We start from the raw sequence: 72089 nt of genomic DNA on the forward strand, positions 1-72089 counted from the left end.
AAAAACTGTTATTAAGAGGGTAACCTTAAGTTTGGGGTTCCTATTATTTTTTAGGATTAACATTGCTCGAAGACAAAATGCCCCTAGTTTGACAATGTACGTGGCATTGAAGATAATTGAACACATCATGCAAAAATTAAAAAAATGCCCCTAGTATAAGGGGGAAAAGTTACATTAAAGAAGAAAGAAAATGCCCCTTGTATGAAGGTTTGAAATAATTGATTACCACAAGCGCAATAAAGACTCAACTTTTTAAATTTGATTAATTTTATTGGAGGTTTTGAGTCAGGCTCAAGAGTACAAAATTATTTCCTTTCGAGATTCATCATAGAATTCACCCTTATCTCCCTTGGTTCACTTGGGGGAGTAAACATTTTCAGATCGATCATAGACAAGATACTTGTGGCTTTTGAGTCTATGCCTGGTTTAAGCCAAGTATTGGCCTTGATAATTCGGACTTCTGATGTTTCAGCTCGGACCGCTCTCAACTTGGGATTTTCTTCTGTTTTTCTTTGTTGCTCTAACTTTTGCCTAGATCGTCTATTCGGATTTTCAATCTAGCGAGCTTGCTCTAGCTTTTGCCTAGATCGCCTTTTCAGATTTTCGATCTAGCGAGCTTTTCTCTTTTTTCTTTGCTCTGATTGTTGCCAAAGTTGTCCTTTCAGATTTTCAACCTTGCGAGCTTGCCTTAATTTTTGGCTAAGTCGCCCTTTTCGGGTTTTCAACTTAGCAAGCTTCATCATTTTTCATCTTTTTCTTCTCCTCTGAACTTCTGGAGTTACTTTCTAATCATGCTTTGCTATCTTCCTTGAATTCTCGCACGGTATTTAGGAGGACTTTCATGGGTAAGCTTAGGACTAGGTATAAAAAGAAAGGGATTTTGAGGCTCAAAAACCCAAATGTCCCTTGTGTGACATTTCCTTTTAAAAAAATTTCTGAATTTTCTTTCCCACTTTGACAATTTTTTTCTTTTGAATTATTTCTTTTTAGATTTTTTTCTTTGTCGGGGAATCTATATATATATATTTTTTATTTTGATGTGGTCGGGCCTGAAGTAACTTCTCAGATTGCTTACGTACCCCAGAATTTTGGGATCAGACCAAAACGTAGTTCGAATTTTCCCTCCCCTAGGTTAAGTGATCAGGCTAAGAAATAAAAGGCACAATATTATTATTATTATTATTTTTGAAAAGGCTGCAAAGGGCTGAGAAAGGAGATAATGAACTGGGTAGCAGGGAAATTGATTCGGTCAAAGATGGCCTCCTTAAATGTAGTACCGTTTGATTTGGTCAAGGTTGGTTGGTTCTGGTAATTCGATTCCATCATGATCTTGAAGTCTGACAGCTTTTCCTGGTAATATTTCTTTGACGATGAACGGACCTCCCCAATTTGGTTTGAACTTCCCCCTGGGATCAAAAATAGGTGTCATGTTCTCTTTGAGTACTAAATCCCCGACTTGTAAGTGACGGGCCTTGATTTTCTTGTCAAACGCACAGGCGACTCTTCTTTGATAAGCTTGCACGTTGTACAATGCTCTTAGTCATTTTTCTTCGATCAAATTCAATTCTTCATACCGTTGGTGAACCCAATCTGCTTCTGACAACTGACTTTCTAACAAAATCTTGAGAGATGGAATCTCCATTTCAACTGGCAAGACTGCTTCTATGCCATACACTAAGGAGTAAGGAGTAGCTCCGGTAGAGGATCGAATTGAGGTTCGATATGCCCATAATGCAAATGGTAGTTTTTCTGACCAATCTCGATGTGACTGACACATTTTCCTAAGGATAGTCTTAATATTCTTGTTAGCTGCTTCGACTGCTCCGTTAGTCTGAGGATGGTAGAGAGATAATGTGATGTCGAATCTCGAATTTTGAACACAAAGTGATAACCTAAGCTTTGATGTATGACCCATTATCAGAGATCAGTTCAAAAGGTATCCCCATATCAATTGATAATATGTGATTTGCAACTGATACATTTTATAACATCTTCTTTGATTCCATCGATATAGACGAGTATTTATTCCATGTTGAACAACACCCAAGCTTGTACCTAGCATACCCTCATATGATCACACGAACAAGTCTTTTGAAATTTCTGAATAAATTCATTATCCCCTCGTGTTCCTCTAGGGATAAGATGGTTTCTATTTGAATCTCTTTAGGAATTATTTTCTGTTTCGAGGTCAAAGACACTTCCTTTCTCGATTAAAGGTTGAGCCCGACTCTTATTTTCTTGTTCAGAACAGAAATCTATCAAATTATTAGTTAATTCGTTAATGCGCTCGAGGTACTCAAAAATTTTCTTTATCCGATCAATTTTAGATGGGGCGACAGACACCTCTATAGACTCGATGAACTAACTTGACTCAATAGGAAAAAAGTAAACTCAATCTAAGGAAGACATGACCTTGTTGGAAAAAAGGACTCGAGTTAACCCAAATGACTCATGAAAACTCAAGGCAAGTACCCACATGAGTTTGATTAGGACTGAGGACTGAGATATTACTTACAACCGGTAGGATTGAAGTACTATAATCTTCAAAGAATAACTGAACGATGTTGAGAAATTTTGAGGTCATTTCTGACTGTTGACTTGATATTGACGTTTACTTTAACTGACCGGATTTACAACCCTAGCTAGACGATGAACGATTGAGCTTAGATACAATGATAACCCTTAAACCTCTTTGAAGGTGAATTTAACCAATTTCAGTGTCACCTCCTTGATAACATTTTAAATGAACCCTGAGATTTTATTGAATTTTGTGCACATTCCATTAAACAATTCATCCATTCACACAATGAGTATTTGAAAAGGAAATAAATATTTATTCAAAAAGAAAGATAGTTTTATTGAAAATGATAAACAATATGTTCTTATTAAAACATCTTTCAACAAATTTGATTTGAACTATTTTTACATGAACGCTTGGCTTTGTCTTGATGGTCATCAGGATTGCTGTCAGGCTTGACCCTCTTGGCTCTAATAACTGGCTCTTTGAATTCTGCTGGTCCGTCTAGATACCCTAAGGTGCGCTTGTTCCAAACTTTCTTAATGAGGTGTACTAACTTTTCAGTCAAAGGCTCGGGGGAAAAGAAAGCTTTATGCTGAGGTAAGGATAACTCTGTAGGTACATCGTACTGTTCTGGGATCAGATTAGGATGGTAAAAAAATGTTTCTTCTAAACCAATCAAACGGACATAGTAGGATCCTTTGGTTCCTAGAACAGGGGGATCAGTCATCCACCAAAGGCACCTAAAATCGATATGACAGGCGAGGCGAGAGTCTAACCATTTGCTCCAAGCTTTGACCGAATTGTGACGCACTAACAGTTTTCTCTTGAAAAAGTGTTCTGGGCCATATTCGAGGTTTGAGGGAACCTCTACGATTTTGAGACGGTAACAAAGTCACATATAGAGTAAGTAGGGGCTTCCCTTGAAGCTTTCCCGCTCACCATTTTTTATGGCATCTAAACTTGAGAAGGTTTCGGCTAGGATGAGAGGTACTGGGTTGGCTTTCCTTGAGAGTTGAGAGGCTATATCTATGAAGGACTCAGGGATAGTTTGGCCATCACTATTGGAGGTCAGTATGTATTGGGCTAGGATTCCTAGGCACAATCGATAATCTCTAGTGGCTCGTCAGGCTTCAGGTTTTACATTGATAGGGTGACTGCGAGAGCGATACGGGCCCAATAAAGGTACTAAGTTTAATCTCCCATCATGGACTAAGACTTTGGCTTCTTCCTTGAAAATGTTTAGTCCTATGGCGAGGTCACCAGAATATCCGGTCTTTAATGAGGGCCTGACTAAAGGTCCTGAAGTGGATATCCTCATGATGCCGCAATAATCCTCGTGAGTAGGGCATAAATGCATATACCCCATATGGAATATGTGAAGATAGGGGTTCCATCGCTTAGCCATAGCATGTAAGAGGTTCTAGTCTATCTCAAATTCGTGGAAGTAGAGAGCACTCCTCAACATGAATCTCTCAAAATTGATCTTTTCTACAGGGTGCATTCCTATGACGGTTGTTTTGACTAACTGATCGATTGGGTTATCGCCTGCGACTAGCATCCTGGTTTGACACAAAAGGGTATTTTAATACTCTTCCGAGGTCCATAAAAAATCTTGTTCTTATAGAAAATATTTTTCGAAAATTATTTTTTCTTGGAAAACATTTCTTTTGGAAAAAATCTTATCTGGAAAATATTTTCTTTCTGTAAATTATTTGTCTTCTTTCGAAAATTTGATTTCCATTTTGATTTAACTGGCCCGGTCCATCATGATTGTTGGATCGGGATGGACTGGGTCATTATTGTAAAAGAACGGATTCTTTACTGGGTCGGTGCACCCATTTTAATTTTTAAAAATAAAATTTCTTTGATCCTTGAGGACAATCATACACTTTGATCTCATCATTCACATCACTCACATACATTCATCAATCAACAGGCTCCATTCAATAAACAACCAGGGAACACCCACGATAAGTTCGAGTCGTGACTTACGGGAAAGGTTTCTAGACTCTACGCTTACTACGTGCAATGCATTTTTATTTGGCCACCCTTGCCCAAGCACACCTATATACCTTTCGATACGTGGTGACTTGGTTTGATATACCATATAGGTGATAATCTAAAACCTCAACTCACTTCGCTGAAGCAAAAAACAGTCAGTTTGATCTCCAGTTGAGAGGTGGAGCACAATGCAGAGCAAGGGCCTACTTAAATACCTCTCGTCTAGAATAGACGTAGTCTATCCCCCTCGTACAGTAGGGTACAACGGGGCAAGATCTTGCTTAGGCACCAGTTTTGACCAAGAAGTGCAATTGATATACTTAGATTATCTTTTATACCTACGGGTACGAGTCAAGAGTTGTAGCTTTCATAAATGGTTTGGCATCCCACAAGGGAACCGACCACGTACTAGTACTACGTTGGCAATCGGGACATGTGACTGTGTGGCTTACAATAGGTCAAAGGCTCAGGTCGCTCCAGCCTGGGTGCATCAATATATCTCTCAGAATTACCTGATCAGACGATATTGATGCCCCAGTTTGATATACCCTAAGGTACGTGACTGGAGTTGTGGGTTTCATGAATGACGTCGCATCTCTGAAGAGACCGGACCACGCACTAGTGCCACGTTGGCTAAATGGGACATGTAAGTAAGTAAAACAGTAAACATGCATGTGGTGTGTGCAAAATAGGGTGGGGCGTGCCCGGGGCCTTTTTCAAACACATGGGTCGAATGGACCTGATCATTCTATCACAATATGGATCACATCAAAACAAACACCATTCCAATCACATAATTAAAAATAAGCACATCAAACCTATCAAGATCATGGCACCGTTAGATAGGCAATTGATCCAATCTAACATAGAATAATCAATTAAATCCAAGCACAATTCTTTTCATGGTCTAATAAAAAAAAATCATTTTGGGTGACCTTAAACAAGTCAAGACTTTAATGAACATTGAATCAATGATAGAACGATCATTATTGAGATAAGGGGTGATGAACATATATATATATATATATTTTTTTGAAAAACATGCATGGCAAATCTTTTGAGAACATAGGCTAGCGTGACCAACTCATAAGGTTTCAAATTTTACTAAGGGTCATTAGGCCACGTGGTTCATCATGTCGGCAACCCAATGTCACAACCTTAAAAGATTTTGATGAAAAAGTCTTGATCCGAAAATAAAATTCACATCATTTAACTTTGATCCAATGTTTTGAGAATGAGGACTATTAAATCAAATTTGAAATCAAAATTCAAAATTAAAATTTTTTTTATAAAAAGATTCTCACAATTTCATCCGCCACACGCGTGTAGTATTGGATCACCTTTTGTGGGTGCCACGTGGTGAGGTCAATGACCCTTGGTAAGAAAAGAATTTTACTAAGTTAGTAAGACTAGCCTATTTTATGGACGTCAAAAATTGGTGCGGCCAAGAGTATGAAATGGAGATCCGTGCTATAGTTCAAAACATGATTTGACGGGTCGGGATCATAAAGCAAGAAATTGAGACTTTTACCAATGATCAAGACTCAAAAGGGGTTTTTTTTTTTTTTTAATAAAATTTTTATATTAAAAAAAAAAACAGATTTTTTTGTTCAAAAATCTAGAAGGCCGTCGCATCCGATTTTTATTTTTTGACAATCGAAGTGGACCCAATGACATTGAGCAAGATGTAATATCTTGCTAACTTAGTCATGGTAGCGTGACTCAAGAAGTGGGTTCCAAAAATTGCTTGCTGTGTAACAAATTCAAAAGAATTTGGTCTTACACATTACTAACAGCACGCACACACTCTTAGCTGTTTTTTTATTTTGCTGCCAAAGGAAAGACATACCCATTTTCTCCTTTTTTATTTTTTAATTTTTTTTACTTTTAAACCATTCTTTCTTTCATTCTAGTTAGCACATACGCATGCAAAACATTGCTGCCCATAGGCAGCCGAAATCTCTTTTTATCTATTTACTGAATTTCCTCTCAATTGACTCGTTAGGCACAATTCAAACCTGCAACTTAACAACTCATCTTGACTGCGGCTGACTCGGACTCGGATCGAGATCTCTCTATTCTTGAACGAGTCATGAAAGATTTTTCTGCATTCCCATTATTAAGAGGAGGTCGAACACACAAATAATAATCGATCTTTAAACCTTCAACAACAACTCTTGTTTGAAGCATATCTCCATTCCATTAGTCTGTTTTAGAACTCTCTTTTAAGCTCTCGATCGCTAAAATGGGAACTCTTTTAGCCTCAGAAATCATCTCTGTTTGATTTTTAATTTGAAGAATCGAAGCATCGAAACTAATTTGAAACTCGGAGATTAAAAAAAACCTACTTAAAACTATGAAATTCGAGGAGAAATCCATGAATTTCAGCGAATAACTAGTTTTTTTTTTTTTAAATAGGTTTCAAGACCAAACAGAAATCGTTGGCTGTAGAATTTCATGCCTCGATCGAATGAACCAGAAGAAACATAGGAAAATAAAACGAAGACTAAGTCTGAAAAGATCGCCATAAAAAACGAGATTCAAGTTCTCTCTAAGGCACGAACAGAAACTGATTTGAAACATTTTTAAGTTTGATCTCGCATTCAAAACTTTACTCGACCGGACCTGGTAAACCTCGAAATTTCCTTCGATGGTTATTCAATTTTTTGAAAAAACGTTCAAACCAGAATCAGTTTCAAGAAGAGAGAATGGTTCTTAGCTTTAGATCATGAAAAAGCAACGGTTTATGAAGTTCCAAATCGATTTGGACTGACTTTCAACCGATCGAATCAAAGAGATCGAATTGGTTTCTCTTGGATTTAAACGGTGAAACCAGATGCGTCCTTATGAAGAAGACGCTGTGGGAGAAAAATAAAATAGAATTTATGCATGGCACACCACTCTCATTAGTATGCTGTTAAGGGGTGTAAAAATAAAAAACGAACTTTACTTGCGGCACTCCAACTAAACCAGCACATTGTTTTTTGATAAATAGTATTGCATTCATGAAAAAAAAAACCAAGTCGGTCGAGATGATCAACCTGGAGAGGCCTTACAAAGTAGGACTACTCACGCGTATAACAACAAATCCCATCCCACCTATACAAAAAGTCCTCGAAGTACAATCCCCTAAACTCTTGAAAAACCTTTGACCAACAAAAGATAAGACCCAAAATATACATAATTGTGTCTGAACTGTCTTTACATTTTCCCTCAAAGATGCGTCTATTTCTTTCGAGCCACACCCCCCAACAAATTGCAAAAGGTGTAATACTCCACAACATCCTCTTTGGTCCGCTAAACGAGTAACCAATTGTTGACCACCCAATGAAGACGTCATTGACCGATTGTGGCAAACATGTTGAAACCCCATATAGCCTAAGGAAGTGAGCCCAAATGTTATGTGAGAGTTTGCAGTGAATTAGAAGGTGGTCCGATGATTCTCCATTTTCCATACATAGCACACAACAACTCGCCCCGTACCAACCGCGTCTCATCAGAAAATCCATCGTTTGAATCCTTCCTAGAACCGCCGTCCAAGTGAAAAACGCAACTTTACTAGGCACTTTTGGACCCCAAATAGAAACATGTGGGAAAGTCGAGTCCCCATTGTTGCACAAAGATTGGTAGAATGAACGTACCGAGAATCTTCCATCCTTGCTAGCTGTCCATATTCTCTCATCTTCTCTTTCCGAACGAATTTCGATACTTGAAGCGCTAGTGACTAATCTTCCAACTTCTTCAAGCTCTACCTCGTTTACACCTCTTCGGAGCCCGAGATCCCACTCCCAGTCTCCACCCATAGCCCGGCGAAAAGATGAGACGGTCTGACCTTTCTTCGAAGAGATGGAGTACAAGGTTGGGAATGTCTCCATTAGGGGTCGATTATCGCACCATGTGTCTTCCCAAAATCTTACTCGGTTGCCCTGGCCCACCTTGAATTTGACTCTCGTTTTGAATAGTGGGATGACCTTCATGATACCTTTCCACAACCCGCATCCGAATGGTTGTTTGATAGGCCGACTCTCCCACCTTGTTAGACTTAATCCGTACTTACATTCAATAACCTGTCTCCATAAACTATTCCCATCAGTCTCAAACTTCCACAACCACTTCCCCTTTAAGGCCACGTTCATTTCTCCGATTCTTCTAACACCAAGACCCCCATATTTCTTAGCTGAGCAAACCTGTTTCCAGTTCACAAGATGATGCTTTTTACTCCCATCTCTATCATGCCATAGAAAGTTACGGACTAATTTATCTATCCTTAGCTCTACACTTCGAGGCATTGAGAGAAGAGAGAGAAAGTAAATTGGTATACTGGAGAGCACACTTTTTATCAAAACCACTTTACCTCCCTTGGATAAGTATTTAGCTTGCCACATTGCTAGTTTCCTTTCGATTCTTTCCACTATCGGGTCCCAAATCGCCACCCTCCTGTAGGGTGCCCCTAGAGGCATCCCCAAATAAGATGAGGGGAGACTACCCTTCTGCCAACCCAATGAAGCCGCTAGGAGAGACGCGCATCTAACCGGTCCAATCGGAAATAACTTACTTTTCCTTGTGTTAACTGGAATACCTGACACTGCTTCAAAGCAGCATAACATGCCGCCCAGCCTCCTTGTTTGATCTATGGAGTCGTCCAGGAACACTAGAGTATCGTCTGCGAATTGGAGGTGCGATATAGTAACAGTGCCTGCTCCTACTGAAAACCCCGAGAAAAAACCATTCGCTACCCCTCTTTCCATCATCTTCCCAAAGGCTTCTGCTACTATGATGAATAAGAACGGGGATAGGGGATCCCCTTGTCTGAGACCTCTCGTACTCCTAAAAAATCCGTGGGGAGACCCATTCACCAAAATTGAGTAAGACGGGGAAGTAACACACGTCATAATCCATGTGATCCATATTCTACTGAAGCCCATATTCCCCAGCATATATTCCAAGAATTGCCAACTAACATGGTCATAGGCTTTCTCAAAGTCCACCTTACAAACCACACCCGTTTTGCCAGCTTTCATTCTCGAATCTATACACTCGTTCGCTATTAGAACTCCATCCAAAATCTGCCTCCCTTTAACAAAAGCGCTCTGATTGCACCCTATTAACCTCTGAATGACGTTTTTTAATCTCCTAGCGAGGATGCTTGAGATGATTTTGTAGCTAGTGTTCACCAAGCTGATGGGTCTCAAGTTTTTGATGTCTTCAGTCCCCGCCACCTTTGGAATTAGAACGATGAAGGTACAGTTGCAATCTCGATCCAACGCTCCCTCTCTAAAGAATTCATCTATTAGAGCGAGGAAGTCGCATTTGATTATCTCCCAACAGGTTTTGTAAAACTCCACAGGAAAACCGTCGGGCCCAGGTGCTTTATCACTCTTCATATTTGAGATAGTATCCCAAACCTCATCTTCTTCAATGGACCTTTCCAACCATTCGCCTTGAGACTCAGGAATTCTGGCAAATTGTAATAGCTCAGGTTTCGGTCTGTTGCCAGCTACGTCGGTATACAGTTTTGAGTAGAACTCTACTATCCCCTTAGCAACTGCTTCTTCTCCTTCCAACCACTCCCCGTTCACATGTAACCTCGTGATGTGATTGCTCCTGCCTCGGGCACTAGCCATGTGGTGGAAGAATTTTGAGTTGTCATCTCCTTCTTTAAGCCATCTAATCCTGGATTTCTGCTTCCAGCTGATCTCTTCCATCAGTGACATCCGTTGATATTTCTCTCGTAGATTTATTCTCAAAGCCCTGTCCTCTGACGAGATCGGATTCATCTCTTCCCTGCGATCCAACTCTTCAATTCCCAAAAGAATCTCCTTTCTCTGCGCGTCCACCCTTCCAAAAGATTCTTTGTTCCAAACCTTTAGAGCTTTTTTCAAAGCTTTCAACTTCTTCCTGAATATCTCCCCTGCTGTTCCTGTAAATGAAAAACTCATCCACCATTCACTTACCAACTCTTGGAAATTGTGGTGTTTCAACCACATCACTTCAAAACGGAACGGAATGGGACCCCTGTTGAGCGGCCCTGCTTCTAATTGAATAGGGCAATGGTCAGACACCGGGTTTGGAATTGCTGTCTGAGAGAGCTGGCAAAATATCGAAGACCAATCATCTGAGACCAGAAATCTATCTAATCTGTTAAGGGTAGGTACAACGTGTTGATTGGACCAAGTGAAGCTTCTGCCTTGTAGTGGGATGTCCATTAAGTTATTCCGATTCACAAATTCCCCAAATCTCCTCATCCTTGTTGTTACCCTCGATCCACCTTGTTTCTCACAAGCAAATCTAATTACATTGAAGTCTCCTCCCAAACACCACGGGCGATTCCAGTACATACCCACGTCGTCCAGCTCCTCCCAAAATTGCTCTCGCTCCCATTCTTTAGTAGGACCGTACACTCCTGAGAATACCCAACTGTCATCCTTACCTATACACCGGCATAGTATAGATACAGAAAAGGCTCCAACTAACGAATCTTCTACCTCAATTTGCCTCTTATCCCACAACACCCATACTCCCCCTGCTGTCCCATTTGCTGTAAGGTACTTCCAACCCAAGCTACGCCCGCCCCAAACGTCACGCAATGCCACCTTATCTACTTGTTCCAATTTGGTTTCTTGAAGAGTTACGATGTGTGGTTGTGTGATTGTAAAATTGCCTTAATCGAAGCCCGTTTGGTCTTATTATTGAGACCGCGCACATCCAAGAAAGGACTCTAATCGACATTGACAATTTGCTCCTCCTCCCCTCCTCCAGCTCCTTAACCTAAAGATGTACCAACCTTAACCATATCCCCTGATTTTTTCAATTCTTGAGCCTCTTTAACCGATCTGACCTTCAGGTTCTTTACTCTATTCTCATCTGCTAACACAATTCCTTTCCCTTTATTTATATACCTTTGTTGGCTTGTATCTTCTTGATTCACTTCTGTCCTCAAGATTAGATCCACCTCATCCCGGACACTGGCTTGTTCCTCGTCAATTGGCTCTTCCTCTCTGATCACCGTGTCATAGCATTCGGCCACCCTGTTCCGTTCCTTTAGTGCCAGTTCAAATAGAATGTCGGAACCTTCTGTCTGCCTTTCCCTGTTCAACCCAGCAGCCCAAGTAATTTCCTTCAAATTGTGAGTAATCCAATCAGCCAGGACCTCTACTATCTGATCTTTCGATTTATATCTTTCCCCGCTCCTCGAGTTCTCATCTATGTCTGTCAAAGCTAGGGGAATGATATCCGAGTTAGGTTCCATTGGTGTGGTGTCTTCTGTATCAGAACCAACGTGTTCTCTTCCACCTACCAGCTCCTCTCCGTCAAGTCCTTCCCTCAGAACATCCATACCTTCAACAACTTGAAGTAACTGTAAGAAACCTCCCTGTCCCAATGTAGCTCGTTCTCCCCACCTGGGAACATTTGCCACCTCTTGTTGCATCATGTCCTGTTGTTGTACAGAAACTCAATAGAAACCATTTTTTTTTATTTTTTCGTTTCATTTGCTGTCCATAGGCAGCATGTCTTGTCTATAAAAAAAAAAACTAAAACTAAACACCTAAAATAAAAACAAAAACAAATAAATAAAAACTCTTTTTTTTCGATTTTTTTTTAAACATTATTAAGTAACGTAACAAACATGTTCCCTAAAAAAAATTTATCATCCGAAAAATAGATCGACCTACCTAAAAAAGAAAACCCCTTTGTTTCATTATTCCATACTCAATCATCATTATTCCCCCCCCCCAATAAAATTATCTTTTGAAATTTAGTATTATTCAAAATCACCCTAAGTGACCCTCGATCGAACCATATAAAAAAATGCACCACGTTAACATATTCGAAAATTGGGTCAATAAAAAAGGAACAAAAAAAAACGGTAACCGGACAATAATAAGAAATTGACTAAGAATTAAATAGAAAAAAAAAACTAGGTCAATGGCAATATTCCCATACTTGGGGTTTTTCAAGTTTGATCCTCAATGTCCCCAGTGGAGTCGCCATCGCCACTGAAAGCGCCCTCGATCCGCGGGGTGCGCAGATCCGCTTTTGACCCTTGAGGTTTGGGAGTCGCCACCTAGTTGTTAAGGTCTAGGAACCAAACTGACTCTAAAAAAAGTAAACTAATCTACGAAAGGGAAAAAGAGTTTGGGGATCACGTTACGGAGTTGGAAGGTGTTAGGCACCAATCCCATCCGGCCAAAGTCGGTCTCTACTAACTTCCCAAATAAATCACATTCCTAAAAACTTAGATAAAAATAAAAATAAAAAAATTTATACCCTTCCAATAGCAAGGATTTTGCTCCCTCAGATCTGACAAAAATAGCTCCTTGTACCGTACTCCCTTGCTTCGTTCTGTTTCCGGATTTGATTTCGGATCTCTGAGATCAAGGTATCCCTTGTTTTTGGATCTGAACTCTTCAAGTTTGTTATGGATTTTGAGGGTGTTTTTGGAGCGATTCTAGGTGTTTTCTAGACTAAAATTGAAGGAGGGGTGTTAGGTAAGGAGTTGGAGCTCCAAAACTAGGGTTTATGGGAGGCTATGGGGGCTTCTAGACCTACTTCTCTTAGGGTTTATGATTTAATACGAAAATAGGGTGTGAGCACCTCTATTTATAAATTTTTTAGGGGTTGATTTTGATAGAGTTAGTGTTTAATTAGAGTTGTGTTTTAGTTAGACTTGTTTTAGGTAGAATTGTGTTTTAATTAGAATTATTTTAAGTTGAATTATTTTTTAGTTAGAACTCTATTAGATAGAGTTATTATTTAATTCGAATTCTATTATGATATTTGACTTTTGGTCTTTTTTGATTGACTTTTAATATCTTGACTTCAGTCTTAATTGATGGACTTTTAATATTTTGACTTCAGTCTTGCTTGATTGACTTTAATACCTTGACTTCAGTCTTTCTTGATTTACTTTAAATTTTTGGAGAATCCCCCTCTAAAATATCTTTAATTCTTTGGACCCCCAAATGGAAGGGTCCTTAAAGAAATATCTCACGAACCCTCAACAATTTTACTTGAAAGTCCGATTGATCGATTTTTTTAATTCAAATTTTAAATTAATTTCATTAATGTTTCACTTTAATTATTTAATATTTTATTTATTAATTTCAAAATTTTTAATTATGAAAATTGTAAAATTATCGTTTTGCCCCCGGAGAGGACTTTTCACGTTTTAAGTCAGTTTTTAATGTTCTAGGATGTTTTAGAATTGATTTTTCGTAAGGAATTCAATGGAAATATTAGTTTGTGTCATTTATGAAATTTTTTGTGTGAAATGGTTGTGAACTTTATGAGGGCATTTTCATAATTTTATCAAATTCTGTTAAAATTGGCGAAGTGATTTATTTGGTTCCGATTTGTTATTTTATGTGTTTGAGAGAGTTTTCCTAAGCGTAACGTAGGCTCTAAGGTGGTTTTGAGGTTAGGGGTATTTTCGTAATTTGGTCAATTTTTAGTGATTTTTATCGTGAAGTTTCTTTTTGGTCTGCAAGATGATGATTTCTATGTTTTTGGAGTCGTATTTTCCTAGCGTAGCGTGGTTTCTAAGGTTTTGTCAATTCGAGATACCTCATCTGGATTTCTGAAACACATCTGATAACAAAATAAAACAATGGAATACACATCCATCATTGGAAATCATTGCAATCGGGTTGACGAGTTGATTAATCAGGCGAGTGCAAAAATGGGGTGTCTACAACTACGATATCATCAAAATATACCACGACAAACTTGTCGAGGTACGGTCTGAAGAGGTCATTCATCAAGGTGCAGAATGTCTCAGGTGCGTTCGTAAGACCGAAGGGCATGACTAAGAACTCATAAGCACCATACTTGGTAGAACAGGTAGTTTTCGACTCATCTCCATCAGCAACCCGTACTTGATAGTACCCTGATCTCAAATCCAACTTGGAAAAGTACTCGGCTGCCCCAAGTTGATCAAACAAATCGGTAATCAGTGGAATCGGATACTTATTCTTAACGGTAACCTTGTTCAGCGCTCGGTAGTCTACATAAAGTCACAATGACCCATCATGCTTCTTCTGGAATAAAACAGGCGCCCCATAAGGTGCCTTCGAAGGTCTGATAAATCCAAACTCAAAAAGTCCATCAAGTTGTTTGTGTAGCTCAACTAGTTCCGGAGGACTCATCCTATATGGCCCCTTTGCAGGAGGCTTGGCACCATGTACTAGTTCAATTTGATGATCAATCGGCCTACGTGACGGAGGGTCTTCGGAAGCTCTTCCGGCATAACATCATCAAATTCAGTTAAAACCTGTTTTACCAATGGGGGAGTTGAACTATGGTCCTGATCATCAGGTTCAACTCGCAAGGTAGCAAGAAATGTTTGCTCACCTTTCTTCAACCTTTTTCTTTAACTGTAGAGCTGAAATCATCTTTTCCTCATCTTTACCTGTAGAAAGAGGAATGAAGCTTGGACTTTCACCTAGCAAGCCCAAAGTGTTGGCAAATGGCATCGGAACGGTCCTGTTCTGTTACAAAAAGTTCATCCTAATGATGACTTGAAACTCATCGAGTGGAACTGCGAGAAGATCTAGCTTACCTTTCCATGGACCTATCTTGATGGCCATAGACTTGGCCGACCCATGTATAGGAGTGGCCTTGGAGTTAACAACTTTCATACAGCTTGAATCCTTTTCGAGTCGGATATTGAGGCGTTTCGCCTCTGCAGGGGCAATGAAGCTATGTGTAGCTCTCGTATGAACCATTGCCTAGGTGGTCTTGCCACCAATCTCCACATCAACATACATGAGACCCTTAGGCTGACGGATCTTCTGAGTCTCAGAGGTCTGTTTTATTGCATTCAACAGATGCATAGCTCCCATGTGAGAAGATTCATCCTCATCTTTCTCACTTGAACTCTCATGACTAGGGTCACTCTGGAAAGTTAACAATGCATTCAACTTGCTTCTTTGCGGGCAATTGAACGTCTTATAAGGACCACCACACAAGTAACACTGAATCTTGCTGCGGTGATTGTTGAACTGGGTACCTGTGTTCTTCGAAGGGGAGGAATCCCGTTGGGATCTCCTGCTTGGACTGTGTCTAGATCCTCTATTTTTACCTTTGGAAGACACATGGATGCGTTCACTCTACGAAGAGTACCCTTTCGACTGATTGGATACCTTCTTTCTATTCCTATCCACGGGAGAATAGTCTGTCACCACTCACCTGCGACAATTGCAGTCGTGAGATCTTGCACACGTTGCCTCTGTAGTTCGGTCTAAACCCAAGGCTTAAGCCCTTCTGTAAACGAGAACAACTTGTCTTTCTCTGACATGTCACGGATATCAAACATCAATGCGAAAAATTGCTTAACGTAGTCGTGCACGGTACCTGTCTGTTGGAGTTGCCTCAACTTCCTGCGAGCAATGAACTCCACATTCTCGGGTAGGAACTGATTCTTCAGCTCCTTCTTGAGGTCTTCCCATGTATCGATGGAGCATTGGCCACTCTTTATCTCGGTGTACTTGGTTCGCCACCATACCCTTAGCATCACCTGCAAGATACATAGAAGCAGTTGTTACTTTACCTCTTCTGAATCGGGTCGAGCTGCACGGAAGTACTGTTCCGTATCAAATAGGAAATTCTTGAGCTCTTTCACATCGCGGGTACCACTGAAGGCACGTGGCTCGGGGACTCGCAAGCGCGAGGGAGAAGCCTCACTACAGGTAGGCCGCTCGTTACCAACGGCTCTTACTAGGAGACCTACCTTAGTAGTAAGCTCCATAATCTGTTCCTGTAACGTAGCTATGGATCTTCGGGTATCCTCCTCGAGGTCAGTCATTCTGGCTCTAAATGTCTCGGATCTTTCCTCCAGCGTGTTCTGGCGATCATCTATCTGCGCAATACTATCAACTATACCAGAGAGCATGGCTATCTTCTCCTCTAATACCTCAATGTGTTCCTTGTTTGTACGTGGTGCTGGTGTGCTTGAAACTGGTTGGTCCACGGTACTAGTAGTTCCTCTTGCCATCGTTCGCGTGAATTAAATGGAATCTCGGGGGAATACCAACTGTGCTCAAAAAATTGTAGCTTTGATACCAACTGTCACGGCCATATTCTTTCGAAACGATATCGTGCGGCGCAAGGGAGTTAAATCCACTTGCAAGCCTATAAAATGATCGTACACCACACACGTAGCTAGCAAACAAGTAAACGAGGCAACACAAGGCAAAGCCTGGAGGCAATTTTGTTGATATAATATTGAATTACATGGTACAACGCGTTACAAAAGTAATAGATGCTTTACAAGCAATAGATGATCCTATGACACGCGGGACTTCAACGGAGCTGGGCTTCAACAACGTGGGTGTAGGCCGAGGATTGGGACAGCACTGACACCCTTCCTACAAGGTGTATACTTTTCCTTTCTTAGGTTTCTAGAAGGAAATATCAAAAATGGAGGCCGGTCATACTCCCTTATTACGAAAGTGCCACTAAGCTAACAAGTGTGCCCTGGCACGGGACTGACATGTACCCTAAGCTAACAGATATGCCCTGGTACGGGGGTTGACATGGCTTCATAACGAGCTTTACATAGTATTACATGGATGTTCCCGGGTGACTCCGGGGTGAGCTACACCTAAACTCTAGGTGTCAGAGTACATGACCATTACACCGAGGCATTTTCCAGATGAGTGGGCCCGTGGGCCAAATCAAACCATTCATACATAGATGTCACATAGATCGAAGACTACCAAATCCATCACATCCACATTAAAATCATGTAGGCACATTAAAATATACCTATAGAGACCATGGCTTTTTAGATAATTAGTCCACAAGGATAACACATTTATAGTTAGGCATTGACCAATCCATATTATTATTATTATTATTTTTAATGAATGAACTAATAACAAAAGGACTTCTCTTTTTATTTTTATTTTTTATAGTCCAATCAATGATCGCTTTGAATTTTCATTTTGATTAATCAAAAAGTGGCGAGCGGTACGCCTTGAGTTTAACGAAAAAAATGATCTATTTGATCTTTTGAAGTTTTAAAACTAAAAAAAAAATGAAGTCCAAGAGGAAAGTTGCCAAGACTGACGTAAAGAACAAACTTAGCAAAAAAAAAATTTAATTAATTTTTTTTGTGCTCATTTTGAGGCACATTGCCTCTGGTTTTTGGCTTGGGCCAATATATATATATATTTTTATGTTTTTTTTACTCATTTTGTATCCCGACAAGACGTCAAACAGAAATGCTAATGTAAACGATAGTAAACGAGCTCAAAAATCGATTCTGACTTGACAAAATCTTACTGATTTTTTCACATTTGAAAGAAAATTTTGTTCTATCCCAAATCGATATGCACTAATAGTTAATCGGAGATCGGACGAGAAAGTTACAATCAGTTTAAGTTCGATTGTCCATTCGACAAAAAAAAAATGATTTTTTTTTACTCATTTTGAGGCACATTGCCTCTGGTTTTTAGCTTGGGCAAAAGAAATTTTTTTTTTTCATTTTTTTATGATATGCAAGCTTAAAAGAGACATAATCGGAGAAATAAAGGAGAAATCGATTTTTTTCCTTTTTTTGTTTTTAATTTTTTTTTTTTCACTCATTTTGAGGCACATTGCCTCTGGTTTTTGGCTTGGGTAAAAAAAAATTCCATTTTTTTTTATGATGTGCATGCTTAGAAGACATATAATTGGATAAATAAAGGAAAAATCAATTTTTTCCCTTTTTCTTTTTTTTTTTAAATTTATTTAACCTAAGAGAGTAAATAAAGAAAAAGAAATCCACGTAAAAAATAAATACAATAAATAATGTTAGCTTGCAAATGAGACTATTTTGAAATTTTTTTTTTTTCAAAATGACCGAGTTGACACGAGGGTAGAGCCTTTACTCCCCAGTAGAGTCACCAAACTGTAGATACGTGATTTTCGCCATTACGACGGCCACATCTACTAAGGATTGGAGTCACCACCATTCATATTATAAGTGGGTGTGAATAGTCACCCGATGTGCATTTTTTAAAAAATTGTTATTTTGGCGTTTAGTGACTCTCGATGGATAATGTACGGATCAAATCTTGAGATTCAGGATAAGCGGCTCAATTGGAGAAAAGGGAAGGTGTTAGGCACCCTTTTCTCCCCACTAAATAGTAGTAACCTCGACTCAACTCGGTCATTTTGATTTTAAAAAAATACGAAAAATAAAAGGGATTTGCTTTCGGCTTGATTATAGGATCATCTCATTAAAGGGGATGATCCTTATAAACCTTTGCCTTGGGGGTCATTCATCCTAAGTCCATCTAAAACAAAATGAAGAGGAGAGGGGAGAATAGAAGAGGGAGGAGGAGAGGGTAGAGAAGAAGAAAGGGGGGGTGTACTTTGAACCCACCTTGATACTTTAACATTTTCTTTTCTTTTCTTTCCTTCATTCTCCTTCTTTGGGTCTTCTTGAGTCCTTAGTAGAATATGAGAGTATAAGAATGGAAAGAGGTGATTAGAGATAGTAGGGATTTTCTTTTTTTAGTGAGACTTGGTGTAGAGTTAATAAGAGATGATTGGTAAACTTGGTGAGAATTGATGATAGTTGTTAGTAATGAGAGTTGGGGATAGTGGTTGGTAGTGAGAATTCTTTTGATGGGCCCCCTAGACCCTTAGGGGGTCTTAAGGGCCTTGATTCAATCAAAATGCCATATTTCGATTGATTTGGGCTTTTAAGGCCCGTTGACAATTTTTATTGAAAAATATGTATTTTTGGGCCCTTTTGAGTAGGGGTCCGTTCAAATTGGGGTGTCTACAATTGTATTTTTTTTTTTTTACTTATCTTTTGAGAACTCTCTTTGGCACCCTACATCAATTCATTTAATAGGATTGTTGGTTGGCACCCTATATCAGTTTGTTGAATAAGATAGTCTTGTGAATCATATATAGTTCAAATAAATTATAAATGGGTATTCTATGGTAAATGCTTTTTATAATCTAAATTTTATACACTAGCATAGGTGTTTTTCGTGGTGTTGTATTTAGTGCTTCAATTACGTATTCATTGAATAAATATAGATCACGACGACTTGGTGCAATAAAATTCAAATAATATAAAATAAAAAAGTTAACTATTATCCATGCAATCAAACTAGTAAAACTCATGTCCATAAATCCTCAGTAAACTATAATACATGACTGAATTAGATGACTAAATGCAACCCACTTCAAATAGTATACCTCAAAAAAACACCTTAAAATTAAATAAAAAATAGAAATGAACAGCTTGTGTAATCAAACAAGCAATGCATCTATATCAAAATCCTATATAAAAATCCAATAACATTTTTCGAACCCAATTGAAACACAACGCCTTATATGTAACATATAAATACATATCAAACTCCCCAACCATCCAACATTATCAAACTTCATCAAAATATCTAAACTTCCTTTCAACTAATTTGTTTCTTACAAAAAAAAATTAAGGATCTGTTTCTGTAACACCCCAGATTTTCAACTCATATCTCGAGGAAAGTAAATGGTGAGATTTGGAGGGAAATATCAAATGAAAGACTTAGAGTAAAATACTTGAATATTGCTATGATTAATTTTAAGGAAAATCGACTTCGTCATTAGATTCAAAAGGATCGAAATATATACATTAGCTTGTAAGCAAGTTCGAATTCGAGTTCGGAGGAAAAAGTTATAAAATTCTCGAATTTCGCGTTAAGTGGGACCCAAAATAGAAAATTTTCGTTAGAGGGAGAATCAAGAAAATTCGACTACACCATTAGAACCACAACAAAAAAATTATTTGAAATGGTATATTCGTTTGTCACTTTCCGAGTCTGAATAGTTAAGTTATGATCGAAACTAGAAATGATTGGGAAATTACAAGTATACCCTCAGCCCTTTTATAAAAGAAAACTCACTTTCTTTTATTTCATTTCACTTCTTCACTCTTCTCCAAAGAACTCAACTCAGCCATTTTCTAGACCTAGGGTTTGAACCCATTCCTATCAAGATCTATCCCAATCAAGTCCGAGTTGAACCTCGACGAAGAAGGCAAAGTCGTCGGCGTTGTCGAGCTCTACATCCTCACCCCATCCAACCTCCATTTCCTCTTCTTTTCTCTTGGTCTCCCACAAGAATCAGCAAGTGGGTTTTTGTATAATCACTTGGAACCTCATCCAAATCATAGGAGAGTCGTTGTTGGTCATTAGGAAGCGGGGAGAACACCTTCAAAGAGGGTTTCACAGCCAACCACTCCGTTGGCACCCGAGTTCAACCACTTTCAGAACTTCGAGCCGCCTAACATTGATCCTTAGTGTTGATTCATCACCATTAGCGTCCACAAACAAGTAAGGGACCTTCAATTCTTATTGGTAACTTTAGATTTCTCAAATATGCATTTAGGGTTTTGAAACAAAACTTATTGTTTGCATTTAAATCGTAGAAAGTTGTTGTTGGATTTCAAAATCATGGTAGAAGTAGATGCTTTGATGATGGTTTATCGAGTTTTAACTACGAATTCGTGGGTGGGTCGAATGGTGAGAAGAATGGGAGAAGAAATCGAAAAAGGGGATTAAAAACCCCAAAAAAAAATCACGATTGAGGTTCAGGCTGTAGGTGGGAAAGGTCGGTGCCACCGGCACCTACCGAAGGCATTCTGTCGGTCCCACCGACAAAATGAAGCTTCTGCCACCGATGAAATCAAGAACCGCCGAAAATTTTATACTGTCGGCAGAACCATCGATCCCACCGACACCTGCCGATGTGTATTCTGTCGGTCCCACCGATAGCATATTGATTCTGCCACCGACAGACATAGTTTTGATCAGAACAGTGTTCTAACTTTTGCCTTGACCTCCCCATTGCCTATACACTATTTCTCACCCTTCATTTCATTTCATTAAAAACATTTAAGTAAATGTCCTCTTTCATTTTTATTTTCCATTTACTTTAAGTTCTTTAATGAAATCAAGGTTTTACCCCCCATTTCGGAACAATGGGAATGGTTTTAAGATCCAAATCTCAAAGGATCAAAATCTGAATTTTGGTTTCAAGAACAAAACGTAATTTTCGACGTTTTCGGCAAGTTTTCAAAATGAAATAACTTTCACGTTCCGTTGAACTAGATTACAAAAACTATATGGTGTCGAATCTCATGATCGAGACTTTCATTTCAAAAAATCCATTTTCCATTTCGAGAACTTTGAAAAAATTGAGTTTCCGACACTTAGCCAAAATTTTCACCAGCTTTCCTCGTTTTTAACAGCTTTGGGTCTGTGCATCGCCGGACCCTTGTTTTGAATAAACTTTGATGATTTTCGATGGAAAGACCAAAAGTGACTTTGAAAAATTGAAAATAAATGATTTGATTTGAAAAGATGAAAAATGAGAATGTTGAAAGAATGGGAAAGAGGAATGAACGGTAAAATGTCAGAATCACACCCGAGAGGTGATCTCTGCATTTTACATGGTATGTTGTGTGTAGGTTGGTGAAAGGATATCCAGGTTATTAATGAAAGGATTTCATGTTTATTTCCGATTATGTTAGCGCATGCACTGAGTACTGTTGTTTATTTTTAGGCCGGGTGGCCACAGTTGCATGGTAGGAATTGGATATCCATTCTCAACCCTGTTCTGTTAATTTCTCTTTTGTTTTAAATGAAAAATCATATATATACGTAGCTATTTTGTGAGCTGTTAAAGGGTTTGTGAATGCCTGAAGGGATAGTACGTCACATCATCCAGAGGGGTGCACTATCCTGGGATGTACGGTAGGGACTACCAAACTCATACGTGGTATGGGACGCGTATGAGAGTGGAGTCACAACTGGAATCCAGGTCCATTCATTTCTTATCTTTACCAGTGAACGTGTATTGTAAAAGTGGTCGTATACGAGTGGAGTGTCTTTTAGGAATCACATGCACGCCTGATAGGCATAGACGAAGATGATTGGTCAGTGATCACTAACAATCTAGTAGTAGTCAAACGTTCTGACACATCGAAAAGAGACCCATTGCTTACAGTCACGTCAAACGGCCAGCCTGAGCCGGATAAATGGTCCCGCAAGCGTGGTAGACACGACCAGTCACAAAATCAGGAACTACGATGTTATTGAAGAATATCATATCCTGACTGGGAGCGATCTAGTCGTGAATCCCAACTCTTTAATTCCAATACTCCACCATTTGTATTATGTATCTGTTGTTATTTCGAATTATAAATGAGAAGCATGTCTATTATTTCAATGTTGGCAATCTTATTTGCATAAAATGAAAAATGTATGATGAGTATGGATGATTGATGCTATGTGTAATTTTTAAAACTGTTTAGTTGCTCATCCCTGGCTATATGTACCAGTTGATCGTATTTTATCTTGTAAAATCTTGAATGTATTAAAATGTTCAGTATGCTTTATTCGATCATGCTTAGGAAGGGTTATTAGTAGGAATTGGTTGTGGACTTACTGGGTAATCATTGTTACTCACCCTTTCCTTCCTATTTTTTTTAGTTTCAGCACTTGCAGTTATAGAGACAGGCGTAGAGTCAGTAATTGAAGAGTATCCGGTCGATCAGATCGACGATCAGAGTTTATTGCCTGGTGAGCACTAGGGCCACATCCCTTAGTGTTGTCAGTTTCATCCAAGATGTATGTAGTTTTTGGATTTGAGAGTTTAAGCCTATGTTAGAGTGAGAGTGTTTTGGTAAGCCTGTATGTTGATAAACCTTCTGCACTCTAATCTACTTACATGTTAGATGTAATTAGTCTTCCGCTGTTATTTTCCTGTATCTACATTTTTATATATAGGTTTTGTTATAAATTGGTTTATCAGGTTTTGAGTTCCGTGAAACGCTAACATAAACAGAGGAGACCATGCCGAAATTTCAAGGTGCCACCTAGTACCTTGGGATTTGTATTAGCGTTTGGCGGGGCGCCACAGTTTCGATCTTCATTTTTGTGTCATAAATGCTTTTGTGAAATAAAAAGAAAAAATAAAGACACATTTATGGGCACACAAATGGTAAATAAAACAGACACCTAAATCTTCTAACTAATCAAACAAGAAGAAAACCCACATCAACGTACCCGTTACATGTCACCATTTGGAATTGTTACATACATCTAAATCAGTTAGTATACTTTACAACTAAACAAAGAAATGCATAAGTATCATTTTCATTAAAGATCAAACTTTAAAACTTTTCCACATACATCAAACAAAACCCACTTTAATTCACCTATAAAACACATCAATCCAATTGCATGCTTGAATAAATCACTGTAAATCCACCAAAAATCATGAGCATTTCACCAAATTAAGACTTTCCCAAGTGTTTTCTTACATACATGATAATCATGAGTATTTCTTGATTTTCATAAAATATTGATTTTAAGTGTGATATTAAACAGATATATATATATATATATATATATATATATATATATATATATATATATATATATATAGGGGGCGGTTCAAGGGTCATATATAAAAACATATGAAAAAAAACATGGTTTTTCAAAATATGGGTTAGAGGTTTTTGATTGAGCTGATTTCTTGCGAGGATGGTCACTATGATGAGAAGATCATCCTCACAAAAAATCAGCTCAATCAGAAACTTCTAAATCCATCAAAAGTGACTTACAAATTATCGACAAAAATTGATAAAAAATCAACGGTCCACATTCTAAATAAATTTTAATGGGCTAGAAGTTTCAGATTGGACTGTTTTTTTTTTTTTCGGATGATCTTCCTATCATAGAGATCATCCTCACAAAAAATCAACTCAATCCGAAACTTCTAACCCATATTTTGAAAATTTATTAATGTTACATCGTTTCTACATATGTTTTTTCATATGGCCCTTGAACCTGACCCATATATACATATATATATATATGTATATATGGGTCAGGTTCAAGGGCCATAAAACAATGTAACACTAATAAATTTTCAAAATATGAGTTAGAAATTTTGGATTGAGCTGATTTTTTGTGAGGATGATCTCTATGATGGGAAGATCATCTGAAAAAAAAAATCAGTCCAATCTAAAACTTCTAACCCCATTAAAAGTAATTTAGAATGTGGACCGTCAATTTTTTACCAATTTTTGTTAATAATTTGTAAATCACTTTTGATGGATTTAGAAGTTTCTTATTGAGCTGATTTTTTGTGAAGATGATCTTCTCATCATAGTGGCCATCCTTGCACAAAAAAAAAAATAGCTCAATCCAAAATCTCTAACCCATATTTTGAAAAACCATTGTTTTTTCATATGTTTTTAGATATGGCCCTTGAACCGCCCCCTATAGATATATATGTGTGTGTGTGTGTGTGTGTGTGCATGATGGTCCCTTTTTAATAATTCTTATTATCCAAGTTTTGCTCTCAGACACTTTATCATGAGATATGTTTACTTATTTATTTTTTCATTTCAAGATGTTTTCTTAAACAATAAACATGAAAAACATCAAATAAGTTGCATCACAAAATGATAAGGGTAAAACACATTGGAGTCCGTATTTAACAAGGCCTTTGTTCAAATATGTGTCGAAACAATCGCCTAATACAGTAGGAATAGCTCAACCCTAGACAACTTAAGATAGAAGTTTGTTCAAAATAAATTTATCAAGAGAATGAGATTTCAATTCAAATAAAGATAATTCAAAAATCATTAAAGCAAAGCAAAATTAGACTAGAAGGCTTGGTCAAATCTAATGAATGTAACTAAAATTGGTTGAAACAGTAATTCCATCATCACGAGCAATGAATGATGAAATGACAAAGAAATGATAAAATATATTTTTTAATATATTTAATTTTACTTATTTATAGAAGGACATCTATTAATAGTATTTATCATTTTTATAGCAACACCTTGGAGATAATAAGTATTATTATAAGACATTAGAATACAAAGATGAGTTGGACAAGTTACTTGGTGGTACCACAGCTATTGGATTTCATATTCGATCATCTATTAGGACGAACATGACAAATAAATTAATTGTCGATGATGTCAATGTAGATACCCTTGAATACATTCCATCGACATAAGAAAATGGATTCCCAACCCATCCTATTGACGATGATGATATTGATGAGTCACCAAGTCCAAGATCATCACAAAAAAGGTCGTTAATGAGTGAAGACTCTAGATCAAAACGCAAAAAGAGAAGAAAATTTGAATTCTTCGAATTGAATTTAGTCATTTGGTAGATCTTTTTCAATCAAAAATCGAAAATTTCTAAATGAATAAAAAAAACTTACTCCCAATGAATACATGGCAATTATTTATTAACTATGTCAATAGAAATAAGATGGACTTATCAAATTCAAATGATAAGATTATTTGTGTAACTGCACTTGTTGCAACAAATCATTATCGTATAACTCAGAAAAATAAATTAATTCGCCAATCCAAGACTAATTATAATTTTATTGAACAAAATTATATGAATTATGTTTTATCTAGAAATAATGCAATATATCATAAGTAATTTCATATGGAAAAATATGTATTCAAAAAATTGTGCAAAACTCTACATGAGAAGATGAGGCTTGAAAGAATAATGAACGTTTCTAAGAAAATATCTTTAAGAATGTTTCTGAAAATATTAAGACAAAATAAGGGCATGAAAAGTATTGGTGATCGACTTCAACGTTTTGAAGAAACTGTGAATAGACACTTTAATATAATCTTGAAAATTGTCTTTAAATTGTGCAAAACTCTCATTGTGTCTTGTTATTTTGATGAGATTACTCATCAAATTCGTACAAATCAAAGATTTTGACATTTTTTTAAAAGTAATTTTAAAGTTAAATTCATAACTATTTTAAATATTTAATGTTTAATTTAAAATTTCTCACAATATGAAGGATTGTGTGGGAGCGATTGACGAAACTCACATTGGGGCATACATTCTAATAGCGAATCAACTTCGATATTTAGGACGAAAGGGTATAATATATAATGTAATAGTTGCATGTTCTTTCGACATATTCTTCACATATGCAGTTGTTGGTTAGGAGGGATAAGCAAATAACACAAACGTATTCATGAAAATTATAAACGATTTCAATTTAGGATTTTCTCACCCTCCATTAGGTTGGTATTTAAAATTTTACGTATAAACACATTCAATTTTACTTATAGGCATAGACGAAGATGATTAGTCAGTGATCACTAACAATCTATAGTAGTTGAACGTTCTGACACATTGAAAAGAGATCCATTGCTTACGGTCACGTTAAACGGCCAATCTGAGCCGGATAAATGGTCAACCAAGTATAGTAAGTGCAGAGATCGGCCACAAAATCAGGAACTAAAAGTCAGAGAAGAATTGTAACATCATGTCTTGACTGGGAGCAATTCAGTCATGAATCCCAACTCTCTAATTCCAATACTCCACCATAGTGTATTATGTATATGTTGCTTTACTTTAATATATACAATGAAATGCATGTTTAATGTTTCTATTTGATCAATTATATTTGTATATAAAGAAAATGCTATAGTGAATACTGTTGATTGATGTAATGTCAGTTTTAAAATATTTAGTTGCTCATCCCTAGTTATATGTATCAGTTAATCGTAGTTTATTCTGTAAAACTTTGCATATGTTAAAATGATTCAATATACTTATTCATTCATGTTAGAAGATGTTATTGACAGAAATTGTTTGTTTCTTTACTGAGTAACCATTGTTACTCACCCTTTCCTTCTCTATTTTTTTTTTTAAGTTTCAGATTTAAAACTTAGTGAGGCAGGTGTAGAACATGAGTGAGAATCATCTGGTAGGTCAGATAGACAGTCAGAGTCCGTCACTTAGTGAGTATTGGGGTTATACCCCTAGTGGTATCGATTTATTCAAAAGTATTATAGATTTTGTTCTTAGCGTTAGGACTTTTGTTAAAGCGAGAAATTTTTGTATAATCCCGTATATAAATTTCTTCTTTCGCACTTTGATATATCGTACGTTATTAGACGTATATAGGCTTCCACTAGTACTATATTTTGTTTGTTTATATGCAGGATTTTATGTCGTTTATTAGGTGCAAATTGATCGCCTTGGAATGTTAACATAAATAGAGGAGACCATGCTGAAATTTTAAGATACCACCTAGTACCTCAAGATCTGACATAAGGATTTGTGTTAGCGTTTGGCGGGGCGCCACAAGTGTTTCCAAGGAACTTGTTAAGGCAATACCATGGAGATTAAGCTTATTAAAGGCACCTGTTTGGGCTCTAATTGCCCACACATCGGCAAATCTGATCGGGTGTTGTTGCCAAGGCACTGAGAGATTGATTGTTATGGAGTTCATGCCCAACGTGACCCTGGCCAAGCATCTCTTCCTTTGTAAGCTTCCCTAAATTCTTTATTGCCTAGGCTTATTTAGTTCAACATTGATTTTGTAGGGTCCAAAAAAATGAAGCAGAGTTCTTTCAGGCATGGCACTAGATTCCCAAATCTGCAATAATTTTAGAGTTTATATACTAATGCAGGGTAGTTGTAGGAAATATCCACCTTTAGTAGCAAAACATAGGTGTATGTCTTAGTTGTTGGAAGTGATAACAAAAATAGATATGTGAGAAGAGGATACAAATAAAGTCTTACTAGTTCTTGGAGGTCTATAATCTCATTAGTCTTTAGGCATTCTGAATATGAAATCACACCATCTGAGCAAAGGAAACTTAACAAAGCAAAGAAGAAAACTTATCTCTTGATAAAGTTGGTGGCCCCATTGAGTAATGGATCCCACCTCCTTTATGTTAGTAGCTTGTAAAATTATGTTGTTGGTAGCTTGCCTTTGGGGCTTACAAATGTTGTAGCACCTATGGTGCTTAATAATGTAAATAACCTTACTTTTGTTCCATCTATTTTCAAATGTATAGGGTCATAGCAGCCATAGTGTAGCTGCAATTGTTTCTATCAGTTTATTCTGATTGGGCGTTGTTGCCAAGCATCTTTTCCTTTGTAAGCTTCATGCTTATTCTTTCAATACATTTTTCTATGTGTAGTTTTACATTTATAAACGCATTCTTTCACCATTATTGCTTTATGATTGAGCAAATCATAGACATTGGAACACAAAAAATGACTCTTGTACTCTTTAGTAGAGATGACCCCTAAATAAATAATCTATAAATGCCCACATTTGAAGGCATTGCAGCCCATGTATTTTCTTATGCAGTGACTTTGGAAGGATATCCTCGATAGGAAGCTCAAGGGTTGCTCTTGCATGCTCTTTAGTGGATTTTCACAGCTGCAACATCATACATTAGCATGTGATGGTCATGACAAGTTATTAGAAAGCTACTTGTAATCACTAAAGATAAATATAGACAAACCATAGAACTAGGAACCGAGCAAATAACCGCTCAAATAAAATAGTAAGCGGACCAAAGGATCAAATCCATAGATATGACAAAAAAATCTCTAGTTTTCCTCTTATAGACTCATATAAAGGCAGAGTACAACAGGGCCTGCTACCTAAGACATCCTTGGCGTTAATAGTGAATTTAAAATCTACATACTTGACCTCAGTTGAAACTTATTCTAAAGCCAGTGGACTCTAACAAGTGATTGTGATTGTCTCCTTTTGTAAATGGGATTCATCTATCTTGTAAGTTTTGGCCACACAAATTTTTCAACCTTTGTCCAAGGCACCCAATGAAGTGTGAAAAAATTGGCTTGGCTTTTACCAATTATTATAGCCTACAAAGCACCTTTTAGTTCCTACTACTCTCCTAAGAAAGTTGGGATTGGCAAGCTCTTGCAATTGAAATGTTGCATAAAATGGTTGTTATCTCTTACCGTCCTACTATATTTTACCATTTTAGAATATTTTTTTAATTGACTTAAATATACAACTCAAACATTGCTTAATGAGCAAAGGACCTCTCATTTTTAATTCCTACTTTCTTACACTTTTTATGCGTTGGAAATGTTTCTTATTTCTCAAATTTTCCCCTTTTCTCATTAAAATAATAAAAATAAAAGATAACTTAGTTTATGTCATTATTTCTTTAGATTATATTTATCTTTTTCTATTGGTGTATGTTGCTGACATGGTTAAATTGCAATATCACCTTACATATTTTTCCTTTATTGTATATTTGGCAATAGACTTCATTCTTCATCATCATCAGATCTTCTTCTTTTAAATGTATAAGAGCTTGATGCATGATATATCATATAAGAGTTATGCCTACTTGCTATTGGCTAAGCTGGTTGGATACATATGGAAGAACTCTGTCTAGAGGGAATTTATTAAAGACTGGGAATCAACAAGTTAAGGATATGTAGCCTTAAAATGAATAAGAAGTTACCTTTTAGGCTAACTTAATCAAATTGACGTCCATGTCGATTGTACTTTGATCTTATGTGGCTAGGGGCGGCATGGCTTATTTCCATAATGAACAAAATGTTATATTTCACCGGGACCTAAAACTAAGGTGAGTTCAATTGGTAAATGTGGTGAACTTTCTTTTTGGATTCTAGTTTAGTGGGTTATAATTTACTTATAAAGGAAAATGATCTCTCTTCCATGAAAGTTGTTAAGTGGATCAAAGATGATTAATTTTTGTGACAGTTTATATCCCTTTATAAATAGTTATGTCTAGATTTTTTATGTGTAATGGAATATAATGTTCGTGGTAATTGTGTAAGTTTATATCCTCCCAATATAGCTTAAATAAAACTTACTTTATAAACAAAACGTCCATAAATCTCAAAGCTTCCCATAATATTAAAGCAAATCACTACCCAACTTAAAGTTTTATGTAACATAAAAATTAGGCAATCAAAAATGCAGATTTACTTTGTAAAGTAAAAAAGAAAGTATACCATCCTTATAAAGAGACAGATAAAGACGCAAAATCTTAGGCCATTAACAAAGTTCACCTGAAGGAAGACATCATGTCATGCCCCACCATACTTCAATGCATCATCCACCTTCCTACTACTTGGAGATTGAGAGAAATTTACCCTAAGCGAGGGAAAGAAATTCTTCTCTCCGTTCCTCTCCCATTTATTCATCAAAATAACAATAGAAACACATACCTCATGACTACACTGATTAGTAAATCATAATCTAAGAAGCAGAATAACAATTAGCAAGCTTCGTTCATGAGACTAATCTATTACCTATATAAAAAGAGAATTCTTCGCACGACTTTTTTACTTGTCCAAAATATCTTATTTAATATAGTATTTCCTTCTATATCCCGATTCAACCATCTTCGTCTTCTTCTGAAACGTCTCTCTTCTCCGCCTCCCTCGCATCTCTTTTGAGAGATCAATCATCAAAACCATAAAATCTTGCAACCCTGCTTTGTCTTCATCGTAATCTTCCAAGTGCTCTCCATTTCCTCTCGAAACTCCTCATCTTACCTGTGATTCTCGCGATCTCATTCTCAATCGATTCAACAATTCCTCCCACAGGAAGAAGAAAACTGTAATTGCTGCCTCTAGTACTATTCAAAAGCTAGTACAATCCTTAATGTTAGGAGATTCTGACTCAGAAAATCAGTCAAAAAATTTATTGAGATTGATAGCTAAAATTGACTTGCAAAGCTAATCATTTGATGACTGAGCATTTGAAAAGTTTTATATGCTTTCTTTAAGCTAAATGCTGGTCACTTTGCATATTGTTGATGCATGTGGAACTTTTTTTAGGTATCTTTTCAAAATTGTAACTATGATATTTTTTCATCTATAGACATTTATCGTCTTGGGATCTTGCCAATATACACTAATTGAAATTTTGGATCATAAAACACTTATTCTTCTTTTAGTTCTTCCTCTACTTTTATTGCAGTTTTCACGTAATTTAGTATAAAAAATAACTATTACAATAAAAGGGGTTACTAACATTGCTAGAACAGATGATAACTTCGTATGTGCTTCCAACAAATGCAACTACAATCACTTCCCATGGGGAAAGGCTGTCATTTTCAACTTGGTTTGTATTTTGTTTAATTATATCTATATATGTGCATGTTTGTAATTGTATCATAAATTCTATATTAAGTGATTTTGTGATCTTTGCAGGATTTAAATAACAAAATTGTTCAAAATGCTATCAAAGGTAATTTCATCAACGCTAAGCAAGTTGAGTTGGCTTAATTAATGTGTTTCTTGAAGGAGATGGAACAATTATTGATCAACTTTCTTTCATTTCGACTTTTATTTCATTAAATTGTTGTGTGGTATCGACTTTACAGATAGTTTAATGGTTTAGGAGCAATTATCTTCTATCTTAGTGTGTTAGTAATTAAGGGTTTGTTGGTTTTAATGTTTTATTAGGTATTTGAGGTGTTGGTAAAGAAGAGGGGATCTTTAACGTCGCCTTATCTGGTGGTTCTCTCATTAGTTTGATGGGGTATTAATATATTTTTTTTTCCTCTTTTGGTTATGGATGCTAAATAATCTGATTTGTGGCAGAAAACTCTCTGAAACTCGTTATAAGAAGAATGCAAATTGGGCCAAATGGTATACATTTTGGGCTGATGAGCATGTAGTGGCGCAGAATCATGCAGATAGTAATTCTTTTTCTGCCATCACTGACGGGACAATTTTTGTTGTTTAGTTCTTCAATTAGCTTTTCAATTGGTACAAGTAAGAAAATTAAGATGGCATTTGCTATTGTATCAATAGGATTCCTAGTTTATTTTACTGGATGTACGTCTGATTTTCTCAATGCTATTGACTTCAAATGTCCATTATATTGATCTTTGCTTAAAGATCATATGTTATGATGGAAAAAGGTCTTCACAAAAGGCATTAAAAAACAGTAGTTCTCTAGAGTGACAACCACAGGCTAGTATAATAGACACCATAGGCTATATTACACACATATGTGCACCCTCAATTTGCAGTCATACCTATTAAAAAGGTTTTTTTTTTTCTTATAAATAAACAAAAATGGCTGCCATTGACTGTCGTATGTGTAGCCATAAATAAACGACTGTCCCTTGATCTCTTTTAAGATATTTTAAAATTCCAAAGTTGTCTCAAGTTCTCTCCTCTCAATCCAAACATGGTGGAGAGAAATTGAGTTTCTGTTTCTCTTCCCTTCTATTCTCTTCTTTTAATGAGTTTCTCTTCTCTCCACTTCTCTCAATCCAAACATGGTATTAATGTTTAAGAAATATTAGAAGGTTATTTAGTTATTATATAAAAACTAGAATTTGTCCATAGGCATCCTCTTTGAAGTTAAAGGGGTAAAAGAAGAGAGACAATAAAATTTGAGGGTATTCCTGGAAATGAAGATAGAAGACACTAAAGTGAAAAGCTATCTTCAAGATTTGTATCGAGATTAATTTCCAACCCCTTTTTATGTGAGGGATAAAGAGAATGGAGTCCACCGTTGTATTTTACCCTAATTTCTAACATGATTTTAAGATTTTAAAGAATCATTCTCTATAATAACCACCAATTTTAACTAAATAATTAGTTAAAAAATAGATTTTAACCAGAATCATCAAAATTCCAAAGAAACCTTATATCCATTAGGCTCATTGAGCCCAAAAAACTTATCTAGATGTTAACTAGAGCATCAAGTTAAACCTCCCTCGATCTTCTTCCCCAGCTACAAAGGCAATTATCGAAAAATAGAAGAGAATAATTATAAAAAAGAAAAATTTAACAAAAAAAAGAAAAGAAAACCAGTCGTGCAAACTAGTGCACCACGGATTTTCAATAAGCATAGGCTAGGTCTGTTACTGATTACTTTTCTATTAATGTCTTTGTTCCCCGGGTATCAATCCAAATCAAATGCCAGATAGTTCTTGGGACCCTTACTATTCAATCAATGCTCAAGAGTTTTGGAGAAAAAGAATCAACAGAATGGCCATATTGAAGTGCGCTAATCTCAATCAAATACCGTTCTTAGTTGAGGCTAGTTGTTTCTTCGTGAAAATTCATGGAAAAGGATAACTCGTGTTCTTTTTCCTATCTTATGTTTATGTCAGATCAAAGTTCATAACCAAAAAAAACAATGCTCAAGTTAAGGCTTCGTGAACGTATTTTAGTCCAAACCGCAAAATGGGCTCAAATCATCAAATAAATGAAATGAACCACACAAGACAATACATTAACAATTTTTTGGCTTAAGGTTGGACTATAGATGTTTGGGATCATGACAGGTCCGATTAACTACATACCACAAAATCGGAACCAGAGCATGTTTGTTCAAATTCAATTTTTTAAACAAATCCGATCAACTTCGATTCAAAGATCATGTTTGTTTCTATCTACAAATCCAAATTCAGCTATATTTGTTCAACTCAATTTCTTTTTTTTATAACAAAGTATGGATTTAGGATATTTCTTTCAAGAGAATAATATTTTTCCTTGGTGAAAATATCAAAAAGAGAGTTGGTATTTAGTTTTAAGTGGTGGTGGGGAATCAGTTTAGAAGGTGGGAAAATCATTGAAAAAATTACTTGATAGACCCTTGAGTAAGGGATATCTTTCTAAATGCACCCTGAATTTTGGGGTGGTGTCCTGATAACTCAATTAGTAAAATCTTTCAAATTCAAATTATCAAGATTTACAATACAAATCACCGAGATTAGCTATTCAAATTATTGATCTCGATGATTCTTGTTGAAACACCAAGATCACCAATGGTAATAAAGACGATCTCAACTATTGGAATCATTGATCTCTATGACTCATGATCAAATGTCAAGATTGATGGTTTACAATCATTGAAAAAAGTTGATCTCAACAATTGGAATGAAGGTTGATCTCATTTGCATTTTTGAATAATTCCCTTTCGACTTTACTATCCTTTGTCCTTGTATGAACTTATAATAAGAACACAAATTTACCATTCTGACCTAATTGGGCGATTTGCATTCACAAGTGACTGACTCTTGAGAATCTAAATATAGATTTAACTACGGAATTTTAAGTCTCGATACATTTGTCTTTATTACATGGGAGCGGTTCAACAGTCCTAAAGTTTGTCAAATATTGTGTCAAATTTTTTTCAAAACATGAGTTAAAAGCTTTGGAATGAGCTGATTTTTTGTGAGAATGATCTCTAGAGTTAAGAGATCATCCTCTCCAAAAATCAACTAATTTTGAAATTTCGAACCCTAATTTACAAATTGAAGAATAGGGTTAGAAGTTTCGAAATAGACTGAGTTTTGATGAGGATGATCTCCTCATAGAAATCATCATCACAAAAAAATCTACTCATTCCAAAACTTCTAACCCATGTTTTGAAAAATGTTTGGCAAACTTTAGGGCTGCTGAAACGCTCCCTTATTACATTGCTTAAGTAAATCCCCTTCCAGCCGGAACCTCATATTGCACTTCTCAACGGCATAGATGCCTTTCAATTTTGATTCATCATTATTCTCACCACATAGATTTGATTTTCTAACAATCCATTTAGTCTTTATTCAATAGCTAGAGAGCTTCAATATTCTCTAAACGGAAGTTCACCAAGTAATTCATTATATTTTAGGTTCGCTTATTTTTTTTGGGGTATAGAATAAAAAAATGTCCAAAGGAGTTTTAGTTGACGATCTTGTGACACATTCTGTGTTATTGTTTTAACTCACTATAATAAAGCTAGACTGCCTAGTTGGACTCTTTAACTTTTTTCTCTAAATAAAATAATTATACTTAAAGATAAAAAATAAGTATAACATTAGAACTAGAAAAACAGAGTTCGTCACATTTCGATTAACATCATTCATCTATTGAGATGGCTATTCCAATGAAAAAATTCATAAATCACAACAATTGTTGGTATTGCAGTACAAATTAGTTTGCTTTTATACTCGTTAGAGAATTTTTTATTTATTTAAAAAAAAAATGTAAAATGTAAAATTAGATGATAGATGAATGGATCAGAGTCCTGGCTTGGTAATTTCTCAAAAGAGAAATAGGAAAGCACATTATAATCTGAGTCGATCATGTGGGGAAAGGATCATCACTTCCATTCCATCTATAATTGCTAAAGTATAATAATTTATTATTATTTTTTTTATATAAAAAAAAAAAAAACCATACAGCCCCAAGTTAATCTAAAACTGAATTTTCTTTATAAAAAAAAACAATCACATGTACAATAATAATTAAAAATAAAAAGGGTGGAGGGAAAGAAAAGAGTCTCAGACATCCAAGGAAGGATTAAAACAGCATAAGCTCTCAAGCCTGGCGAAGGCGAAAGCTCTTAGGCGGCCACTGCGAATGTTTCTGAGAAACAAGCCTTCTCTTTTGTCATCATCGATGAATATATATATATATATATATATTAAACCAAAAATAATCAACACAAACATGAAAGACGCCTAAAGCTCTAAACCCTGACTTTTGAGGATGAGATATGGAGACGGTGAGGGATGCGGGAAGTATTTATAAGAGAGCAGTAGGGTTTAGAAATTAGGGTTTCGTTAGTTTTTATACATGACTTCTAAATGAGAGAGCGCCGATACTCCAACACATTTATGCTTTTAAACTCGTCGAGTCAACTTGAAACGTCTACAGAGTCAACTCGGATATGCAACGAGTGAAATTAGGAACTCGACTGGGATTATAATACTTTTTTTATTGGTTAATTTTGACCAACGTGATTTTAAGGACGAGGGAGTACAATTTTTTTTTTTTATTTTTTTTTTTGCCCATTTAGACATGTCCCCCTACATATTTCTGAATATTAGAGATACTCACTATGTTTTGAAATTAATGGCACGCCTCCATTGATCTTAATCTCCTAAATAGACTAAGAAAAAAAGACTCAAATGCCCTTATCTTCAATCTCTAATCAAATATCTAGGTTTTCTTCTTATAATCAATTATTTTCAAATTCTCCAACTTAATATTTAATTCATCATTTTTTTACTTAGAACTAATCCTTTACATAAAACCTTAGATTTTTCTAACCAAAATCCCATTATTTTTAATTTATCAAAAAATAGTATTTATTTTTTCTTCCCAAAATCAAAACAGGTCATCTTTAAGCTCTTCAACTTCTAGGATAATTTTAATCTATTTAACATTATTTTAATCCATCATTTTTTATCTTACTTTCTTTGTAGAAAATTCTAGATTTTTCAATAAATTTTTTTATCATTTTATACTTCTTAAATTTATTTTTATATGCCTTGAGATTTGAAGTAGATAAATTCTTAAGATAGTTGATAAGGATTACAAAATTTATCTAATATAATTGAAGATAATTGATATTTAGAAAAAAAAAAAAAAAAAAATCTGGGTTCTCTATATTTTTATTAGAGATTGATGATGAGGGTGTTCAAGTCTTTTCCCCTTAGGCTATGTGAAAACTGAGGTCAAAAGATTCATGTCGTCATTTTTAAAATATAAGGGGTATCTCTAATATTTAACAAAACATAAGGGGTCCTGTCTAAATCACACAAAAAATTGGTTTTTGACCAAAATGATCTTTGATTATATTAAATTTAAATGTTAAAGTTAGGATATTTTTGAAATCCAATTATTGGTTTCCAACTACTTCTATTATTCCTTCTCTCATTAACTAGTAGAGATGACTGAGTTATACTAATGTTGTATTTTATTGAGTTCCCCGATCCTTACTTAGGGTCCTTGGGCTCACCTTACTTTGAAATGATAAAACTATGCTTCGTAACCAAATATAGATCCTAAGCCTTTACAGTCAAAGGAATTATGAAATTGTTAATAATAAATTATAAAATGATAATCATATTGTCCAATGATATTAGAACAACTTTAACACTCTCTAGATGTCAGATGGTGTTTATTATAAAGAGTCAAACGTAAAAATAAGGGTCCAACAAACTCTCTACTACTCGAAATTAAAGTAGCTAACACAAAAAATTTGAGACAAAATCTCACCACATGTATAAAAACATAAAAAGATATTTTATTTACTAACCTAGTAATATTTCAAATCTTACTAAGTGTTGCTGGCCCACATGAATTATCACATTAACAATCAGTCACAATCACGACCTTTTTGAGTTTGATCTCAGGTGTTGAAATGGATAGCTATCGAACTCCCAAAACTTAAAATTATAAATCTACTGTGAAAATTAATATTTTTTTTTCAAAATTCTTAGAATTTCGTTCTCTAAAAACCTATGGCATTAGATCATGTTATTGAATTTTAAAATTTGAGATCACAACTCTTATTAAGATTTGAGTCAATTTTCAACAAATGAAAGATTTGTTGAGCCTATTGGAACACCCAACAAATTTTTGACTAGCTAAAATAAAATTTATCAGATTTTGACAAAATATGCTCTTTATTATGAAGAGAATTGTTGGAGATGCTACGAGGATCCTATCTTCTTCAAACCTCAAGACCAAGATGGGACTTTTGAAGAAGTACAAATGCATTTCTTGGTAAATCAATCATTAAAAAACCTTTTAAACAAAATCTTTTATCCTCATCTTCAATCTTCCAAAGTATTTCTTCTTCAACATACAAACCTTCAAGACCGAGATACTAAATTTGGGAAAATAGAAAATAAAATTTTAGGTAGAAAAATCAAAGGTTTTTCACAAGAAATTGAGATGAGGATGAGTAGGCTAAAAGTAATTTTCCACATAATTTGAAGAATTTAAAGAATATATATATAGGGTCCCGTTTAGCTCCAAACATTTTGGCCAACATTTTAGCCAACCATTTTTGTCCTACATGGGTTAGAAGTTTTGGAATTGGCTGATTTTTGGTGAGGATGGTAAGGATGATCTCTACGGTGAGGAGATCATCCTCACCAAAAATCAGCCCATTTCAAAACTTCTAGCCCCATGTTTACAAGTTGAAAAATCGTAGACCGTCCATTTTTTGTAAACCATTTTTGATGGGGTTAGAAGTTTTGGAATGGGCTGATTTTTGGTGATGATGATCCCCTCACCGTAGAGATCATCCTAACCAAAAATCAGCCCATTTCAAAACTTCTAACCCATGTTTTGAAAAATATTTTGCCAAAATGTTTGGTGCTGAACATTTCCTATATATATACATATGTAGGAGAAAATTCGAGCTTTTATGACATTTTATTTTATACAAAACAAAGTCAAGGGGACATGTCTAAATCACATTTTTATTTGTATTTTGATAGAAAAATTGATTGTCTAGACATCATTAATTACACTGATTTTGGAAATTCTGGGTTGTGAGTAGTTTTCTTTCAAATTAAGATGGTGCATCTCGAATATTATTCTCATTGGAGGATAGTAACCACTCAACCTATGATATGTTATTTGCTAAAAGCCATAAACAAAATGTTAGTATTTAGATAATATAATTACGTTAAATTAATTCAATCATGCCAAGTTTGGTTAATGGGGTCTCTCACATAGGGTGTGTTCATGGGAATGACTTGGGTGTTGGATTTATTTCAAGTACACTTCTAATGCTCAAAGAACTTTGATCAAAGAGAAAATTCGATGAAGATCTTATTGTGAATCTCGAGGAGCATTATAGATTTTCACATTCACAAATAACTTCTTGAGCATATAAGCCAGTACGAGGCATCTATTGTATCGTTTGGAGCACAAAGTTATAGTCTTTCTTAGTGAGCACAAAGTTCAAATTTTATTCAACTGGAATTATTGGTTATTTATTTTCCTAATGACAGGGTCCATACAATTTGTGAAATAAACAGTTATCCAAGCATAACTTTTTCTTTAAATTAATAGTATCGATCATATTTTTATCAATCTTATGATTCCCTTTATTCAATTTTTTATTATTATATGTGAACATCAAACTCCTTAATCCATAAAAGTATAATGTTGCTTTTGAGATCAATCCTCTCATCTTCATCAATCACACATCTTGTAGATGTCATAAACAAGTGGGTTTCTTTTAACAACATCACGAGAGGCTTGAGGGACACAATTCTGTGGTACCATACAATTTCTAAAAATATGTGTGATTTATCAATTTGGAGTGATGGCACATTGGTCCATCATCCTAAAGTGTAGCCCCCATTGATCTATATGATGAGATGGTCAAGATCACACCTCAAGAAGGGGAGGTCTTGAGTTCGAATGCCACCTAAGGATGACCATCAGGATTTATCCCCAGAAATTACAAGGTGCGTGTGGGGGAGGGAATTGCACATAGCCCAAAAGATCGCTTAGATGCTCTACAAGAGGTCTAGATAATTTGGTTCAAGCTACATACTATAATAATGAGATGCAGGCCCCACTGGCCTCTCCATCAACTTCACATATGGCCCATGGGCCAATTTTCTTAATCAAACGAATCATATGGGCTTTTGGGCCCATGAATCATCCACATAATCACCACTTTGAGCCCCAAGACCCATGGGAAGTTGCCAAGTTGGGAATCTCACGTGGAGTCTGACTTTGAAGCGGGTATATATATATTACCCTAGGTTTTACCAACCGTGTTTTGTTTTACATGGATTAGAAGTTTTGGAATAAGCTGATTTTTGGTAAGGATGATCTGTAGTTGAGTTACCCCTTTTAAGTCGATGTATCACAACTTGAAAATGGGATGATGCTGAAGTAGCATTGTGGGTGACATTTCTAACGTGAAAGTGTGTAGGAACCATAACTGTTTTTCATCGAGATCGAATAACATTGTGGGAGACATTTCTGGCATAGAAATGGTTCAAACTCGATGAAAAATCATTTATGATTCCTGCATGCTTCCGTGTCAGAAATGCCTTCCCCACCCCAGCCAATATTACTCAAGCACGACTCTATTTATTAATAATGAATGAAATTAGCTATGATTATGTGCAATTTTCATTAGTTATTATGTTTGACTATCCCTAGTGAAGTACCTTGCTATTATTAGTCTAATTAAAAAGTTAGTGAAATCTCTAAACCCTAAAATTAATATGTAAAATTATATTTCCAAAGCGTGGTGCTTTAACATTATGAAGTGTCAAGCTCAATACTTACAACTATGAAGTGTAGAGCTCAACTCTTGGAAGTGTCGATCTCAACGGCTTGAACAAAGGAATAAGAAAAAATGAAATTCATAGTTAAAGCATCAAGCTCAATACTCCATATTATTCATTTATTTATTTGTTCAAGAGTCAAGCTAGACACTTCAACTTCAAAGTATTGATTTTTGTTGTGTATGTGAAGCTTACTTAGTAATTTAATCAAACACCTATTGGGTATCTAACCAAACACCTTATATGCCATTTGATAATGGCAATGAAAGATAACTCAATCAATAGTACTAAATACAAAGAAGATAAACAACTATATAAGGAAAGAGTAATAACATAATACTTATAATATGAGATCTTACGCGATTCACCTGAATGTTACGTCCATGGAGGTATGATCGTTGAAGCTTGATTTCACTATGAAGAAAATGTGGCAAATCGATACAAGAAAATACTTTTCTCACTTAGTTTTACCTTCTTCTAAATCTCAATCTTTTCAAACCTCTCAACTTCTCCTCTCTTAAGTTTCTTTCTTTCTCCACTCTCTTCTCTCTAGAAAAAATTTAAACTTTTTACAAAAAAAAAAAAAAAACAAAAAAACAAAATCCCTCTTAAAAGCACCACATAAGTAGGTCACTTACATAAGTACAAGCCCAATCTAAATTATCTTTAACCGACCCAAAAACACACACACACACTTAGATTGGGCCTAATTTATTTTGAACCATAACTTTAACAATTTTGACATTTCTCATTTCAAAGATTGGAGCTTGTCATTGGATAGATCTTCATGAAATGCCTGAAACACGTGGATAGCAGCAACAAAATGGACTCACACACACCTATGAAAAGTGAAGATCAAATCTTGAAAATTATGTGTATGTCTTACTCCATTTGTCATAAATCATTGGAATAGATTGAAAGCGACGTTTAATTCTTTAAAATTATGAATATGTCATTCTCCTTTTGTCATTTGTCATCAAATAATATTGGAATGGATCACAGTTTGTTGTTGAAAAACCCAAGTTCATAAAGGAGGCAAGAAAATGTATTTAGGGTATTTAAAGCTTTTGGTAATGTGAGAAAACATTTAGAAAATTTTGCGAATTGGATTATTTATTTATTTATTAGTAAGCATGTTTTTAATGAATTTCACTAACTTGATGCTAGTCGGATTTGAACCCAAGTTGTTATTATCATCATCCAAAAACTTTATTAATTAAGCTAGTTGGCACTCGATACTAATTGAATTATTGTTAGTACCAAAAAGTTATGGGATATTTAGAAAGAAGCCCCATATCAAGGTACATAATTTATTTTATTTTTTATTAATCTTAATTTCTATGATTCCTTTTATTCATGATGTCGTGGAACAAACAATTTATTCTTAGTGAGCCCCAAAATGACAAAATCCTTAATCATATATTATATTATATATGGGGGGTGTCAAGGGCCAACTTTTTTTAGCAAACTTTTTGGCAAACATTTTTCAAAACATGGGTTAGAGGTTTTGGAATGGGCTGATTTTTGTGAGGATGATCTCTACGGTGAGGAGATCATCATCACCAAAAATCAGCACATTCAAAAACTTCTAACCCCATCAAAAACAGTTTACAAAAAATGGACGGTCCACGATTTTTCAGCTGGTAAACATGGGTTAGAAGTTTTGGAATGGGCTGATTTTTGGTGAGGATGATCTACTCACCATAGAGAACATCCTCACCAAAAATCAGCCCATTCCAAAACCTCTAACCCATGTTTTGAAAAATGTTTTGCCAAAAAGTTTGCTAAAAAGTTTGCCCTTGAACGCTACCCTATATATATAATATATATATAATATATATATATATAATATATACATAGGTGAATTTGAAGTCCCCCCCCCCCCCCGAGGGGGCTAGGGGGGGGTAACGTTCCTTACGAGCTACTAAGCTCTAAGTTAGGAAACTGTCCTTAGCTATGAGTTATGTCTCGAGTTCGTAATCTAGCTAGTAGCTAAAGTGAGAGTTGCTCTTTCTATCTAGTACTTGAGTTATAAGCTCTTTCTTAACTAGTACTTGAGTAAGAAGCTCTTTCTTAACTAGCTAGAGTAAGAAGCATGTCTTTTGATGGGGCCCCTAAGGCAACTTCAGGTCTAGTGCTTCTAAGTCTAGTGTTTGCCAGCTGCTTTCCCTTTTCTGTCTAGTGACTAGCTCTATATATATATATATATCGTATATCGGGAAATGTTCAACACCCTAAGCTTTACCTTACACTTTAACAAACGTGTTTTGTCCTACATGGATTAGAAATTTTAGAATGGGTTGATTTTTGGTGAGGATGATCTCTATGATTAGAGGATTATCCTCACCAAAAATCAGCCCATTTCGAAATTTTTAGCCCCATGTTTACAAGTTGAAAAATCATGGACTGTCCATTTTTTGTAAACCATTTTTGATGGGGTTAAAAGTTTTGGAATGAGCTGATTTTTGGTGAGGATGATCTCCTCACTATAGAGATCACCCTCACCAAAAACCAGCCCATTCCAAAACTTCTAACCCATGTAGGACAAAATACATTTGTTAAAGTGTAGGGTAAAGCTTGGGGTGGGGAACGGGACCCATATATATATATAGGGAAATGTTCAGCACCCTAAGTTTTACCACACACTTTAACAAACGTTTTTTGTCCTACATGGGTTAGAAGTTTTGGAATGAGCTGATTTTTGGTGAGGATGATCTCTATGATTAGAAGATCATCCTCCCCAAAAATCAGCCCATTCGAAATGTTTAGCCCCATGTTTACACGTTGAAAAATCGTGGACCGTCCATTTTTTGTAAATCAATTTTGATGGGGTTAGAAGTTTTGGAATGAGCTGATTTTTGGTGAGGATGATCTCCTAACCATAGAGATCATCCTCACCAAAAATCAGCTCATTCCGAAACTTCTAACCCATGTAAGACAAAACGCGTTTGTTAAAGTGTGTGGTAAAACTAAGGGTGGCGAACGGGACCCATATATATATAGGGAAATGTTCAGCACCCTAAGTTTTACCACACACTTTAACAAACGTTTTTTGTCCTACATGGGTTAGAAGTTTTGGAATGAGCTCATTTTTGGTGAGGATGATCTCTATGATTAGAAGATCATCCTCCCCAAAAATCAGCCCATTCCGAAATGTTTAGCCCCATGTTTACACGTTGAAAAATCGTGGACCGTCCATTTTTTGTAAATCAATTTTGATGGGGTTAGAAGTTTTGGAATGAGCTGATTTTTGGTGAGGATGATCTCCTCACCATAGAGATCATCCTCACCAAAAATCAGCTCATTCCGAAACTTCTAACCCATGTAAGACAAAACGCGTTTGTTAAAGTGTGTGGTAAAACTTAGGGTGCCGAACGGGACCCATATATATATATATATATATGGGAGGCATTCGGCGCAAAACATTTTGACAAACATTTTGGCAAACATTTTTAAGCCGTCAGATTTAACGCAAATGAACGGATCAGATTCAATCTCCTCGATTTTACGTATAACTTATCCGTTTTCAATTAATTACAGCGCCATCCTTATAATTTTGATTATTTAGTGTTACCTCCCTCTCTCATTAAACAAAAAAAAAAAACAGAGAGTGAGACTCTCTCCCTCTCTCTCGAATGAACTCTCTCCCTCTCTCTCTCTTTCAAACCCTCTCGTTCTCGATAGAACTCGACAGAGAGTGAGACTCTCATTCTCTCTCTCGAATGAACTCTCTCTCTCTCAAACCCTCTCGCTCTCGACAGATTACGATAGAACTTCCTCTTCGTCTAATCTGCGTCTTCTTCTTCGTTTCACTCTTCGATCTGCCATCGAAACGAACTCGTCTCGTTTCGTCTCAAACAGATCTGAGTCATCGTCTTCTTCGTCTTCTGCCCTCTGCGTTTGAAGACACCGGATTCAGCTCCTCTTCTAAACTCTACACATCTGAAAACCAGATCTGAGTTCGAGTTCGTCTTAAGAGATGAGTATTTTTTAATCATTTTGAGTTTCTCTTGTTGTTTTATTCTCATTATCTCTCTAGGTATTTTCTGAAAATTTAATGGGTTTTTTTTTTTTTTTTAGAAGATTTGAACATATGGGTCTTAGTTCTGTAAAATTAATGGACTTTTTTTTTATTTTCTCTCCCTTCTGATAGATAGTACCCCCTCTTTTTATGTAATTATTATTTAGAGATGAGTATTTTTTAATCTTTGTTAGTTTCTTTTTTGTTGTTTTAATCTCATTATCTCTCTGTAGATATTTTCAAAAAATCTGATGGTTTTTTTTCTCTAGAGAAGATTTGAACATATGGGTTAGTTCTGTGAAATTTGCTCTCATTTAGTATATAAAACAAAAAAAAAATTGGTTGTTTTTAGTCCATAATCTTAGAAGAAACTGTTTTAATCTCATTGTCTCTCTGTACATATTTTCAGAACATTCGATGGGTTTTTTTCTGTAACAAACAAACAATAAAAACCTAACAAATAGACCCAAAAACAGAACTAAAGTTCGAATTTTTATACCAACAAGCACCATAAGAGAGAGAGAGAGAATGTTTAAGGCCAACTTTTTAGCTTTCAAATAGAAGCAATAATATTTGGAATGCGTACTCATGAATTTTTGTATGTTAACCAACTTTGAAGGAATAAATTTTTATCACTTTATTAGCTATTTGATACAGAAATGTTTTTTCAAGGATCTAAATACAGAGAAAGGCTTCTTGCGATAAATTTCCACAAGTTCTATTGTTTCCTGAGGGTACTACAACTAATGGGGGGGTCCTTATCTCATTTCAACTTGGTGCATTCATTCCTGGTTACCCTATCCAACCAGTGGTTGTCCACTATCCCCATGTACACTTTGACCAATCATGGTAGGACTTCTATAGTATGTAAACGATTCTGTCAATGGTGTCTCAAATAGTATCTCACAGGTCTTGTGTCTTTTGACATTCTCTTTTTTTTTAGGGGAGATGTTTCTTTGCGGCAATGCTCATGTTCAGAATGTTCACCCAAGGCGTTGATTTTACCAAACGAATTCAGTATCCTTATGAAAGTCCTCCACTGAATGGTTTTGGAAAGGCATTTTTTGATGTGATGTTATATACGGCAGCCGCCAAGGGTGTGACTCATTAGCATTGTTGAAAGCGCATGACCACTGTCCACGCCATCACTGGTTAGTTTCATTGTATAAGTGTTTATTAGGTTGTTGTTTCTATAAATTTGGACTATTACATTAATTTGCCTATTTTGATATCAGGTTGCTTTCTCATGAATTTTATATGGCTTTTGCAGATTACAATGACTTGATGGTGTTCATTGAGTAAATGTTAAGTGATAAGGGGTACATTCTTTTTTGTATAATTGGCTATCACTACAAATTAAATTCCACGCAAATGGGTATGACAATGATCCAATTGGTGAGTATTAGTTTCTTAATTTCTACTAAGTATTAGTTTCTGTTGAAAATAAATTATCTGTGTCTCAACTTTGCAGAAGGATCAACAAGATAGATGAGTTGGAAAAGTTGGTGACCCTTACCATACCTAAGGATCTTTCAAGTGACGTAGCCAACGCACACAACTTCATATTGGGACTACCACAAGGCTACGATACTTCGGTTGGGGAGAGGGGGGTGCAATTGTCGGGTGAGCAGAAGCAACGTTAGGGTGCAACTAATCAGTCCTGTAGGGATTATTGGTGACACTAATAAGTAATGGCAATGTTAGGGTGATGAAAGTGGGGCATCTAAGTATTAAAACATGTTATCTTGTGGTAAAACTCCAAGCAAATCGACTTGGATGGATCAGTTTAAGATTGAAGTTGAATAGGAGTACTTAGGATGTGGAAGCCTCAGATATTAAAAAGATGTGGAAACTTGAAGAGTCTCAGTGAGGATCACTTCACTCTTTATGGTCTTTTACCAAGCTTTCTGCTTAAAGCGAAATTAAAGAGCACCAATTTGATGCCACAGACCATTGGGCTTACTGAGTTAGCTGAACTATTGGCTAGAGAAGGAACTTCAAGGTGTTTTTTTTTTTTTTTTTTTTGGGTATTTAAAGGATCCCATATCATGTTATTCATTGTGAAATAAATCTTAACCATCTTTGCTTTCTTTCAATAATTTTTTTTCTTTTTTTCTAAAGAGAGAAACATGGGTGTGGAAGACTTTGATTTGTAAAGTATGAAGCAGCTGTTTGGGTTGTAACATAGTTGAATTTATTACGAGACTCAATTCTTTTCACAAATAATTCTCCTTGTACTAGCCAAACATATTGACCTATGCATTAGGATCCAAACATGTTGACCTATGCATTAGGATCCAAACAAATCAACAGCATCCTTGAAGTAATTTCAACAATGAACAACATGCATGCACTTGACATACATTGGGTGGAACCTAACATTCAATTAGCTCGACGTAGGAGATTTTAACCTACCTAACCGATGATTGATGTTATCCAATTTATTCACTTATTGCAGACTACCCTTTTTGTCTTTGGAGACATGAGTTACTGGTTAGTAATTAGTAGGTGAAGGCAGGTTTGAAACCCAAGGTTGTGGTATCAACAATCACATATCTTAACAAACTTGGCAAGCTCACACCTTATTTCAGACCACCTTACTAGTGTGTAGACTACCTAAGAGAAAAGCATCATATTGGTAGGTTAAAATCATCCAATCATGTCAATTTTGGTACATCAGAAACCTTAGGAAGTAACTACCAAATGGTAGTTTCACCATTGCATGTGAGCCATGGCTGTTCCACTAAAAGAGGCCATCATAGATTCATGCTTTGGTTTATATAAAATATCAAACTACTAGACTTAGTAACAGATGATTATTGATTTTGTACTCAAGATTCAACAAAAGCTCAAGGAACATTCACTTAACTGATAAGAAGCAATCCAAGTAACAATATCCTCTACACTTCAAGCAAATGAAACAAAACAAAAAAGTTGAATGGAGCAAGCTAAAAATATAGCACCGTAAAACTTTCACAACTTCTATAGTAACAGTTCTTATGTGCCATGATGTTTCCACCAATAGGCTTGATTTGGGGCCCAGCAAATATGGAAGAACCATCCACCTGTGCAACAACTTGGTTGGTAATCACTACACACTACAGCCACACCAAACTACGTTGCTTCTGTCCACTCGACAATTGCACCCCCCTCTCTCGAACCGAAGTATCGTAGCCTTGTGGTAGTCCCAATCTGAAGGTGTGTGCGTTGGCTACGTCACTTGAAAGATCCTTAGGTATGGTAAGGTTCACCAACTTTTCCAACTCATCTATCTTGTTGATCCTTCTGCAAAGTTGAGACACAGATAATTTATTTTCAACAGAAACTAATACTTAGTAGAAATTAAGAAACTAATACTCACCAATTGGATCATTGTCATACCCATTTGCGTGGAATTTAATTTGTAGTGATAGCCAATTATACAAAAAAGAATGTACCCCTTATCACTTAACATTTACTCAATGAACACCATCAAGTCATTGTAATCTGCAAAAGCCATATAAAATTCATGAGAAAGCAACCTGATATCAAAATAGGCAAATTAATGTAATAGTCCAAATTTATAGAAACAACAACCTAATAAACACTTATACAATGAAACTAACCAGTGATGGCGTGGACAGTGGTCATGAGGCTTTCAACAATGCTAATGAGTCACACCCTTGGCGGCTGCCGTATATAACATCACATCAAAAAATGCCTTTCCAAAACCATTCAGTAGAGGACTTTCATAAGGATACTGAATTCGTTTGGTAAAATCAACGCCTTGGGTGAACATTCTGAACATGAGCATTGGCAAAGAAACATCTCCCCTAAAAAAAAAGAGAAATGTCAAAAGACACAAGACCTGTGAGATACTATTTGAGACACCATTGACAGAATCGTTTACATACTATAGAAGTCCTACCATGATTGGTCAAAGTGTACATGGGGATAGTGGACAACCACTGGTTGGATAGGGTAACCAGGAATGAATGCACCAAGTTGAAATGAGATAAGGACCCCCCCATTAGTTGTAGTACCCTCAGGAAACAATAGAACTTGTGGAAATTTATCGCAAGAAGCCTTTCTCTGTATTTAGATCCTTGAAAAAACATTTCTGTATCAAATAGCTAATAAAGTGATAAAAATTTATTCCTTCAAAGTTTGGTTAACATACAAAAATTCATGAGTACGCATTCCAAATATTATTGCTTCTATTTGAAAGCTAAAAAGTTGGCCTTAAACATTTCTCTCTCTCTCTCTCTTATGGTGCTTGTTGGTATAAAAATTCGAACTTTAGTTCTGTTTTTGGGTCTAATTTGTTAGGTTTTTATTGTTTGTTTGTTACAGAAAAAAACCCATCGAATGTTCTGAAAATATGTACAGAGAGACAATGAGATTAAAACAGTTTCTTCTAAGATTATGGACTAAAAACAACCAATTTTTTTTTCTGTTTTATATACTAAATGAGAGCAAATTTCACAGAACTAACCCATATGTTCAAATCTTCTCTAGAGAAAAAAAACCATCAGATTTTTTGAAAATATCTACAGAGAGATAATGAGATTAAAACAACAAAAGAAACTAACAAAGATTAAAAAATACCCATCTCTAAATAATAATTACATAAAAAGAGGGTACTATCTATCAGAAGGGAGAGAAAATAAAAAAAAAGTCCATTAATTTTACAGAACTAAGACCCATATGTTCAAATCTTCTAAAAAAAAAAAAAACTCATTAAATTTTCAGAAAATACCTAGAGAGATAATGAGAATAAAACAACAAAAGAAACTCAAAATGATTAAAAAATACTCATCTCTTAAGACGAACTCGAACTCAGATCTGGTTTTCAGATGTGTAGAGTTTAGAAGAGGAGCTGAATCCGGTGTCTTCGAACGCAGAGGGCAGAAGACGAGGGCAGAAGACGAAGAAGACGATGACTCAGATCTGTTTGAGACGAAACGAGACGAGTTCGTTTCGATGGCAGATCGAAGAGTGAAACGAAGAAGAAGACGCAGATCAGACGAAGAGGAAGTTCTATCGTAATCTGTCGAGAGCGAGAGGGTTTGAGAGAGAGAGAGTTCATTCGAGAGAAAGAATGAGAGTCTCACTCTCTGTCGAGTTCTATCGAGAACGAGAGGGTTTGAGAGAGAGAGAGGGAGAGAGTTCATTCGAGAGAGAGGGAGAGTCTCACTCTCTGTTTTTTTTTGTTTAATGAGAGAGGGAGGTAACACTAAATAATCAAAATTATAAGGATGGCGCTGTAATTAATTGAAAACGGATAAGTTATACGTAAAATTGAGGAGATTGAATCTGATCCGTTCATTTGCGTTAAATCTGACGGCTTAAAAATGTTTGCCAAAATGTTTGTCAAAATGTTTTGCGCCGAACGACTCCCTATATATATATGGTCCCGTTCAGCGCCCTAAGCTTTACCACACACTTTAACAAACGCATTTTGTCCTACATGGGTTAGAAGTTTCGGAACGGGCTGATTTTTGGTGAGGATGATCTCTATGGTGAGGAGATCATCCTCACCAAAAATCAGCTCATTCCAAAACTTCTAACCCCATCAAAAATGATTTACAAAAAATGGACGGTCCACGACTTTTGAACCTATAAACATGGGGCTAAACATTTCGGAATGGGCTGATTTTTGGGGAGGATGATCTTCTAATCATAGAGATCATCCTCACAAAAAATCAGCTCATTCCAATACTTCTAACCCATGTAGGACAAAAAACGTTTGTTAAAGTGTGTGGTAAAACTTAGGGTGCTGAACATTTCCCTATATATATATATATATATAGGGTCCCTTTCAGCAACAAACATTTTGACAAACATTTTGGCAAAACATTTTTCAAAACATGGGTTAGAGGTTTTGGAATGGGCTGATTTTTGGTGAGGATGATCTCTACGGTGAGGAGATCATCCTCATAAAAAATCAGCCCATTCCAAAACTTTTAGCCCCATGTTAACAGGTTGAAAAATCGTGGACCGTCCATTTTTTGTAAACCATTTTTGATGGGTTAGAAGTTTTGGAATGGGCTGATTTTTGGTGATGATGATCTATTCCCTGTAGAGATCATCCTCACCAAAAATCAGCCCATTCCAAAACCTGTAACCCATATTTTCAAAAATGTTTTGCCAAAATGTTTGTCAAAATGTTTGTTGCTGAACATTTCCCATATATATAAGTTATAGGGTCCCGTTCAGCACCCTAAGTTTTACCACACACTTTAACAAACGTGTTTTGTCTACCATAGAGATCATCCTCACCAAAAATCAGCTCATTCCAAAACTTCTAACCCCATCAAAAATGGTTTACAAAAAATGAACGGTCCATGATTTTTCAACGTGTAAACATGGGGCTAAACGTTTTGGAATGGGCTGATTTTTGGGGAGGATGATCTTCTAATCATAGAGATCATCCTCACCAAAAATCAGCCCATTCCAAAACTTCTAATCCATGTAGGACAAAAAACGTTTGTTAAAGTGTGTGGTAAAACTTAGGGTGCTGAACATTTCCCATATATAAGTATGGGGGGCGTTCAAGGGCCAACTTTTTAGCAAACTTTTTGGCAAAACATTTTTCAAAAGATGGGTTAGAGGTTTTGGAATGGGTGATTTTTGGTGAGGATGATCTCTACGGTGAGGAGATCATCATCACCAAAAATCAGCCCATTCCAAAACTTCTAACCCCATCAAAACAGTTTATAAAAAATGGACGGTCCACGAGTTTTCAACTTGTAAACATGAGTTAGAAGTTTTGGAATGGGCTGATTTTTGGTGAGGATGATCTCCTCACCGTAGAGATCATCCTCACCAAAAATCAGCCCATTCCAAAACCTCTAACCCATCTTTTGAAAAATGTTTTGCCAAAAAGTTTGCTAAAAAGTTGGCCTTGAACGCTACCCATATATAGTCTCCTTTTGGGAGGTCAATGCTTTCACCTAATTAGAATAATTAACTTATTGAGTATTTAGTGACATATTTAAAATATTTAATGATTTTATCCTTTTATTTTGTCAATTTAGATTTTTGGTATTTTTTATGAGAGTTGTTATTGTCACACCAACTTTTACTAACGCCCCACCAATTCCTATGTAAATCACCAAAGAATTGCATACAGTTGGTATGGCATTAGTAAAAGTTGGCATGGCAATAATAACTCTCTTTTTTATTCTTAGCATAAATCATGCCTAATGCTTATGGGCCAATTGTCATTGTAGACACCCTAATTTGAACGGCCTCCTCACTTGAAAGGAATTCAAAAAATAATAGTTTTCTAGCAAAACTCGTCAACTGGCCTAAAAAGCTCAAATCTTCGAAATTCGACTTTTCGATCAAACCTAAAGGTCCTAAGACCCCCTAAGGGTCTCATGGACCCACAATAAGGCCCCACAAGCCCCTCACCTCCTCAATCTCTCACCACTCTAATTCTAAATTCAAAAACATCTTAAGCCCACCTAAGGCCCACCGATCTTCAAACAAGCATTTTAGCCTCATCACTAGCCAATGCCTTAACCTACCCTAACTTTAATCCCATACAATCCAACCCCAATCCAAACCCTAGACTCAAGCCATTCCTAAGACTCAAACACTTATCAAGACAAAAAGCTTAACCTAATCAATCCTAAAGCCCATACCCTTACCCATATCCATGCCCATGATCAATACCAATCAAAATCCATGCAACCCTTGATCATCAAGGGGGACACTTGTCACCACCACTATTCACCTCCTAAATTCTTCTAACCAACTCTATCATCATTCTCAAAAAATAAACTAATTCACACCTCAACTCACATCTATGTCATAACCTACTCCTATCATTCCATATAAAAAAAAGTCAACTTACACCCATTCTCCTTAATCAATTCACCTAATACACACACCCACACCTTTGGGACACTTGTCACCACATCTTCCACCCTCCCAAAACCTAACCACTTAATCCCTTACACAACTCATTTTCTTAACCAAACATCATATTCCTTAACTCCTTCCTAACACTCAATCCATAGGGGTTGAAGAATCCAACTCATTTGGGTCAATAATGACCCATTCCCATCACGTTACACAAATACCCCTCAAACTTCCAAATAACACCCTTCTTATACCTATACCACATGTCATTACATTCTAACCCTTCCCCTTTGATATGTCTAACCCTAAAAGCAATCCAAAAATCATATAAATACCCATTCTCAACTCTCTCAATGACTCATGCTATCAAATTTTAAAAGATTCAAAATTCTTAGCTCTTTTCAACTCAATTCTCCTTTTTTCTCATTACATCCTCTCCTCTAAAAGAAATTCATATAACTCTACTAAGGATTTAAAAAGAAAAGAAAAAAAAAAGTAGAAAGAAAGGCCCAAGCAGGTTGGACATAGTGTTGCACCCTCTTTCCCTTTCACTCTTCTTATTTTATTTTTAGAAAGCCCCTAAGTTGTAGTATTCCCTCTTCCCTACCTCCGATTGATCGAACTTTGATTTGATCGAAAGTATAGGGGTTGTAACCGTTTTAAAAAAGAAAACATATTATATTTTAAGGCAATTGATAAATTGACTCTTCTCAACCCATGAGAATAGGCCCATAGCCATTAGTCGACACTTTCTCAAAATTATGTTCTTAAGGCATGGTATTGAAGATAATCATCTCCATCAATAAGATGATCATTATGATCAAAGCAAATAGCAAATCCCTTTTTAGGGGACAAGTTGTCGATCATTCAACTTTTTTCTTTATTTATTTATTTCGTTTTATCCCAAAACAATCAAACCTTTCGAGGTTACCATCATTTGATGGAGAGAGAGGGGTGCTGAAAACATCCTCAATTCATTTTTTGATGTTTGAGAGTCGCCACCTAGTTTTACGTTCTAGGAATCGAATCATGACTCTAAACAAATAAATAACACTAATCTACGAAAAAGAAACTATGAGTCCAAGGATTTCATTATGGGATTGCAAGGTGTTAAGCACCAATCCTGTCTGGGGAATGTCGGTCTCTACTTTTCCTGAAAATTACATTGATAAAAAAAATAACCTAAATAATAAGATAAATAAAAAAAAGGTTTACTAGGGTGATTGTGATGATTGATTTCCTCAGTACTGGCGGAGTGTGTTCCTCGTATGAGTATTCCTACTTTTGTCTCTGTCACTAGATTAGCTTCCGATCTTCGAGATGAGGTATTCTCTTCTTACATCTAAGTATTTATTGGATATTCTGGGTGTTTTGAGAGTTTTTAGATTTTTTTTTTTTGAGGATTTTTTGGTGTTTTTGAGTAAAAAATAAGGTTTGGATGTTAGGGTGAGAGTTTGGGCTTTAGATTTAGGATTTTAGAAAGGTTGGGAAGAGTTTTTGACTTCTCTTTTTTAGGATTTCTCTTGACCTACGAGATTAGGTTGTGAAAAATTCTATTTATAGATTTTTTTAAAAGTCTTTCAATTTGACTAAGTTTCTTTAAGATAAGGTTAATTAAGGTTTTGAATTAGGATTTCCATTATTACGTACAATGAAATAATATTTTTTAGTTTTTTTGGAGAACCCCCCTGATTATATTTTTAATTCTTTGGGACCCCAAATGGAGGGGCCTTCTAATAAAATATCAAGTGGGCCCTACTTGAAAAAGTGGGCCACCACTTAAAATTTGGCCCGTGGGATTAATTAATTGATTTTATTTTTTTAAAATTTTAAATTTAATTTACTAAGGTTTCACTTTACTTTCATTAATATTTTAATTATTAATTTCAAAATTTTGAATTTTTAGGGTTGAAAAATTATCATTTTGCCTTCAAAGAGGACTTTTGGGTTGAGACGTTGTTTTTTGATGTTTTGAAATCAATTTTTTGTAAGAAATTTAATGAGAGTATCAGTTTGTGTCATTTATGGGTTTTTGACACAAAATGGTCATGGACCCTATAAGGAGTATTTTTGTAATTTTGTTGAATTTGGTAAAATTTGGCGAAACAGTTTATTTGATTTTAATTTGTTATTTTATGTATTCGCAAGGAGTTTCCTACAAAAAGGAATTTTGGGTTGAGATGTTTTTTGATGTTTTGAAATCAATTTTTTGTAAGAAATTTAATGGGAGTATCGACTTGTGTCATTTATGGGTTTTTGACACAAAATGGTTGTGAACCCTATGAGGGGTATTTTTGTAATTTTATCGAATTTGGTAAAAATTGGCTAAATAGTTTATTTGATTTTAATTTGCTATTTTATGTATTTACAAGGATTTTTCTAAGTGTAACGTAGGTTCTAGAAATATTTTGATATTAGGGGTATTTTAGTAATTTGATCAATTTTTTAGTGATTTTTCTCGTAAAGCTTCATTTTGTTTGAAGAATGATGATTTCTATGGTTTTAGATCATATTTTCCTAGCGTAATGTGATTTTTAAAAATTTTCTTGCTTGGAATACCTCATCCGAATTTCTGCAACATATTTAGTAACAAATAAATAATATTGAAATATTCATCCATCATTGGGAACAGTTACAATCGGGTTGACGAGTTGATTAATCAGACCAGTGCGAAAATGTGATATCTACAGGTGCTTAACACCTCCCCACATCTTTAATCGAATCACTTACCTAGATCTTAGGTAAACTAACACGTCTAATCTATACGAGAGTCACTAAGATGCAAAATGATAATTTTTCTAAAAATACTTTCCAGGTGACTATTCGCACTATTTTACAAAAAAAAAAAAAAAAATGGTGACAACTCTAAATCCTCGTAGAGGTGATCTTTGGATTCGAAAATCACGTATCTATAGTCATAATATATATAATTAATTGAATACCAACATCTCTAAAATAAGACAAGCTTATTTGATAACATAATTAGTTTTAGTAATCGATGATCTTTTTAAAAGATAATGCTAAAGTAACATTGTGGAGGACATCATGGGGGGAATTTCTGACGTGGAAGTGAGTAAGACATTTCTCAATGAAAAACATCTATGGCTCCCCCAAAAAGTTACTCCGTCATGACTATTTTTTACAACAAAAGTTGAGAGGAGAGTTTTAGTAAATTATTGTTTGGAAACCATGTTGGAGAAGTATCATGCTTTGTGTGAAAGTTAATGCTATTTTTAAAAATAACTTATGTCAAAATGACTAGTATGTCCTTATTTACATAATGAAGCATCCTTGGTATTTTTGGATCTCCTATTACAATATCAAGCAGTTCCCAATGATTTAAGAAGTGAATGAATTTAATTTTTTCATAAAACTTGAAAATCAATCCAAGCTTAGCCTAACCCAACAGGGTTTGACTTGGGCTTTGCCAACTTGAATATACGATTGGTCTAAGGTACAACCTACTTCTTTGGGCCTTAATTAAAACTCAACCAAAGTCGACCCAATCTCTCCCATTCACAGCCCTAAGACATTTTTTTGTTCTTACATCAATTTTTCCTCGGGTTAAAAATATGAAGATAGACCATTTTTTTTTTTTAATATTTTAAAATGATCCATTTAACATGAAACAACACCCCAAGAGAAATTTTTTGAACATTTGATTGAATTTAAAAATCTGACCTAATGAAAGTGGAGATTACTATTGCCCCACAAGAAGCAAGTAAAAGTTAATGGACAAACTCATTACTACACACTAGTGAAATCTAAAATAGTTTTTTTTTACCAATGGAGGTAATTTGGAATGATTGTTATTTTTGACAAAAAATATTTAAAATAAAGTATCTTTTGTGTTCTATTTTGGTCGGATAAGTTACGAAGGATCCAACCCGTGACTCAAAAGTTGCTTTTATTTGTAGGACATAATTATGTCATGCTGAGGTTCTTTGAATAACCATTAACACCTTGGCCTTACTCTGAAAATCTCACGTGTCACTCTCTCCACGTTTAGGTGAATATTAGAGATACACGTATATTATGGTTTCAAGTTAATGACATGCCCTTCGACTTCAGTCTTCTCTAATAAATTAATGAGAAATAACTAAAATACCCTCATCTTCATTGTCAGGTCCACAACCCCTTGATTTTTGCCTCCCAAAATCCTATCATCTTCAACCCATAGTCACAAATTTCTCTAAAAAATTTCAACTATTTATAAAATTCTCCAAGTAAGGATTAGCTGATCAAATTGATGATTTTATTATTAGTTGTAGAATGTAATAGCATTCAAATGTTAAGAACAAGATAGGCTTTTTACTTAGAGAGGCTGAAGATGATGGATTTTGATAAGAACGAACATCATTTGTATATTGTTTGAAATTTTTTTAACTTTTTTAACGAAACTTCCCCGAATTTAATTGAATTAACCAAAATATTGAATTCAAACTTTGTTACTATACTTCAACCTCTATGCTAAATTATTTCTTAATCTAGTCAATCACATCTTCAATTCATGATTTTCAACGCCGCTTTTGTCATTTGCAGAAGACTTGATTTTTCTACAAAACATTTCACGGTATTTTATTTTCCCAAAAATCCTATCTTCTTCTGAAGTTTGGATGTTGAAGTAGATAAAATCGTAAGACTGACTAAGGATTAAAAGTTTTTACTCAAGAGGATGAAGATGATGGAAAAGAAAATCAAGAGTTTCTTGTGAGAGGTTGAAGATGAGAGCATTTAAGTTACTTTTTATTAATATGTTAGAGAGGACAAGGTCAAGGGTATTTCATCAATTAGTAAGGAGAAGTGTGTCTAAATCTCCCATAAAAGTTGGGCACACTCTTTAATCATTATGCACCTACACCAAAAATCAACCTTGTTGATAACAGAGAACCAGACCCTTAAACCAAGTATTATTTTCAATTATTTATCTAATATAACGTTTATAAACTTTCTCTCTATACTTTACCTTTTCAACTTGGTTACAAATTCCACTTGGTGTATAAAATTTCCGTGATACTATTTGTTATTGAATGAATGAAATTACCTTCATTTGCAATCGGTTGAGGGAAAAGAACTATCTTTTTTATATTTCTCCAACTGGTCGAAAACCCTTTCTCTTTTCTTTCTCTATTTCTCTTTAAACAAATCCTAAACCATTCGATCTCATCATTTGTTTCTTACTATCATTTTTAACCATGAATCTTAATAATTTTCAGGAGAACAAAAACATTATAATTTGTCTTGGTGTTGGACTGTTTTTGTTCAACAGTATTAGATACATAATTATGTTTTAAATATAGGTGTATCTGTAATTTTGTTGGACATCTAAATAATTGTATCTATAGAACATTTTATCATTACAATATTTTTTTGATAGCTGGGTATCCCTACATGTAGATAGCGGATCGGGCCGTATTTGAACTTTGCCCAATCAATAGACAATGGTCTTGTCCAAGGATTAGTCCTGGAGCACATGCAACACCCACACATCACACGGACCAGGTAAGTGAAGATGCGCCCTCGCGAGTAGCCCTTGAGGAATTAATGCTAATACTGGATGTTGTAATAATTTCTCTCTCTCTCTCTCTCTCTATATATATATATATATATATATTTGTATGTAATTAATCACCAATCAAGTAGAGAGAGTTCTTTCTTTTCATTTTTGTTTTAGCAAATGAGGGTATAATTCGGATATTTATATCAATCAAGTAGAGTCCATTATTTCCACTCAATCAATTGTAAATGGAGGTAAAGAATAAGTTGTATTGTGAGACACACAGAGGAAGATTTTACAACACTACGTGAAAAAAATGTAAATTTTACATCAAGGTTCATTCCCCTTCTTTTTTCACCTAGTGTTTAAGAGAGTAGTGTCGAATTTACCCCTTTTCCCCCTATTGTAACTAAGTTGAAAAAGTAATATTCAGAAAGAATTTTCTCACTTTTGATGAGAAAATGTATGTATTTTCTCCATGAAATTGAAATCCAATGTTCCCCTAAACATACTATGAGAGAAATTCTCAAATCAAACATTTAGAAACAACAAATTAAGCTTTACTTTAATTGTGTAGGTCCATCAAGGAGCTAGTGGACCAAATATTAATGCCACTGATGGGCCCAAGTGGTCAGAATAGGATTATCGTTTTAATATAAATTTTCTTATGCCTATAATGAGGGCATTTAAGTCATTTCTCTATTAATCCTCCATAATAAGCAAGGTTTTACCAACTTGGAGTGGGTATTTTAGACATACCTCTCCACAGTTTGAAGAATATTTGAGTTACAACTCCATATGTTGGAACTGATGATATGCCGCCTTGACCTCCATCTTCTCTAATATGCTAATTAAAAATGATCTAAATACCCCTATTCGATCCATGTGTATATAATCAGAAACCCTCAAATTTTCTCCCCAAAACCAATTATCTTCAATCCCTTGAATATATTTTACTCAGAAAAATAAAATTACGAGCCCATTCAATTTTAAAATCCATCTACCTCAACCTTCCTATCTCAAGATCAAGATAAGTTTCTAAAGTAGATGATAGAATTTTGTATAAAAAAAACTTATGGCTTTTAAAAGGGATTAAAGCAAGGTTCATAACAATTGGATTGAAGATGATCGGATTCACTAAATTAAAAGTAATTCACAATAAAGGTTGAAGATCTTGAAGATGACTTATTTTATTTTGAATAGAAAAATCAAGGGATTTTGGTAATTGGTTGAAGATGAAGGTGTTTGGGTCATTCTAACTCAATCTACTAAAGAAGACTGAGGTCAAGGGGCATGTCTTCAGTTTGAAAACACATGAATATCTCAAATATTCACAGTAACGTGGGTGGGTATTCTCTAAATAATTCTAAAAACACCCTTCTTGTCGTTATCAATTTCATTAAATACTTCCAAAGCCAATACCAAGAAAGAGTGCATTAAGGAATTTCTAATTATTTATATATACGCGACCATGACATATCATCCTCTCTCCTTTCCATCATTATTTCTTCTTCTTCTCCTCCTTTGTTGCTCAACATGGCTGATGCCTTTGAAGACGATTGTGATTACCTCTTTAAGGCTGTTCTAATAGGGGATTCAGGTGTTGGAAAATCTAATCTCCTCTCAAGATTTTCTCGAAGTGAGTTTCGTCTAGATTCCAAGCCAACAATTGGAGTCGAATTCGCTTATCGAAATATTAGAATTGGAGATAAACTCATCAAAGCTCAGATATGGGACACTGCTGGACAAGAACGGTAACTATCTTTCTCTCTATTTATAATTTTTTAATTAAAAAAAAATTAGCTCAAGTTCTTTTAACTGATCAATATGTTTCTTTTAATAATTTTTTTAATTCTTTCATTGGGCATGCTAGAATTATTGGTATAACAAATTTCGCAATTAAATTCAAGAATTTTGATTAGATGGTTAAGTATAGTTTAGATCACCTCTTCCCCATATGTAGTCATGTTCCACCTTAGACACCTAAAAGATTAGATGATTAAATTAATAGTTTTAGATTATATGTTTTTCTTTTTCTGTTTGTTAGTAAAAAACAAAACCAAAAAAAGGAAGAAAATAATAATAATAACCCCTCAGATTGATCTAATTCTTTGCATAATCTATTGTTTTTAATTTCTCAAATAATCTTCATGAGATGTATGATTCTAATATAATCTGGGTTACCTCATTTCTTTTTATAATAATCATAGTAGGGGCGTTAGAATCAAAATTTGGGATTGGTTGAACAAATTCCATTCATTCTTCAATTTTGCCTACATTTAATTTAAATCCTTTTTAGGTATTTAAATGCCATTTGTACATTAAACATAGGATATTACCGCCTTTTTATGCACCTACCTGAACCATCCCCCAATCAAATTTTCTATAATTTATCATCTATTTTTAATTCAACAATTTTGAGAATATATTTGAAGTAATCAAAGCGTGGAATAAAAACAAAGGAAAGAAAAATATCTTTTTTTCCATTGAAAGAGAACTTTGATTTAAAAAGGCAAAACAAGATAAGCAACTCCCTAAAAGAGTTGAATTCAACTGACAAGAGAATTCTAATCCCAACTTTGACTCCAATTATAATTCAGCTGGATTTATCTAAATAGAAAACTTATCCAAAATGAATTTTATTTACTAAAATAGTAAAATCTTCTTAAATATGTATCTAACCCCAAAATAACACTCCTAACTAAATTTAACTCCGAAAATACCCTAAATGATTTTAAATTTACCAATTCACAATTACTTTAGGAGTACATATACCTATGCGAAATAGGTGAGCTGGTGAGTTAATTAAAAAGAGTCGTGGTTTTTTTACGCCCCTTCTGACATGCACCCCTTGACGTGGCATGGGCTAGAACCACATACATCTTTTCTCGAGATACACAACTTCACATCCCCATAAATATGTGCAATTGTATTTCTTGAGAAAAAAGATATATGATTCTAGCACTTGCCATGCCAAGAGACGTATGGGAGCATATGTCAGAGGGTAGTGTCAGAAAATTATTATTCGTTAAAAAAATGGTGGAAGGGAGGTGGAGGATACTAAAAACATGTTAGGACTTAATCCAAAATGGTTTTAAGGGGTATCAATTGATCAATTTCTGATAGGATCGGATCATTATCATTTGACACCAATCCAATAAGAACCAGATCCGGATTATTATTATTATCGTTACATATTTATAACCCTACTTATAAATTTATAATATAGGATCGGATCATTATCATTTGGAACCATTCCGATAAGAATCAGATTCAGATTATTATTATTATTGTATACTTATAACCCTACTTATAAATTTATAATAATCAACATTTATGTAAAATAGGTGAGTTAATTAATAAATAAATATATACATCGTAGAGTAAAGGTAAAGGGTCCTAGAAAGTTGTCAGGACTTATATTTCAATTGAAAATCATGAATGTTTCTTAATCAATCAACAGTGGTCTAAATCACACAGGAGGTTGGTTTGGTGGGGTCAAGTAGCAGTTCACATGGCTCAATAAATCAAGTACCTAAACTTGAAAAGTTAAGGGAAAAAAATGAGCAATGGTCCCATAAAAAGTAGAAAATATAATTAAGTATATAAAACAGGAAACAAGTTCATCATTAATGTAAAAAAGCTTTCATTAGATAGGTAAAGAATTTATCTTTCATTTTTATTATATTTATGTTTTCAACCACTGTTAATAAGCACAGAAATTATACTTGAATTTTTTTTTTCTTTATTTTTCTTAATAAGTGTATTATATAAAATTTTATTTGAAAAAATGAATGAATTTTTTCTATTGACGACCTTATCTTAGAGATTTAGGATCAGCTAAACGAATCTTATTATTTCATTTCACTTGCTCATATACGAATTTTTCCATTATTTTTTTCAAAAAATATTATATGAAATTAAGATTTAAGAAAATGAATGAATCTTTTGTATTCACCTCCTTGTCCCAAAGATTTAGAGTCGGCTAAACAAATTTTGTTCCTCTATTCCACTCTACTTTGATTTAAGAGCGAGTGTTTTACTTTCTCCATCTTATTTTATTTTATTTTATTTTTTTCATTCTCAAATATTTCAAAAAACTCATTTATTAATATGAAAAATGCAAAAATAAATAAATTATTATTTATATTATTTTCATTTTTAATTTTAATTTTTTATTTTTTTCAAATTCACATGTTTTTCTTCTTACTTTCTTCTCCTTCTAAACTTTTTCCAACTGGTTTCTAGTAAATAAAACCCAGTTCAGTAGTCTTCACTCTTCATCATCCTGTGACCTCTTAAAAAAAAAAACTTTTCTCCCCTTATCTTAATCTTGACTGCTTTTTGGGTTGTCAACCATTATATGAACAACATCTTAATTACACCGACCAAAAGCGAAAAATATTCTTAATTTAAGCAAGAGAAACATAATTTTAGGACTTTTGAACTCGACTTGACTACTGAGTGTAGTCAACATGACGACTCACGAGTTGACTCAAGTGAGTTAATTAATAATATTACTTTTTTAAATAAATAAAAATAAAAATAGATTTTGATGTATAAAATAAAAATGATGTTACTTTTATTTTCTAGAAACATTAAATCAATATATTGCACGGGTCAGTCACTCAGTCTAGTTTAGTTTCAGTGTCTATAGATTTTCAAGTTAACTCGGCCAACTTTCCGAGTTTACTCAAGAGAATTGGTTTAAATGAGTGTTAGGGTTCAATGAAATCGAACTCGAACTCGACAAATTTTCAAACTTATGCATACAAACAGACAATCACAGCTCACATCTCCAAAACCTTGCTAACCACTGGTTCAAGCTGAGTAGTAGTTAGGTATCAAGATTGGGTGTTTTACCAAATATTTCGCTTAAATTAACGTTATCAAAAGGGATTAAAAAAAACACTTTCCACACCACCTTAGTAAGATTTTAAGTCTTACTAAGGGTTGTTTTGCTAATCCACATTAGCAATCCAACACCACAGCCCTCTAGCTTTCATGGAAAAACTCAGATCTAAAAAAGAAAATTCAAAAAACAATTTTCTAAGCTTGATCCAAGGTTTTTAAAATGGATAGCTTTTGAACTTCCACATAACTCCCAAATTTAAAATTAAAATTTAGTGATGAAAAATAATTTTCTTTTCAAGGTTCTTATAATTTTTTTCCTCTACAACCCTTAAGCATAGGATCATGTTTTTGGAAGCCACAAGTTGAGCCCAAATACCTTAAGTAAGGGTGAAATCCTTACTAACTTAGTAAGGCTAGTCGGACTCAAAGGGATATATACTGGTGGCCAAGTTAACTTGAAAATTCCCTTAGTAATTCAACACTCATTAGTAAGGGTGAAATCCTGACTAACTTATATGCTAAACTGATGAACCAATGGAATGACACTAGACGTATTAAAAATAAGCAATACAATTTTGGGAGATAATATCAAAGTAATATAAGTGCTTGATTTTACTTGTTCTTCAATACAAGTGGTATCATGCTATTGGTTCATCATCTAAGCACATAAATTTTGAAACAACAAATCTCTATTCGATTTTTTCCAAGTAGATATCCATTTTACTAAATTTAAATTTATACCCTTTGTAGAGGCGAAATCAAGTTTTACCTTAATCGACCCAGCTCTACTGATCCGAAGTAACTCTTGTTCCTCCTGTAAGCACCAGTGTGATACATGTCAATTATCTTCCGACGCCCAAGTTAGAATTGTAGAGAAAAATAGTATTTTAATCAAACAATAGTTTCAACCCTTTTCTCCCTTGGTCCAAAAAAGATCGTATCGTCTCTTTTGATTCCTCTATTTATAGGTTCTCCCCTCAAATAAGGATTTCTCCTTTAATCGAGATGTGATCATGGTGAATCCCCTAATTGCAAGGATCCTAAACGAAATTGGGATCTTTAAGATTGAGTCCAAGATTTCTAGGAGATTGAGTCCAAGATCTCTGGACTGGATATGTGCAATCCAGAATCACACAGATATCCAGACTAGGCCTGCCCTACTAAGCAGACCTAGTCTCTCTTAATGCTTTCCTACCCCATCAGTCAGATTAGGTGTTACTAACTTGATTTGCCCCACTGCTGGATAGGACTGGTTTGCTCCAGGTACTACTTATTCTGCTAAGACATGTGTACAGTCTAGATAACGTACCATTATTACCCTTTACATTTATCCCATCTCGAAGAGAAGCGAAGTCCCGTCGTCTTCCCAAGACACATGTTTCTCTTATGATTGTTTGCCATTATTTCTCATAATTACTTCTGTCGTCAATATATCGACGCATTAAATGTAATGTCGCTTCAATTCTTTTAAACGGCTGAGACGAATCGTCCCTTATCTGCAGTCATACGCGTGTCCCACTAACGTTTTCACTAAACCCAAAGGCTGCGGTGGTTAGGCTTGAAGGGGTTGTCTTCTGCAGGCGTATGTACCCCTTCTTGCCTTACTATAAATAAGGGGTACCCATCACTTTCCCTTTCTACTATTCTTCTTCTTATGCACATTCATCTTCTAGTGCCTTCAAAGTTTTTTTGACTTCCAGCCATTTTTACCTCTCTCGTTCTGAGATAATTTTCTCCCCATTTTGCTTTTTACTTCTCTGTAATTTCCAATTTTCTGATGGCGAATCAACATTTCTCGATCTTAAGGATTTCTTAATCCCCATTTATGTGTCTATTAGGGTTTGTGAAAATCCTTGCAACCTTGACGAATGTTGTCAATGAGAAATTTTAGCTTACGTCAACCAAATTAAGGTTGGCCTAAGCTTCTCACTCTCTCCCTTTATCATGGAGATATTGTGCAAAATCAATCGGGCCCCTGGTCAGATGTCAAGCAATTTCTATCGCCTGGTGGAAAGGGTGGAGGAATTGGGGATAACCCTAATGACTTTCTTTCTAAATACAATTTGAAGGCCATCCCTCAGCGTCTTAGGTACTACTCGCTGTCCTCCAAAAGTGTAGTTGTCACTCTGGTACAATCTCTTCCTAGTGCTGACAAAAGGTGGTATAAGGACCCCCTGATCATCTTTGGGGACTAGGAGTTTGGCTCAGGCGTCTCTCGTAAGGGATTTAAGATTCCTCATACCTTTCAGGGTAAGCCATACTTTTGGCTTTTGATAACACTTATTTTTTATTACGCTCTGGTTGCTCAAGTTAGTTTGATCTGATCTTGGTTCTTTTGTAGATTCTTTTGCCATTTCTACTACAGAGGCTAGAAAAGAGTAGTGCATATTCGCCAAAGAAAAAAAAGAGGAGAGCAGGGAACCCAACCGAGAGTAATCGAATCAGAGCAAACCTATCATTTCCTTTCTTTCCTGCCTCACCCTTCTATTCATCGTACCCCTATTGATCAGGCCGAGCAAATCATAGAGAGCACATGCTCACCTATTACTCATCTTCTCTGCCTACTTAGCCCTTCCTCTACACCAAACCCCCTTCTAACGTCATGAATATTGACCTCTCAACTTTTCGTTGGTTGGGCAGGGAAAGACTCCTCGTGGAAAGGCACGAGAATCAGTACTGGCGACTTGATTTCACTACAGGTGTTGGTCTGGTGAGCAACAAGGCAATTGAGTGAGTGATCCCATAATTGCATCATCACTTTTTTCCCACTTCATCCTTCCTAAAGACATGGAGTCTACTGATCGGGCCAACCTTGATCTGGCATTTGGGAAACTCACCCAAGGCCTCTACCAGGTAACATATTGTTCTTTCTACATATGTCTTACTTTACATTTGATTAATTTTTTTGATTGTTTTCTTTCTTTGCATGGCAACATGTATAGGTCCTTTAACTGCCCTTAAGTGGCGTGAAGCTAAAAACCATGCAACTACCCTGGCCAGAAAGTATGAGGAGAAGCTGGCTTTGCTTGACGGCCAGTTAAACTCCTTTGGTTATGCCACTCAAGAGGCTAAAGAGGACTTCGAGGTGACCTTGGCTCAATACAACAATGCTAATGATGCCTTGGAAGCCAAGAATAAGAAGCTGTCGAGCTCTCATGCATATCTCCAACTAAAACTCGTTAGCTATAAAGAAAGAGTGGAGAGGAGGGACGTAGAGCTGGCGAACCTTTAGGAAAAGTTGAAGTAATAAGAGTAGGAGGCAAAAGAACAAGACTTTGAGTTGGGCTATTTCAAAGTTGATTTTGAGCAGTGCCTTGAAATTGCCCTCAATTCTGTTCAAACGACTCAATTTGAGTCAACACGAGTGGAAGCCAACACAAAATAAGCCAAAGAAGATGAAGCAGAGGCCAAAAAGCTACTGGGTCAATTGCAAACTTGTTATTCCCAAGTCGTGAAAGAAGCATCCACCAAGGCCTATCCTAAAGGCTTTGAAGTTGCTCGATTGAAGTATAGGGATGACGAAGATGAAGAGGAGTTTGATGATGCTTCTGTTCAATCTACTTACATGGATTACCCAAAATGGACGGTTAGATACAGACGAGCAGCTCCATTCGAACTGGACGGGAAAGGTCTACCAGTCCGTATTCAAGCCAATGCTCTTGGTCAAGTTTATGCTCCTAATCATGTCATTAATCTTGATCAGGCCGAGCTAATCGACTGATCCAATCCTGTTGAAGACTTGCCTCCTTCTACTAGTCAAACCCCTCTTGCTAAAGATTGAATGCCTTTCTTCTGTTTTTGTTGCATTTGGATGTAATCACCAATTTTGTAATTAATCTCCACCATCAATAAAAAATTTTCCATATAAACAATCTTGCTCTTCTTTTCAACTTGCACATAACTGAACCATCGCAGTTAATGACAATTTTTTTATATGAACAATCTTTCTCTTCTTTTCAACTTGTACTTAATTGAACCATTACAGTTAATGACAATTTTTCTATATGAACAATGTTGCTATTTTTTTTTCAACTAAGTGCTTTTATTCTATAACTTATGTTTAACCATTGCAATGCTTTTATTCAAACAATATTTTTTATGATCTTTGCTCCCTACTTCTTCCCCCTAGGTGTTACCTTATGTTTTTTCTACCTTAGGTTGTACCTTTTTGAGATGATAAGAACATTATGTCATTAAATAGTACTTGCCACTCAGGACCCTAAGCCACACAAGCTGAACTTACATTATTTAAGCAAAAGGGCCTAACTCTGTGCTCTACTACTCGGGATAAATCAAGGTCACTAAAATCTTAACCTATAAAAAGGGCCCAGCTCAATGTTTTTCCATTCATGACAGAACAAGATCACTAAGACCCTGACCCCCGAAAGGATCCAACTTAGTGCTCTGCTATTCAGGACAGAGCAAGGTCACAAAGACCTTGACTCTCAAAAGGGCCTAACTCAGTGCTCTTCCACTCAGGACAGAGCAAGATCACAAACACCTTGACCCTTGAAAGGGCCCACTCAAATGTTCTATCACTCAGGAGAGAACAAGGTTTTTAAGTGGAAAAACAAGGTCACAAAGACCTAAACACACACAATCAAAATTATATTTTTTTTATAATTTTTTTAAGATTACAAGAATTCCAAAGTCTAGGCAACTTATGGCCTGACATAGTGGCCAAGTAGTAAACGCTTTTCTGACCAACTTTTATCACTCTATAAGGCCTTTCCCAATTTGGACCTAACTTCTTGTTGTTTAGCTCTTCTATATTCTAGAAAACCCTGCGTAGTATAAACTCTCCTTCTTTGAATTGCCTTTGGTGCATTTTCTTGTTGAAATATCTCTGTAGCTACCAATGTTGTTTCTCACTTCTTCTCAAACAAGTCTAACTCTACTACTATCTGCTTGTTATTCTGATCAATCTAAACACTTCGAATGTAACGTAGGAAAGTTATTTTCGATAGGAATCACTGTCTCCATTTTATAGGCCATAACGAATGAAGATGACCTAATATTTATTTTAGCAACTGTCTTATAGGCCCATAACACTCTATGCAACATTGTTCACCTACCTTTTGCCGCCCCTAATATTTTTTTAGGATGTTGATGAGTACCTTATTTGTGGTTTTAGCTTGACCATTGTCTTGTGGATATTGCGGTGAAGAGAACAACTGTGTTATCCCATGGTACTTAAAAAAAGACTTGATATGCTATCTTGAGAATTGCCTCCCATTATCTAATATTATTGTACGAGACAAACCAAACTGACAAATTGTGTTCTCCCAGATGAACTTTTAAACTTCCTGATGGCATATCCTAGACAGAGGGAATGCTTCTACCCACTTGGTGAAGTAATCGGTTGCCACTAACAAGAAGGTTAAATTTCTTGGTGCTTTGGGTAACAGACCAACTAAATATATTCCCCACTGCGTAAAAGGCCATAGGCTAACTATAGAGTTTAGCTGAATGGCTAGCTAATGGATGATCCTCCCATGTCTCTGGAAATTATCACAATGTTTGACATGCAAGGCAACATCTTTATGTAAATACTACTAGAAATGCCCTTGGGAGAATACTTTATGCGCCAACAACCTTACACATGAATGATTTCCACAATCTTCTTCATGGATTTTCCTCAACACTTTCTCTGCCTCTTTCAGAGTTAGGCAGTGTAGGAGTGGCCTACTCACAAATGTTTTGTAAAACTACCCATCCAAGAAGGTATAACTTTCTATTCTGGCATTTACTCATCTTGTCTCCGTAGTGTCATCAGGCAGCTATCTTGATTAGAAAAAAAAGATAATTGAATTCATTTATCTGTGATCCTTTGCTGCGACTACTAGAATGGTTTGTTCAGACTAGTCGATTGATGGTTTTTCTTGGTAATCGAGTGGGAACTCTCTCCTATCTTGTCCTACTAGCATCGAAGCTACATAAGCTAGTGCGTCTACATGCCTATTATTTATTCTAGGTATGCGTTTTACCCTGACTTCCCCTATTTGAAACATGATATATCTGATCTTCTCAAGATAGAGCTGCATTCTAGGGTCTCATGTCTCAAATGTTCCGTTGACATGGTTGACCACTAATTGTGAGTCACTGTTGATTGTATTTTCTTTACTTTTTATCTTGTCAATGTGTTTAGTTTGAGCAGCATTGCCTTGTACTCTGATTTGTTGTTCGATGCTTTGAACCCTAACTTGATTGTGTTTTCAAGCTTAGTACAATCTGAGATGAGTACTACTACTCCAATTCCAGAGATTTCCATGTTTGAAGATCCATCTACGTGGACCTTCCATTCTAGCTGATTGCTTGATTCTTCCCATTTCTCTGTGTTCTCCAGCTCCTTTATATGTTGGTCTGCCTTTTCTTCTATCATGAAGTCAGCTAAAAAATTAACAATTGCCTGCATTTTCAACGATACTCTAGGCTTGTATTCAGTTTTGAACTCAACTAGTTGAACTATCCACTTTGTCATTTTGCCCCCACCATTTTGTCTTTCTCAATACAGACTTTAACGAGTACTTAACAATTACCTAAATTTTTTGTGCCTGAATGTAAGGCCTTAGTCGATGAGCTATGTAGACTAAGACTAGGCCCATCTTTTCAATTTTTGAATACCTAGTTTCTGCATTTATGAAAGTCTTGCTAAGGAAGTAGATGGGTTGTTCTGTTATTGTCCCTACTTTGACCAAAACTAAATTGAGCGCATATTCTAAAACGGCTAGGTACAGTCCAAGCTCCTCCCCAACTTCTGGTTTCAAAAGAATTGGTGGTCACCCTAAATACTTTTTCAACTCAATAAAAGTTCATTCGCATTCCTCTATCCATTTTGCACAACAAGTTGTACAAATGTCTGCACTTGTCTAAAGATCTAGATATGAACCTATTCGGGACTGCTACCCTTCTAGTAAGCTTCTCGACCAGTTTTTGAGTTTTTAAAGAAGGCATCTCAAGTATTGATTTGATCTGGTCTAGGTTAATTTTTATCCCTCTCTTCATGGTCAAGTAACCTAAGAATTTCCTCGAGATTAGCGCAAAAGTACATTTTTCTAGGTTAATCTTCATCCCAATCTTCCTTACCCGTGATAATACTTCCTAGGTCTACGATGTGGTCTTCTTTCTTTGTTATTTTTTCACCAACAAATTGTCAATATATACTTCCACAGTTTTCTTTAATAGGTCTCTAAAAAGCTCCGTTACTATCCTCTAATAGGTTGCTCTTGGATTCTTTAGCCTAAAGGGCATGACTTTATAGCAATAGAGACATTTTTTGCTGATGAAGGTAGTTTCTCTTGATCCTCAATACTAAGTTGAATTTGATTATAGTTAGAGTAGTCATCCATGAAAAACAATCTCTCATGACATGATGTGGTATCTATTAGCTAGTCAAGCCTAGGCATTGGGAAGCTGTCATTAGGACAGATTTTATTTAGGTTCATAAAGTCGATACACACCCTGACCTTCCTATTTTTCTTTAATACCACCACAATATTGACTATCCAATCAGGAAACTGCACTTTCCTAATGAATCTTACTCTGATCAGCTTTTTTACTTCTTCATTTACTGCTTTATTTAGGTGCGATGCTAGTCTTTTCAATTTTTGCTTTATTGGCCTCATGTTTGGCTCAACGTTCAAATGATGAAAGATCACTTCAGGGTTGATTCTGGGCATCTCTTTTATCGACCATGCAAAGACATCTTTATTTCTCTTTAAATAGTCTATCAGATCCTCCAAATATTTCGGATCTAACTCTACCCCTATTTCAATTTGCCTTCTTTTCCCTATATCCACCATTTGGACGTTCTCTAAGCGTAGGGGTCCATTCTGCTCACTTCCCCTTTACTGTAATTGTTATTACTAACCTTCACCATCAACACACTCTTCCTGGCCCAACGTGCACACCTGGGCTGCTATTTTGTCTCCATTGATGTCCCACATCCCCTTGAAAACTTTAAGACCTGGTAGTATGTCGACGAGATAGCCCTCATTTCATGTCTACCATCTACCAAGAGTGACATTGTATGGAAAGCTTGCTTCAACGACCATTAACCTGATCATTAAAGTCACAAGTCTTGCCTGTACATGCAAAACTATTTCCTTCTAAGGTCGATTTTACCTTCCATCAAATCTAGTCAAAGAAGTTCATGGTTGAGTTAATACACTTTTGTTCAGCCCCATTTTTTGGAAGATTGAGGCGTACAAAATGTCGATTGAGCTGCAACTATCAACCAATACCCTTTTAAGAGTAAAAGTGTTAACTTGAAGGGTTACCACCAGAGCATCATAATATCGTCTTGCCACACCCTCCAAGTCCTTTTTAGTGAAGGCCACTGTTTGCTCCTCATATGTCTCGATCTGCTCTATGGGTTTATTCCTAATTATACAGACATGCATGAAATGTCTACCCGTTGCCTTTCTACTCTCCCATCATTCTTGTTCTACCCTGACCTCTTAGACTCCTACTTTAAGAAAATATGAATCACTGCAGTTCTTCCATCCTAACCTTCCATAGTAGACTACTCCAGTCTCTGATTTCTTTCTCGAGGATAGTCTGGCCTCTCCGTTCTTGCTAGGTCTCTCACTAAACCCTACTTTGTCAACCTCTACAACAAACTCTTTAGAGCTTGCATTTGTTGGTAATATGAGCCCATCCCTTATGAAAAAGGACAATATATCGTTGTAGAGGTTGACAAAGTAGGGTTCATTCATGATAAAGGACAATATATCGTTGGGGGCTTGGGGAAGTACATCCCATCTTTCTTCTATCATCTGCCTTGCTTAGGCTGCACTTTTCTTTTCTTCATTTGTAGCTATTACTACTTGCTAGGTTTGGCTACTATTTCGATCGAATTTTGAGGATAATCCTCTAGTTCGATATATTTCTTTGTTCTTTCATACAGATCACTTAATGTTTCTGACTTCTTCTTTACTAGTGACCTATACAACCTTGAGTCAGACGACAAAAAATTTATGAATGTTACCTTGACAGTTCTCTCAGCTCTCTAGGGCCACGTCCTTTTCTATGAACCTCCTTGTGAAATTTCAAAAACTTTCTCCCTGTTGCATTTACATGTTGAGCAAAACATCCACATTTCCTCCAACTTTTCTATTACCGATGTAACATGCCATGAAAGCAGTGTAAAACTCCCCGAAAGAAGTTATTGATTCACTCTGTAGTTTGTGTAACCAGGTCAGGACATTCCTTTGCAGGCTACAAAGAAACATCATGCACATCAAGCCTTTGTTCCCCTCCAACAGGGTAAGCATCTATCGAAAGTGAAACAAATGCTCAATTGGATCTTTTATTCCTGAATAGAAGGTGAAACGTGGTGATACAGACTTCTTTGGGATCTCATTATAAAAGATCTCAACCATGAAGGGTGACTTCTGAATTCTCCTCACAACTTGTGCAACCACCAAACTGATATCAACACTCTTTACCTCATCAATTT

General features: G+C 35.6%; 1 protein-coding gene, 2 long non-coding RNA genes and 2 other non-coding genes across 5 annotated transcripts in view; 2 read left to right on the forward strand and 3 right to left on the reverse strand.

Annotated features, from left to right (window-relative positions):
- Window positions 1-35364: 35364 nt before the first annotated feature.
- Window positions 35365-35462, reverse strand: LOC147406286 (small nucleolar RNA Z103). The gene has a single exon (XR_015177159.1). It is a non-coding gene; the product is annotated as a small nucleolar RNA Z103 (small nucleolar RNA).
- A 167-nt stretch (window positions 35463-35629) lies between these two features.
- On the reverse strand, window positions 35630-35754 carry LOC147406287 (small nucleolar RNA SNORD14). The gene has a single exon (XR_015177157.1). It is a non-coding gene; the product is annotated as a small nucleolar RNA SNORD14 (small nucleolar RNA).
- Window positions 35755-45020: 9266 nt separating this feature from the next.
- On the forward strand, window positions 45021-46627 carry LOC147406288 (uncharacterized). Its single transcript, XR_015176385.1, has 4 exons — window positions 45021-45276; window positions 45371-45578; window positions 45698-45822; window positions 45899-46627. It is a non-coding gene; the product is annotated as an uncharacterized LOC147406288 (long non-coding RNA).
- A 637-nt stretch (window positions 46628-47264) lies between these two features.
- On the reverse strand, window positions 47265-49556 carry LOC147406289 (uncharacterized). The gene is made up of 4 exons (XR_015176384.1): window positions 48335-49556; window positions 48033-48239; window positions 47789-47913; window positions 47265-47712 (listed from the first exon to the last, which is right to left on the reverse strand). It is a non-coding gene; the product is annotated as an uncharacterized LOC147406289 (long non-coding RNA).
- A 9692-nt stretch (window positions 49557-59248) lies between these two features.
- The window catches only part of LOC147406290 (ras-related protein RABA6b-like), a 17316-nt gene continuing 4475 nt past the window's right edge, over window positions 59249-72089 (forward strand). Inside the window, exon 1 of the mRNA XM_086434244.1 lies at window positions 59249-59529. Within this exon, the coding sequence (XP_086290370.1) occupies window positions 59312-59529 (218 nt within the window). The 5' untranslated portion in view covers window positions 59249-59311. The remainder of the gene's footprint in view (window positions 59530-72089) is intronic.

The sequence above is a fragment of the Akebia trifoliata genome, chromosome 3 (assembly GCF_017979445.1).
Source record: "Akebia trifoliata isolate Shusen 1 chromosome 3, ASM1797944v1, whole genome shotgun sequence".
In the NCBI taxonomy this organism is placed as follows: domain Eukaryota; kingdom Viridiplantae; phylum Streptophyta; class Magnoliopsida; order Ranunculales; family Lardizabalaceae; genus Akebia; species Akebia trifoliata.